This window comes from Humulus lupulus, chromosome 6 (genome assembly GCF_963169125.1).
Source record: "Humulus lupulus chromosome 6, drHumLupu1.1, whole genome shotgun sequence".
Classification (NCBI taxonomy): Eukaryota; Viridiplantae; Streptophyta; class Magnoliopsida; order Rosales; family Cannabaceae; genus Humulus; species Humulus lupulus.
In genome coordinates this window covers 213158397-213230485 of record NC_084798.1, presented here as the reverse complement: position 1 = coordinate 213230485, position 72089 = coordinate 213158397, and the positions used below count along the sequence as shown (strand labels likewise).

At 33.8% G+C, this 72089-nt stretch overlaps 4 protein-coding genes and 1 long non-coding RNA gene across 7 annotated transcripts; 3 read left to right on the top strand and 2 right to left on the bottom strand.

The window, feature by feature from the left end:
- Positions 1–4641: 4641 nt before the first annotated feature.
- LOC133785991 (uncharacterized) lies at positions 4642–5396 on the bottom strand. Its single transcript, XM_062225202.1, has 2 exons — positions 5027–5396; positions 4642–4919 (listed from the first exon to the last, which is right to left on the bottom strand). Exons 1-2 carry the CDS (start codon positions 5394–5396, stop codon positions 4891–4893), a joined length of 399 nt encoding a protein of 132 aa, XP_062081186.1. The 3' UTR covers positions 4642–4890.
- A 4687-nt stretch (positions 5397–10083) lies between these two features.
- LOC133785990 (receptor-like protein Cf-9 homolog) lies at positions 10084–13032 on the top strand. Its single transcript, XM_062225201.1, has one exon. The coding sequence runs from the start codon at positions 10084–10086 to the stop codon at positions 13030–13032; it is 2949 nt and encodes a 982-aa protein (XP_062081185.1).
- A 25039-nt stretch (positions 13033–38071) lies between these two features.
- Positions 38072–48098, top strand: LOC133783179 (pentatricopeptide repeat-containing protein At2g18940, chloroplastic-like). 3 transcript variants are annotated; one of them, XM_062222726.1, is made up of 2 exons: positions 38072–38618; positions 47624–48098. In XM_062222726.1, the coding sequence occupies exons 1-2, from the start codon at positions 38207–38209 to the stop codon at positions 47689–47691; spliced, it is 480 nt and encodes a 159-aa protein (XP_062078710.1). In that variant the 5' UTR covers positions 38072–38206; the 3' UTR covers positions 47692–48098. The 3 variants fall into 3 exon arrangements, with proteins under 3 accessions (XP_062078710.1, XP_062078711.1, XP_062078712.1); XM_062222727.1 differs by lacking the exon at positions 47624–48098 and adding an exon at positions 38719–38819 and having other exon boundaries at positions 38075–38618; XM_062222728.1 differs by lacking the exon at positions 47624–48098 and adding an exon at positions 38690–38819 and having other exon boundaries at positions 38075–38618.
- Positions 48099–51557: 3459 nt separating this feature from the next.
- Positions 51558–52018, top strand: LOC133784468 (uncharacterized). Its single transcript, XR_009871356.1, has 3 exons — positions 51558–51680; positions 51760–51875; positions 51986–52018. It is a non-coding gene; the product is annotated as an uncharacterized LOC133784468 (long non-coding RNA).
- Positions 52019–57926: 5908 nt separating this feature from the next.
- Positions 57927–59219, bottom strand: LOC133785989 (uncharacterized). The gene has a single exon (XM_062225200.1). It carries the CDS (start codon positions 59217–59219, stop codon positions 57927–57929), a length of 1293 nt encoding a protein of 430 aa, XP_062081184.1.
- Between the last annotated feature and the right edge of the window lie 12870 nt (positions 59220–72089).

The following is a 72089-nucleotide window of genomic DNA, read 5'->3' as shown; positions in this document are numbered from 1 at the left end:
TTAAAAAAAAAAATACTAATAACATAAAAATAAATATTGACACAAGACAAAACCAAAAATAAAGTTGATACAAAGACAAAACTAAATTAAAATTGGCACAAGACAAAGCTAAAACCAAAATAGCACCAAGATTTCGATTTTATTTATTTTACTTGAAAGACTTTGAGATTTCCTCTATTATCTATTTTTATCATTATAATTTTGTTAATTTCTTATTGTGCAGTTAGTCCTTATAAGTAATTAATTGGGAAATGAAGAAAAAGTTTGTTAAATAAAAAAAGTCTTCTTTTATAGAGAAATTTTGTTTGCTTATTGAGTTGCTTTCTTTTATTACAATTACAAGATATATTATTTTAAATTTAATTTATATTACCATGGAAAAGCTTCCCATGTTAACGGGTCACAATTGGATAGGTTTAATTAGATTTCATTCAAAATTCATATACTTTTAATGTAGTGAGAAATGAATTCTGGCAATGTCTTAATTAAACAAAAATAACAATGAAATTCTTTTTCTAATTTATTTATTTATTTTGAAAGGGGTGGATATACATATCAAAAAAGCAATATACTAAAGATGTGGCAAAATAAGTGTAAGAACTTGCATGAGTAATCTTAAACTAAGAGCACTCCTAAGAGCATCTTCAACTCATAATATCATATATGGTGTTTTACTTCAAATTTTTACATTACATCATATATCAGCTTTTATATATTTTATCTCTAAATTATTTAAATATTATATTTTTAAATATATTTATTAATTAAAATAATAGAAAAAGGAGATAAAGAATAAACAAATAATTAATTTAGAAATAGAGAATAAAAAGAACTAAAATAATAATAAAAAAATGTTTGAAAGAGATGTAAGTCTTAGCTGTTAAATATAAATTATATTATGAGCATAAATTCATAAATCAGATTCAAATCAACATAGCATGCTCATACAATAATCCAGGAACACTTTTTATTTAGAGCATTGAATTGAATATATAGAGATGAAACATACCTGACATTGAGTCTCCAATGTTCATCCTTGAATCTCTCACGATCTACACACGACAATATTAGAAAACAATACAAGAGAGATCTTATGGAGAGCAACCCTTACCAAACCATATGCCACAGTGTTTTTCCCAACAACATATATGTTCAATATATATGTCTCATATGCCTTCTTACCCTAAGGGGTATATTGGGCCTATTGGGCTTATATTATCAGATATGGTGGACTATGATTTAATGGGCCAACCTATAGTCTTTAGGGTGCTACCATGTGCCTCAATTGCAATTAGATTAATATTAACCATCCCATTATGATTTTTAACTATTCGTAGGCACTCTAGAAAATGATTGTGATAATGGAATTATGTTTGTAATTATATTAGTCCATATAAAATTCTAACATTCTCCCACTTGGACAATATAATCAAACCACCATAATGTTGTCCATCACAAAAGACAGTCTAATAAATCATATATAATATCATATCGATAGGATACATATATTATTTATGATTCGGTCTTGAGGACATTCAAAAACAATAACAATCATTAAACCAAACATGCATGTGGTACATTAATTTGAGACTATGCGCATTCATCTCCTTTTGTACCTGTCACTTCGGTGAACAATAGTATATACTTATATAAACATATATACGTAACAGCAACAATAAGAAGTGACTTCAATTATCATTATGCATGTTCATAACAAAACGCAAGCTATAAGCAATCCATACAAAATACTAGCATGTTTGAAACATAATAACAAAACTCCCACTGAGCTCAACAAGCTAGGCTCCTAACAATCCCATCCGAGCAACATGCTCCAGAAATACACATATGGGTAAGCCTTTCGTTAGTGGGTCTGCCAACATGCTAGTGGTAGGCGTGTACTCAATAGAAATGAGGGACTCAGCGACTTTCTCTTTAACAAAATAGTACTTTATATCAATATGCTTTGAGCGAGAAGTACTCCTAGTGTTCTTAGAGAAAGCTACTGCTGCGGAGTTGTCACAATACAATTTCAGCGGCCTCGAAATAGAGTCTACAACATTCAAAGCTGAAATGAAATTCCGCAGCCATATTGCTTGACAAGTAGCCTCATAACACGCCATATATTCTGCCTCCATCGTAGAAGAAGCTGTGAGTGTCTGCTTGACACTTTTCCATGAAACAGCTCCTCCTGCCATCATATAAATGTAGCCTGAAGTGGACTTTTTATCATCCACGCATCCTGCATAATCGGCGTCACTGAACCCAACTATATCAAGAGTGTCAGCTCGCCGATAAGTCAACATATGATCCTTTGTACCCTGAAGATACCTCATGACTTTCTTAGCCGCTTTCCAATGGCTAAGACCAGGATCACTCAAGTATCTACCCAACACGCTGACAACAAAAGCAATATCAGGGCGTGTGCATACTTGAGCATACATCAAGCTACCAACCAATGACGCATAAGGAATGACTTTCATTTCATCTCTCTCTTTATCATTTTGTGGACATTGGGCCTTTGAGAACTTATCACCCTTCACTATCGGTGCCTTCCCAGGAGAACATGTATGCATATTGAATCTTTTCAAGATCCGATCAATGTAAGTCTTCTGAGACAAACGAAGAATACCATTAGCCCTATCTCGAAGAATCTGAATCCCAAGCACATAGGAAGCCTCGCCAAGATCCTTCATATCAAAATGGCTAGACAAAAGTTGTTTTGTCTCAGACAACAGATCAGAATTATTAGATGCAAGCAGGATGTCATCAACATACAATACTAGAAAAATATAGCTGCTCCCACTGACCTTCATGTATATACATTGATCTACTACATTCTCCTTGAAGCCATTTGCAGAGACAATCATATCGAACTTGAGATACCACTGCCTTGATGCTTGTTTAAGCCCATAGATAGACTTTTTGAGCTTGCAAACCATGTGTTCTTTGCCAGACTTCTCAAAACCAATAGGTTGAGTCATGTAAACATCTTCAAATAAATCTCCATTCAAAAAGGCAGTCCTCACATCCATTTGATTGAGTTCTAGATCAAAATAAGCAACTATAGCCATAATGATTCGCAACGAATCTTTGGTGGAAACAGGTGAAAAGGTTTCTTTGAAATCAATACCTTCTCTCTGGCTATAGCCCTTAGCCACAAGTCTAGCCTTATACCTTTCCACTTGCCCATTGGAGTCACGTTTGATCTTATACACCCATTTGCATCCAATGGGTCTGCAACCTTTGGGTAATTCAACCAACTCCCAAACTTCATTTTGTGACATAGAATTCAACTCATCTTTCATTGCATCCATCCACAACACAGATTGAGGACTATTCATAGCTTCTTGATAGGTGACTGGCTCAAAAGTGTCTCCGACATCAAACTCATGTTCCTGTAAATAGACAAGGTAGTCATTAGGAATAGCAGACCTGCGGGTTCTCTGTGATCTTCTCATCATAGCTTCATCATCCCCAATATCAAGATTTTCACCTTGTTCTTGATTTTGAGGTTCATCATGAGTTTCTGCCGGAATCTGTTCAATCACAGGGTCATCAATAGGAGCGGAAGCGACAGGTACAGGGACAAAAAAACGTTCTTCCCTGAAAACAATTTCTCTTGACCCTTGACTTGAACCAAATTCATCCTCAAAATAGACAGCCCTATCTGATTCTATAACCCTGGTGGTGTGAGATGGGCAATAAAATCTGGAACCCCTTGATCCAATGGTGTAGCCCACAAAATATCCACTAATGGTCTTCGGATCAAGTTTCTTAGATTGTGGATTATAGGGCCTCACTTCTGCTTTGCAACCCCAAACATGAAAATGACGCAAGCTTGGTTTCTTACTTGACCATAGCTCATAAGGCGTCTTTGGGACAGACTTGCTAGGCACTTGATTCAAGATATAAGCTGCAGTTTTTAATGCCTCACCCCATAAAAAATCTGGCAAGCTAGAATGAATCAACATACATCGCACCATGTCAAGAAGAGTGCGATTTCTCCTTTCAGCAATTCCATTCTGTTGGGGTGTCCCTGGCATTGTATATCTTGCATGAATACCACATTCCTGCAAGTATTTGGCAAAAGGCCCGGGGTTCCTTCCAGTTTCATCATAACGTCCATAATACTCTCCACCTCTATCAGAGTTGACAATTTTAATCTTCTTTCCCTTTTGAAGCTCAACATTCGTCTTGAAAATCTTAAAAGCATCCAAAGATTCAGATTTTTCACGAATGAGCTCAACATGACCATACCGGGAAAAATCATCAATGAAGGTGATAAAGTATCTATAACCACCCATAGCAGGTGGAACAAAAGGCCCACAAATATCAGTATGAATAGTGTCCAATACATTTGTGCACCTGTCTGACTTGCTCTTTCTAACCTTGGCAGTCAACTTTCCTTTTATACAATCAACACAGGCAGTGAAATCAGAGAAATCAAGATCCTGAAGTACACCATCCTTCACCAATCTCTCCATTCTATCTCTAGAAATATGGCCTAAACGTTTATGCCAAAGCATAGAAGATTTCAAATATGATCTTGCACGTTTTGACCCAACAATAGCATTAAGAGAAGAAGAACAAGAAGAAGTAGAAGTGACGGGAACAACATCATGTAAGTCAAGCTTATATAAGTTTCCACATAAAGTTCCATTTCCAACCAACATAGAGTCACAATACAAAGTCAGTTTTCCAGATCCAAAATGAAGACTATAACCTAGTCTATCCAAAATAGATACAGAAATCAAATTCCTCCTAATAGAGGGTAAATAAGCAACATCATGCAACTCCAAAAAATGCCCAGTATTTAGCTGCAGTCTGACAGTCCCAAAAAATTCAACTCTGACTTTAGTATCGTCTCCCATGTATACATGCTCCTCCAACCTACTCGGTCTTCTTCGGTTTGTCACTGCCTGCAAGGAATTAGTAACATGAATTGTAGCTCCAGTATCTAACCACCAAGTGTTTGAGGGCACATCAATAATATTGGACTCTAAACAAACCATCACAAGACAATTACCTTTCTTCTCTAAGTGAGCTTTGAGCTTTCGACAATCAGCTTTCTTATGCCCAAAGCATTGACAAAAGTTGCACTTCCCTTTGAAAAACTCATTCTTATGACCAGTTGAAGATGAGCTAGCTTGCCCATTTCCCTTAGGATGGTTGGCTTTCTTCTTAGGATGCTTTTGGTCACTAGAGTTGTTGGAAGTGAACTTTCTCTTGTGAGGATTGTTTGGGTTCGTCACCATGGAGATACTTCTTGCCCTACCTTTTCTCATGTCCTCCTCTTCCTTGGCAAGAATAGCAGACATCTCCCCAACAGTCCATTGCTCCTTCTGAGCATTGTAGCTTGATCTGATTGAATCAAACTGAGATGGAATATTCTCCATCACTAACCACACCATGTAATCCTCACCAAGGTCCATATTCATGGCCTTAAGTTTATGATAGTGGCCCATGAGCTTGTCAATGTGAGCCCTGATGTCACCTGAACCATCGTAAACAGTGTGATGCAGCATGTTCAAGTGTTCATTCTTCTCATTCTTTGAGAATTTCTTATACTTTTCCTTAATGGCAGCAAGAAAATCCTTTGCATTCTCAGACTTGGGAATACTATCACGAATGGATTCGTCCATGTGATATCTCATAAGCATCAAGCAACAACGATTGGAGTGTTCCCAGTCCTCGTAAGATTTCTTATCCTTCTCAGTAGCATCGTCAGCAGGCTTAGATGGTGCATCAATTCTCAAGGCCAAGTCCACTTTCATGAAGGTCAAGTTCATCGTGATATTTTCAATCCACTGCTTGTGGTTGGTTGCATTCAGCGTCAAGACGGCAGGAGATCTAGGAATGCTTACAGCTGAATGAGAAACAAGAGCAATAACTATTAAATACATGTTATGATAAACCATGTCATTTGTGCTCTTTTCTCATCAATATATGATCGCAAAATAACAAATGATCATTATGTATGCTAGAGTTCTTAGACAAACACACAAAATAGAACTCATACATAGGTAAGAACAATCTATTAAACATTATAATCAAATACATTAATTTACTATCGAAAGGATAGATAAATTGTGATTCATAATATTTAATAAATTTTCTTCACCATATTAAGCATCCTTAGCAAGCAATTATTATCGATAGGATAAGTAATTACTTGTATGGATCTTAATGCAAATTTGGAGGATGGTACAAAATTTAAATAAATTAATATTTAAATGTTCTTCATTACCAAACAATTCACATGCTTATTCTTACGATAGGCAAGAAAATAAACAATAATTGTTGACAATATATAATAAGATTTATGCCACAAAAGATTAAATACAAATACAATTATGAATAGAATTCATGGGTTAATCTTGTGCATAAATATATATAAAATAGGGTGTAAGAATAGGAGTGAAATGGTAAAAATTTGGCCAAAAAAGGACACCTCACGCTCCCCCACGCGCCCCAAAAAAAAATTTTTTTTTAAAAAATATTTCAAAAACGACATGTAGTTTACCAAAAACGACATGTAGTTTAACAAAAACAACATGTAGTTTACCAAAAACGACATGTCGTTTGTCACTATAAAAATCGACCTTCACACCTCAAAACGACGTGTCGTTTTTAATAAAAATTCGACCCTCAGACGTCAAACGACGTGTCGTTTCCGTACGAACGACATGTCGTTTTTTCCTGACAGAGGCAAAACGACATGTCGTTTTTATCGTCCCTGTCACCCAGTTTTGACCCGTGGGTCTGCATCTCGGGTCTACGTGACCCGGTTCGTGACCCGGTCGTATAGACCATCTCCGGCCACCAAATCCGACTCTTTTTTAGGGGTCTTCTCCACATCTCATCTTCTATCAATTTCCGGCCTCCATTTGGGTTAAAAAACTCTCAAAATCAACAATTATATATACTTTTATCTATGAAAATTTTTGGAAAAAATTGGTATCCATGGCCGAAAACACTCAAAAAATTTCCCCAAAATTTTGTAAAAAAATGGTCTGAACCCATTGATGATTAATATACTAATTTTCTTCATAGTCCAATTCAAAATTTCATTGTAAAAAAAAATGACAAAAAATTGGGGTATTTGACAATAAGCTCTAAAATCAAAAGACCTGGCTCTCTGATACCAATTGTTAAATATAAATTATATTATGAGCATAAATTCATAAATCAGATTCAAATCAACATAGCATGCTCATACAATAATCCAGGAACACTTTTTATTTAGAGAATTGAATTGAATATATAGAGATGAAACATACCTGACATTGAGTCTCCAATGTTCATCCTTGAATCTCTCACGATCTACACACGACAATATTAGAAAACAATACAAGAGAGATCTTATGGAGAGCAACCCTTACCAAACCATATGCCACAGTGTTTTTCTCAACAACATATATGTTCAATATATATGTCTCATATGCCTTCTTACCCTAAGGGGTATATTGGGCCTATTGGGCTTATATTATCAGATATGGTGGACTATGATTTAATGGGCCAACCTATAGTCTTTAGGGTGCTACCATGTGCCTCAATTGCAATTAGATTAATATTAACCATCCCATTATGGTTTTTAACTATTCGTAGGCACTCTAGAAAATGATTGTGATAATGGAATTATGTTTGTAATTATATTAGTCCATATAAAATTCTAACATTAGCTACATGTAGAGTTAAAAAATATAGTGAGTTAAAATAAATGAGTGATTTAACTCTTCCAAATGGAGTGTATTTTTAATGATTTTAAGCTAAATTTTATAGTTTTAGCTATATATATACGACGAAGATAGAATTACAAGATTTATTCAAACCCGAAACACAAGTGGAGATGACCCAATATCTATCGGCAGGACTTAAAGTGAAGCCCCTATAAAATAGTTGTCATACATATATATATATGACGAAGATAAAATTACGAGATTTTCGACCCAAAAGATAAGTTGAGATGACCGAATATTATTATTATAATTATTATTATTATTTGAATCAAAATCTTTCCCCAAATTATATTTGATTTCGTTTAATTATAAAGTCAGTACACATTCCTACTTACTGAAATAGAATTGTGAGTTGTAGAAAATTTGTTGACTTGGAATATGTTTGTTGACTTGAATTAATAATTCTTCAATTATTGGTTACACACTATAGGACCAATCCAAAACACAAGTTGAAGTGACCCAATATTATTATTATTATTGAAGTTGAGTTTTTTTATTAAATTGTATTGAAGTTGAGATTCTTTTTCTATCTATTTTTTATATTATTATTCCGACAGGTCATGTTTCGAAAGTTGAATAGCATTAGATTGTTGAATTATATGAATTTTTTTTGTGAGTTATAAATGTTACAATTTTATAAATTTACCTCTTAAATTTTATTTTATAATTTTTTTAGTTATTTGGAAACCTTATCCCTCACGGTTTTATTTTTACAAAGTGTAACAATTATGTTTTAATAATTTTTATTCTTTTAACATTAAGTAGATTTTTTATTTTTTTTTAAAAATCAGGTCATATAATATTAGTAAGACAATCGTTGAAAATTTTTTATCTATAATTTCTTCTCTAATTTACTAATGACAAATAAGTGTAGGAACTTGCATGAGTAATATTAAAATAAAAGCATTAGCTCTATTATCCTTCAAACTACCTCATTAAAATTTACTTTTTATATTTTATCTCAAATTTTTATATTACATCATACATAAATTTTTCTATATTTTCTCTCTACATTATTTAAATATTTTTATTAATTAAAATAATAAAAAAAATGAGATAAAGAATAAACAAATAATTAATTTAGAAAGAGAGAATAAAAATGACTAAAATAATAATAAAAAATATTTGAAAGAGAGACAAATCTTAGTTATATGTGGAGTTGAAAATACAGTGAGCTAAAATAAAAGAGTGGTTTAACTCATCCAATATATATTTTAATAGATTGTATCACTTGAGTTATAAACATTGAGAAGTCTATTACAAGATTTCCAACCCACAACACAAGTTGAGTTATTTGGGTCAAAATGGCATGAATCATACACATTCCTATTTTGCTGAAATAGAATTGTGAGTTGTAGAAAATTTGTTGACTTGGAATAATTCTACAATTATTTATTACTTCTACTCTATACCACACAATGTAGGACCAACCCAAAACACAAGTTAAGGTGACCTATTATTATTATTATTATTATTGAAGTTGAGTTTTTTTTTTTTTGAAATTGTATTGAAGTTGAGATTCCGATTTTTTGTATCATTATTGTGATAGGTCATGTTTAGAAAGTGGAATAGCATTATATTGTTGAATTATATAAATTTTTTATGAGTTATTATTTAATAAATTAAATAGTATGAGATTGTTTTAAAGCGAAATTTGTTACAATTTTATAAATGTGTAGCATAAATACCTCTTAAATTTTATTTTATAATTTTTTGTTATTCGGAAACCTTATCCCTAAAAAATATTATGTTGCAATTAAGAGTGAGTTTTACAAAGTGTAATAATTATGTTTTAATAATTTTAAATTTTTAACATTAAGTAGATTTTTTTCAAAAAAAATCACGTGATTGATGTATTGTGCTTGTAGAAGACAAACTTTCGTCTCTGTGTTTCTTCAACGCTGTATAAAATATCAATAATATAATTAAGTCTGATGTTTCATAATTAATTATATTTATATTTATATATATTACCGTCAATTAAAATATAAAAATAAGAGAAAGAACACTGCACAAGGACTGATGTCCTAGAATTATTTAATTTCTGTTTTTTTTTTTTAAAAAAAAAAAAAAAAAACCAGGAGAATGAGATCTGTAGGTATTTTCTAATATAATTATTTTTCAACATTATTTTCTTGACTATAATAAATACATGTCATCACCTAAGTGAAATTTAGTCAAGTAAACGTTGGGACCAAACAAACTTTTATTATTTTAACTAATTAACTCTCTTGCCTATATATATGGATGATCAGCCACACAATATATAGCATATAACCCATCCAACATTAGTATTTGAATCTCTGCTTCTCTTCCATTATAGTTGATTTGAGTAGTGAAAATGATGGGTCTGTTTTCATGGCTCTACTCTCTCATCATTCTCTTCTTTTTCTTCTTTGTTACTTCTTTGTCTTCTCCTTCTCCACCTCCATTGTGCCATCCCCATGAAAGCTCTGCTTTGCTCCACTTTAAGAACTCTTTCACCTTCTATAACCATACATGGTTCTGTATGGAGTATTATGGGATTAATAATCCTAATAATACAATTTCATGGAACAAAAACATGGATTGCTGCAAATGGAGTGGAGTCACATGTGATGAGGTCACAGCTCATGTCATCCGTCTTGACCTTACATGCAGTGGCCTTCAAGGCATTCTTCACTCCAACAACTCTCTTTTCTCTCTTGCTCATCTCCAATCTCTTATTCTCTCTGGAAATGATTTTTATGATTCCAAAATTTCATCTCAATTTGGTAAGTTTTCAAATATGGTTCACCTTGACCTTTCTTTCTCTGGTTTCACTGGCCAAGTTCCTCTCGAATTGTCTCACTTGTCCAACTTGGTTACACTTGACTTGAGTTGGAATTATGATTTGAAACCAGAGACATCTAGCTGGAAAAGAACTGTAGCAAACCTAACAAATCTCAAAGAATTGTTTCTTAGTGAAGTCAATATGTCTTCTACTTCACCTGATTCCTTTATGAATCTGTCAACTTCTTTGACATCTCTTGATCTTAGTTGGAGTCATTTGCAGGGGAAACTTCCAGAAAATGTTCTCAGTTTGCCAAACCTTCAACAACTTGATTTGAGTTACAACTCATTTCTCAATGGTTCTTTTCCACAATATAATTGGAGCAGCCCACTTAAAGTATTGGATCTTTCTCAATCTGGAGTCGTAATAGATCTACCTCATCTTTGTAGAAAGTTTAAGTATTTGCACATTTTGTTTCTAAGCAATTCCAATTTCTTAAAACTTTCTCTCACATTGCTTGAAAACTGCACACAAATCACTTCCTTAGACCTTTCTCGTAATAATTTTGGTGGTTATATCCCATGGTCATCCATTTTAAATATACAACAACTAACCTATTTGGATCTTTCATGGAATAATTTCGTAGGCCCAATTCCAGAAATTTGTAGTAACTCAACAAAACATTCATTTTCTTGTGTCTCTTCAAAACATCAATTAGTGAGTTCTCCTCCATTGAATTTAAAATATCTAGATTTATCTTATAATGAGCTTAATGGGACAATACCATCTTGGTTATATTCCCTTCCATCTTTACAATATTTAGATCTAAGTTCCAACAAACTCAGTGGTAACATTCAGGAATTCCAACATAATTCTTTGGAGCATCTTTCTTTATCTTCTAATAAATTACAAGGCTCTTTCCCAAGATCAATTTTTCAGCAAGTCAATCTCTCGTTTTTGTATCTTTTCTCAAATAACTTGAGTGGTGTCGTGCAATTTGATCAATTTTCAAAGTTAAAAAATCTCCAACATCTTGATCTTTCTGATAATAGCTTATCATTGGTATCTAACAGTAAAAATAATGATACTTTGCCCAATACTCTTTTTGAATTATATTTGTCTTCATGTGGTATAAGTGAGTTCCCGTACTCCTTAAGAAGCTTAGAAATTTTAGTATACTTGGATCTCTCCAACAATCAAATTGAAGGCAGTGTTCCCAAATGGCTGTGGAATGTGGGTAAGGATTCATTGGAATTCCTAGATATTTCTCACAACTCTTTAACACAAATAGATCATATTCCATGGAAGAATCTAGGAACCATTAACCTCCGCTCCAACCGACTTCAAGGTCATCTTCCAATTCCACCACCTAAAACAATGTTGTTTTCAATCTCAAACAATACATTGGATGGGGAAATATCACATTTGATTTGCAACCTCAGTTTGCTTGAAGTCCTTGATTTGTCAAATAACCATTTGAGTGGGGACATTCCTCCATGCTTAGGAAATTCAAGTCTCCGTGTGCTAGATTTGCACAAGAATAAGCTTCATGGCATCATTCCTTCACATTTTCCAAAGGAAAGCATCCTACAGGTTTTGAATCTCAACGAAAATCAATTGGAAGGGTCCTTACCAAAGTCTTTGTTCAATTGTAAAGAGCTGAAATTTTTAGATATTGGAAACAACAAGATAAATGGATCATTTCCCTGGTGGTTGGAATCTCTTCCGAATCTCCAAGCTCTTATCTTGAGATCTAATAGATTTCAAGGTTCAATAGGCAATCCCAAGGTGAGACATCCCTTTCAAAATTTGAGAATTATGGATCTCTCTGGCAATGAATTCACTGGTCATTTGCCCCAAAAGTATTTTGAGAATTTTGTGGGAATGATGAATGCTACTTCAAATTACTTGAGCTACATGCAAACAACATCCAATGTTACTTATTATGAAATCAGTTTGTTGACAATAAAAGGAAATTATGTTGAGTTAGAGAAAATCCAAACCATGCTAATAGTCATTGATTTCTCGAGAAATAACTTCACAGGTGAGATCCCAAAGTTGGTTGGTAAGCTCAACTCACTCAAAGGGCTCAATTTTTCACACAACAAGATATCTGGCAATATTCCACCATCCTTGGGAAATTTGACCAATCTAGAATGGTTAGATCTCTCCTCGAACGAGCTTGCTGGGAAGATTCCATGGCAATTGGCAGCAAATCTATATCAACTCCAATTTTTAAATCTTTCCGTGAATCAATTGGAGGGGCTTATACCTCGCAGTCGACAATTTGATACATTCACAAACGATTCATACAAAAAGAATTTTGGCTTATGTGGGTTTCCTATTTCAGAATCATGCAATGAGGACACCAGACCCCAATTTCAGCAAGAAGACAATGAGGAGCATGTGAATGGATTTGATTGGAAAATTGTGTTAATGGGTTTTGGAAGTGGAATGATTATTGGAATTTCGGTGGGATACATGCTCCTTTCAGATAAAATCATTGATGGGCTTGTCAAAACGATGAAAGGAGAACAATGACATTTTATGGCAAAAAGATCAAAGTAGAGGAGGACTCGTCAAAATGTTGGAATTGAGAGAAGAGATTAGTTTACATTTTTAGTATAGTGTGTTTCATTTTGTTTAAATGTATGTTGTTTGTTATTGTAGCTCATTATTATGTAAGTTTTGTTTTAATGAATTTTAGTCACCTTTACAAAAACTATGTTGTTTAAATGAACTTTTTTTTTTGGTTTTATTTTTCTCTATACACTTATAAAGTCTCCCAAATGATGATAAAAATGGTTGTTTCTTAAATAAGACAAGAATATGTATAACTCAAATACAATTACAAAATTAATTTATGGTTTGGACAACATTTCTTCCAATTGCAATATATTCCTCTTTTTTGTTTTCAATAACAATACTTTACTTGAATGAAAAATAAAACTAAAAATAAAGAGATGATGTGCATTACAATAAGATAGAGAATTTTTCTTTTTAATTTCTGGTAAGAAACTAGGATAAGAAAAAAAATACCATATTAATTACTTGATTAATTCATCCAAATAATAATACAAATGTTTGGTTTGCGTTCATGTTAATCATAATACTTAGAGAGCATATCTATCCTATATACAAAAAAAATAAATTAAGTAAATGATTGTGTTTTTTGAAAAGTATAAAAAAAAACAAAAAAAACAAACATAATAAGACCATAGAAGATTTGGGTCGAATAAATCATATGATTATCTCACATTGTACATTGAACTATTATTAGTATTCTCAATAAAAATTTTATTTATACTTTAACAAAATTATAAATACAATGGCAGACCATAGATCTCTTTTTATTGAATGCATGATATAAAGCAATTTGTTAATATATGAAACACTTATCACTGAACAAGATTTCTTTATACATCATTTTATAGATCAACCAATTAATATCCACCGATAAATAATTTTTAAATACAAGTGACTAATAATTTATTCATTCATTATAAAAAAAAAATTATATTTTTAATTATATAATATTGAAACTATCATTTAAACGTTATAATAAATTAGGATATATAAACTCATTTCAACATGGATTGAGGAAGAGTTTATATAAGCGTAAATTCATTTATCGAATTAATATTTTTGTGACAAAAAATAAAATTAAAGTTTACTCACAACATACAACCAAATAAAGCATGTTAGATTAAAAAAATATCCTAAAATCAATACAACCAATGACAATGACTAGTATTCAACCTTTAAGGGTATCATTGCTATTTCATAGAAATTGTCTCCAAAACATGAAAGGCCAATGATATTTACACTCTCATTGCTAATAATCTATACAGGCACCCCATATATTAAAAAAAAATTAAAATAAATTATTTTCTTAATTTTTTTATATTCTTTAATTTTTTATTTTTTTGTGTTAATTTAATCCACTTTATTTTCTTATTTTCATAATATTTTAGAAAATAATGTTCAATATTTTTTTACAACTTTTACATTAATTCATATATTTTTTTGTTTTGATTTTTTATGTCTAAATATTTAAATTATATTTTATTTATATGTATTTTTAGAATATGCAAAATAAGAATTTATTTTTTCAAAAAAATAAGCATAAGTTAATAAAAAAAGATATATTTTATATTAATTTTTAATAAAAATAGGGTGTCTTAATCAAATTTTGGGGTGTTAATATAATACCCCTTGATGAAATTGAAAAGATAAATGACAATTTATAATCACAAAAACAACTAAGAGATAGAGTAAAATAACATTAATTAATGAGAAAATTTATTTGTAAAATAATTTTCAAGAAAACTATTTGCAAACTGGTTTTCTTAAGGATGGTTAAAGGCTTATGTTGATATATTATTTGCAAAGTAATTTTCTCAACAACACTAAAGATTATTTTGTAATAGCATGTTATTTTGGCAAGTTGAAGTTTTAAAAGTCCATTTTCACCAAATGTTTTTTCTTTTTTGCCATTACAAAATAATTTTCAAGATTGATTAAGCAACCCTACACGTCATTCAATATAAAAACGAGATTATTGTGCTAATTTCACTTTCTCACATCATTAAGTCAATTTTAATGTCTGTTATAACAAAAAGTAAAGTTTCCTAAAACTAACTGAAAAACACTACACATCATGTCAATCCCTTAACAATAAAGAGTCCTACAGTTCCTATTTCTATGACAAATAGATTACAATTCAGATTTCTAAAAGTCCTATAAAAATTTCATGAGATATCTTTTCATGTTTTAACTCTTTAACATTTTAATGTCAATTGATGTGGCATATTAGTTGCAACATTAGAATTGGTGGATTTATAGCATTCATGATTCATCGAATGAATGTATGACAAACTTATCTGTTGCATCAATTGTTATTAAAGATCGAGATCTTTAGCATTATTCGTAGTTAAAATAACATTGAAACATTAAGTATTTTTCACTTTTGTAAGTGGTCAAATGCTTGAATCAATGGATTCATATGTCTTATCCCATTTTTTGTCTCCTCTATATCCCACCACTTAAGAGCAGCCAACTCATTTAAAATGACAATCAATGCACATGTAAAAATAAATAAAAAGAAATATCATTCAATGATGGAACATAAAAGGGATTGAGAAAATGGGAACAAGGGATTTGAATTTTGAATCAATGCAATTCGAGATGCCCAAGAATAAATGTTAAACAAAGTAAGTTTGGCACCATAGTTACTTACCTACCATATGAACATGTAAAAAGATGTTATGGCAGCTTTGCTGCTCAAATCAACTGACTTGGCATTAGTCCAAAGTATTGAAGCCAAAATTGTGTGTCCCAATACCTAAGCAAGGAAACATACATATAAAACTCAACATTCATACAACCTCTCACTATTGAGCCCTTAACATTGTAGCAAGCAGAAAAAACAACAAACACCTACACAATAAACCCAATAAGAATAAAATAGCATCATTTCCTACAGAATTAGCAACTCAAATATTACTGTAACAACTTTTCTCCACAGGAAGTCGGATGATGCTTCCTCTAAAAGTGCAAATGTATAAGCAATTTCAAGTAGTGAAAATGCATATCCAAAACACCTACACAATATGATTTAGTATGGAAAGAAAACAAGGTTTCCATTTTAAGCGCACGGTAAATGATAGGATGTCGTATATATCAGGTATATCCTATACATTATTCACCAACAAATAAAAATAAGCTATTTTATTTATGACAGAGTTACATGTGCCCAACCAAAAGCATAAATAGATTTGGAAAGCAAACAACTTAAAAGTTCAATAGAAATAGAGAAAAAGAAGTTGATACTTTAAATAATGTTATAACAAGAACTGAGAAGAAGCTCATAAATGGAGTTGCAAAGATGATAGGCCTTGAGAAAGCAGCTGGTCTCATAAAGACATGGGTCTGAAAAGCAATCCAAATTTCAGTAGTTGAAAACCCATTGAAATTTGAAAGTACATTGACCTTACCACATATCTAATATAGTTTACATAATACCAAAATAAACATTATTCCTTACCCTTCTATTTTTATCCTACATGTTCCATATCATTTATCTTTTGCTTATATTTATACAGTAAATGACATTGTGAAGACTTATATAGTAAATGACACAAGAAATCGGAATGTTTGGATCGTGCATAGCATAGCATGTGTAGAAAGAGACATGGAAAGTTCAACTTGGTTAACAAGACATGTGTAGAATAGATAAAACAACAAGGATGCACATTGCTGTAACTAAAGCAAATCTCTTCCAAGTGAGAAAGGTGTTAAAGCTATCAAGTGAGAAACAAAGTCTGTAAAGTTTTCCTCTTAGCCTTTCCTCATTATATGACAATATAAAACTAAGTCAATTATTTCAGAAAATCCATTTATTATGCATTGTATATGAAAATTCATATGAGACTAAATCAACTCACATTGATTGAATAAGCAGTTCCTAATATAAAAGTGATGAAGAGGGCCCAAAATAATGGTCATGACCCAACCATCCATCCAAGGCCAAAACTCTTAAAAACAACATTATTCTTATTTGAACCATATTAGATATGTGGTAAGGTTAATGCACTTTCAAATTTCAAACGAGCCTCCCAAAGCTTGATTAGAAACAATATTATCAATAAATTGATGCTCAAATGAATTAGATTAATATAATGAACAACTAGCTGCGTATGCCTGTAGAGTCCAAGAACTTTACTTAGCTAAGATAGATAGTAGTATGATAGTATTTATAGCATTATCTTGTAACTGTGGATTCTTGGTTCAGACCGGGAATTATTTGGACACTCATAGTAGTACTTATAGATTTTCTAAGTATAACCTATAGTTTAAGAATATTAAGTTTAACCTAAGATTGATTAATATGACTGATATTAAGGATTATATTTATTATACTATAAGGTTTAGACATCAACCAATAGGATTTTAGGCACATGTTATGAATGGGTGATTAAGGATTAAGTATTTTGAGGATTTAATTTAATAAGGAGTAAAGTTTGAATGTTATAGGGTCAGTCAGCAGCTTTGAATACGTTGAGGGCTTAGTCAAGGCTGTTTACTCCATTCAAACTTAGCTAAAAATGTGTAATTTCGTGTTTAAATATTCAGCGTGTGCCGATATATCGCAGCTATAGGGGGCGATATATCGCAGCACGTAGATACGGAAAACATGAGACGATGCACGGTCGCCTCGGGCATACTGGCCTAGGCGATATATCACCTAAAGGGGGCGATATATCGCCTCCTTCAGCATATGTTCAATTGTTTTTGAATTCTTTTCCTTTCAGCCATTCAACCTCTTGATAAGTCCAGCATCTTTTTGAACGAGTCTTCAGCTTCTGCTGAACGATTATTCAAATATTTTTCACCTAAAAAGCTATTATTTTTATTCAAGTAAAATCAAAATCCTTTCATTTCCAAACTCTATAAATAGGACCTAGTACCCAGCCATTTCTTCACCTTTTACTCTAAGTTCAGAGGCTGCTAGTGCTAAGAGAGTGTGAGAGTGTAAACACCTGGTTTGGGAAAAATCATAAGCTTAAACATCATAAGCTTATCAAACACTTTGGGAAGTGAGGTTCGTTAGTATTTCGGTTGTGGTTAGATTGATCTTGCAAGTCTTTGAGGTAACCAAAACTCTAGTTCATTTCATTTGATTTATGTTATGTTCTCTTAGTCTTCTACTCAGTCCCCTAACCTCATTCTTATTTTGGTTAGGGAATCCAAGTTCCTAAGCACATAAGTTGTGGTAAGCATATTTCTCAATGGTTTAGTCTTCCTATTCATTTTCATTTCTTCTTCTTAAGACTCACTCTTTCTCATATGGTTTTAGGAGTGTTCCAAAAGTCCCAACTCAGTCCATTATATCCCGGTAACTTTGGTAAGGAAAATAGGCTAGAATCAATATGTTATGTGCTTATGTTATCTATATGTTTTATGTTATTAAATGTGTTATGATATGTATGTATGTTTGTAGGCTTGAGCATATGACCCATATGACTAACAAGACCCCAAATGGGTTATGGGCATATGACCTACTTAGCTAGTAGGACCCCACTAATTCCATGGGCATATGCTTGTTTAGTCTATGGGACCCCAAGTAATAATGGCCATTATAATAAGTGTATTATGTGTTATGATATGTCTTTACGTTATTATGAAATTGATATGACTATGTGTTAGATTTTTCCTTGCTGGGCATTAGGCTCATTCCTTTATATTTATGTGCAGGAAATAAGCTTTAGAGGCAGAAAGATTCGTGACGCTTAGAGGATGTGTATCGATGGTGAATGGAGTCAAGGGGCCGAGCGTTATTCAATTCGAGGATGTAGTCTTGTTTATGTTTTTTTTATGGTTTTAAATGTATTTTCCGCATTTTCTATGTAACTCTTTTTACTTTAAGTTATTTTTGTTTTAAAGACAATGGGTACCCATATCCTACTTATTTTGTGAAAGTAACCTTTGTTTCTACAAGTTTATAATAAATTGTGGTATTTTCGCAAATCTATGTTTTAGTAAGAATTTGTATGTATAGTTCGATAATGGTCCAAGAGTCTAGAATAGTGGGTCGTTACAATGCCCCATTAAATTTACACTTACTGGTGGTCTAGAAAACCTATAGAAAACATCCAAGGCATCTTTAGTAGAGTTCTGTTTTCTCAAAAATAGAAACAAAAATTCTCACCGTAGACTATACAAGCAGTACATTGGAAATTGTTAATTTAAATCCAATAAACTATCCCAATGAACAGAAGTTTTCTTTCAAAATCAAAGACAAAGATATATCAAATGCAATGGTAAGAAAGCTCCAAAAAAAAAAAAAGTAATGCCTTTATATGAGGAAAACAAAAAATCTATTCTATTTGACCCGATTATATAAAATAATATGTGAACCCATGTCTCAGTAGTGAGAGGTAAAGTTTTATGTCAAAAATCTTATCAAACTAAGTGTTTAACCAACAGGAAAGTCTGTTGATGCAACACAAGCACAAAAGCAGCAAAGAAGTTACACTTCAACATCAATCATTTCTCAACTTCTCTAGTTAAGAATATATGTGAGCAGTAAACAGGGCAGCTACTCACCCAATTTTACTTCATTTTGGCTAAGTAAGGCACTTACAGGGAGAAAATTAAGTGATTGGATAATTAAAGATCTTCCAAGAAAAGAAAGAAAAAAAAGACAAAAAGGAAAAAACAAATGTGACATTCTATTATACTAGAAACTAGTTAATGCTTAAAATATATATATAAAAAAAACAAGATAAACTAATAAAGGGCTCTAATAATCATATAAAACTATAACCAGATACAAGTAAATTTATGAAAAACAATCATATAAAATGTTGGCATGGCATGAATCATAAATCCTACCTGAAAAGTCAACAATATCTAGATTGCTCCTTCTCCAATTATTCTCACATGTGAATATATATACCAAGCATTAGACTAAACATACCAAAAAAGCAGGTCCTATATATCTACAGAAATGTTAAAATCATAAACTGAAAAGCCCAAATTTGTGCATTAAACAGACCAAACTTAGTGTTCCTCAACCTAGTCAAATGCTCAAAATAAGAAGAAAGGGTGAAATAAAAAAAAATGCAGTGCAATAATAGACAAAAAAGTCTTAGATGAAAACGTATGAACAAATGCAAGTTTTTTACATTAAAAATATAAAGAACAACTTTTGAGTAGAGTTACAATTAAGTAATCCAAAACCCACAAAACAAAAATCAATCAAAGAACAGTGATACAAATATAAGAGTCCAAAATAACCCATTTTTGTCCAAAATAGATAAATAAAGGCTAAAACCAAATAAAGTAGTGCATCAACAAATGGACAGAAGTTGGAAAAACAAACATTTTGCTAATATAGGAGTGGTAAAGGAGCCCAGAAGCAAAGAATCCATTGGCATTTTGCTTGAACCATAAAACTTCCTCGGTTCATTTACACCCAAAAAGAGAAAAAGATGGCGATGGTGATGATGATTCTAAGCCTCATTTGATAAATCCGAGTTCTGGGTTTTTTCAAAGATTCAATTTAGGAACAAGAGAAGTGAGTAAAGTGTGTGTGAAAGAGTAGAGTTATAAAGTAAGAGTGGCTTCTCTCTGTTTAGACAGTCTTAGTGACCCAATTGTTTCTCATTATTTTTCCATTTGATTTATTGATGCTCCTGCAAGGTCTAAAACTACTCAGAGCCATACAATTAAAAAACTTTTCAACACGATTAAATAGTACCAATGTGGCAAGTGGATCGTATATATTACTCGAACAACCTTAAAACTTTAGACATGACATATAACCTTGAGGGCTTATATAAAATCATTATTAAAAAGACAAAATTAATTTCATAAAATAACTCAATGTTCCATTGTAATTTAGCTCAATTTATTGACAACGTCAAACTATATTATAAAAAAAAAAAACTGGTTCTTAACTTCATATGAAATTTTTACGAGTTTCATAAACAAGAACAATGGAGAAACATAAATTCATTTACTCAACCACAATTCTCATCATGTAATTCTCACAGCAGTGTATAACGAATAAAGCAGATTAAGATATGTACTCACCAAAACAGGCGAGGTCCTATGCTCCTCGTTCACTTTAGTCACATTTCCAGATACGAGAGAATAAATATCACTTGATGCCTAGCCATTTTCAACAGCACCAAAACATTGGCCCTGTGTTACAGAAGCTCCTACTTCTGCCAATTCAACTGCATCACATAAATTAGATAAGTGCAAATGTCAATAAACCCAAAAAGAATAAAGAGCATTATTTCCTACAGAATTAACAACTCAAATGCTTCCTCTAAAAGTGCAAATGTATAAGCAATTTCAAGCAGTGAAAATGCATATCCAAAACACCTACACAATACGATTTAGTATGGAAAGAAAACAAGGTTTACTATCCTATCTCCATCAATATCAGGTATATCCTATACATTATTCACCAACAAATAAAAATAAGCTATTTTATTTACGATAGAGTTACATGTGCCCAAACCAAAAGCATAAACAGATTTGGAAAGCAAACAACTTAAAAGTCCAATAGAAATAGAGAAAAAGAAGTTGATACTTTAAATAATGTTATAACAACAATTGAGAAAGCATCTGGTCTCATAAAGATATGGGTCTGAAAAGCAATCCATATTTCTTTTTTTTTTTTGATCAAGAAGAAAAACTTCATTAATCAACGTGCAACATACACCCTTAACTCACTACAATCGCTACAGGAGAAGCAACAGCAAGCTCCTCAGAACCAATAACAAAAGAACTAATTACATTTTAATCTATGTATAAAGTCTCTATCTTGTCTAGACAATTTGCTATTTTTTACAATGAACAACCTGTAAGTCACTATAGTCTTTACATCTAAAGCAATCAAAGAATCTGATTTAGAGTAACCTTCAAAAACACATCTGTTCCTATTCAGCCAAATGCTGTAGCAAGTTGCTGCCAAAATTGCTATGCTCACACGCCTCACCATTCCAGTTGCTTTCAGAGATAACCATGATAACCAGCCAGCAAAATCCAACGGCCAACCCCTGAAACCCAGCCACTGAAACACGATCTCCACAACTCTTCGAGATAAGCAACAGTCAAAAAATAAGTGATGATGTGATTCAGGTTGGTCTCCACAAACAGGGCAAAGAAAAGAATCTAAGACAATGTGAAATTTACCCATGTTGTCTTTGGTTAACAGATGAGAATTCACCACTTGCCAAAGCATAAAACGATGTTTAGGTGTATTGAGACTACTCCAAATGGCCCTGTGATAGCTGACTTGTGTAGGAGGAAGAAAACTGTTATATAAAACAGCAGAACTGAACTTGCCCGAACTACCTGCCATCAATATCTCAGAAATAGGGAACTTAAGTCTCAATCTACAAAGTTTACGCCAATACCAGCTAGTGTCCACTTTTAGATCATAAGACCAAATAGAAGCCCCCTTGAGATAGATATTATTCACCCATTTAACCCACAGAAGATCTCTCTTCTCAGTGATAGCCCAAATTTATTTAGCTAGAATAGCTTGATTCCATTTGGTCCTTTCTTTAAACCCAAGACCTCCATACGGTTTGGGAAGGCACACTTTCTCCCAAGAGGCCACATGGATTCTGCTTTTGTTCCCGTTCATTCCCCAAAGGAAACCTCTACAAAGTTTCTCAACCTCTTTAGAAACGCTTTGAGGAAGGATGAAAGTGCTCATCCAATAATTACGAAGACCAAGTAACACTGAATGAATTAATTGAACTCTACCTGCAAATGACAAGTGCCTACTTCCCCAAGTATTGAGTCTCAATCTGATTTTTTTAATGATAATCCCACAATCTTCAACTTTCCATTTAGTTGGTCTTAAAGGAACCCCTAAATACTTTAAAGGGAAACAACCTTCAGCCAAGCCAATATCCCTTATGATCTCCCTTTTCTCCCTGGAATCAACCCCTCCAAAAAAGATTTGAGACTTACTAACATTGATAAAAAGCCCAGTTGTATTGTTGAACCCATCAAGAACTTCTTTAAGAACTTTTATGGACTGTTTGGAACCTTTACTAAGAAGAATCAAATCATCCGCAAAGCATAAGTTTATTAACTTCAAACTTTTGCAAAGAGGATGATATCTGAATTTAGAGTCTAGAGCATCATGAAGAAAACATCTCGTTAGATAATCCATTATCAGAACAAATATCAAAGGGGATAAGGGATCACCTTGACGAAGACCCTTAGCACCTTGAAAACCACCTTGTATTCTGCCATTCATTAGAAGAGAGTAAGAAGTGCTCTTGATACAAATCATCACCAGCTGAACAAATCTAGCAGGGAAGTTTAAAGCATTAAGCAAATCCTCAACAAAATTCCAATCCACTGTATCATATGCCTTACTGATATCAATCTTAATGGTGCAGCGGGGAGAAGTATTTTTCCTCCTATAATTCTTCAAGATGTCTTGAAGAATCATCACATTATGAGCAATTGATCTCCCTTGGACAAATGCACCTTGATTTTGATGAACCAGACTAGGAAGGACTGTTGCAAGTCTAGAACAAAGAAGCTTAGAGATGCATTTGTAAACCGATGTACAGCAGGCAATAGGCCTGTAATCTATAGCTGCAGTCGGATTCTCTTGTTTAGGAATAAGAGAGATCATGGTATTGTGAAATTCTGGTGGCATAAAACCAGTCTCAAAAAAATTAGCAACTGTAGCACAGACTTCTCCTCCAATAACAGGCCACATACTCTTGAAAAAACCTGATCCAAATCCATCGGGACCTAGTGATTTAGTATCAGGAATGATAAACATCGCTTTCTTTATTTCCAAAAAAGAAAACGACTTCAGCAGATCAACTTGCTGGTCTAAAGAAAGTTTAGATCCCTGCTCAATACAGCTCAGATTCAACCTTGAACTAACAAAACTATTGCTGCCCATATAGCTTCGGAAATGATTGAGATAATGCTCCACAACTTTAGAAAACTTATCATTAATCAAACCTTGTTTTATCATGAAAGATGTAATTCTATTTTCCATTTTTCTCTTCTTCAGACACGCATGAAAATATGATGTATTCGAATCTCCTTTTTGCAGCCAGGTAATTTTACTTCTCTGGCTGAGAAACTTGTGGTACATTTTCTCTTGCAAATCAAACTTAGCAGCTGCTATTGTTTCTAGATCCTGGTAAGTCTTGTCTCTAGGATGAGCTTGCGCTTGAAATTTAGCCTCACTGTAACTAGATTTCGCATCCTGATAACATTTCCCAATATCTCCAATCACTTCATGATTAAACTTCTTGAGGCAATGCTTAGCTCTCATTAGTTTTAAGTATATCCCTTTAAGCCCTCTAGAAGTCATTGGCCTCTTCCAACTCTGCTCTACAATAGTCTTGAAATCATGATGATCAGCCCAGAAATTGTAATACCGAAAAGGTTTGATCCCAATTGTCTTTGTGGCTGAAGCTGATCCTACACACGAACAATGATCTGAAATAGCTTCCCAACTAAACCGAGCTGCTGTGTTAGGAAAGAAATCATGCCACTCCTCATTGACAAATACATGATCCATCTTAGAGTAGATTCGGTTAGAGCCAACTTGGTTATTAGTCCAAGTAAAAATCGAACCAAAGCTTTTGAGAGCTATCACATTAGATTGAGCTAACCAAAGATTAGAGTCAACCATTTCAGTATGCGTGATGGGATTCCCTCCACTTCTGTCATCAACATAAAAGACTGAGTTAAAATCCCCAAGAATTAACCATGGTGAAACAGGAAAATTGAGCTGCACCAGATTTTGCCATAGAGTCTTCCTGTCTTCTATAGTATTAAATCCATAAACAAAAGTGAGGCAGAAAACATGAACTTGACCAGCCATTTTAACCACACAATGAACATGCTGAGAAGATTCAGCAATAACCAAAACTCTAACAAAGCTCTTTCTCCATATAATCAACAACCTGCCCTCAACAATAGGACTGTTATAGAACTCCCAACTAGCAAATTTTTTGTCCATCAACTCCTAAACTTTATTCCCTTTTATCTTAGTTTCTAACAAACCCCCAATTCCAATTTTATTCACATTGCAAAATTCCAACACAGACTCTTGCTTACTTTTATTATTCAACCCCCTAACATTCCAACTTCCTATACTACAACAATCCATGATTAAGTAGAAGACAAACCAGGACCCTTAATTTCTCTACAATCTACCTCCTCTTCCTCATAACCTTCCTTGTCCTGCAAAATATTGAAAACATTCACAGATCTCTGCCCAGCCTCTTGGTCATGATCTGATGTAGAAACCGTAACGTGTTCCTTCATTCTTACACCAGTAGTTTTCCTAGGAGTTTTCCAGTCATTCTTACTCAGCACTTGATCATCTTTTTTTCCTGAACCAGATGGCTGTATCTTAGAAGAACCAGGACTCGGAATGGGAGGGATCTTAGAGTGATCCTCTGGTTTAGTCACAGGGGCATTCCTCTCTGTATTCCTCATTCTCTTCTCAACGTCCCCTTTCCTACAGTCTGCCATAATGTGGCCATAACCCATACATGTTTTACACTTCACTGGTAACCACTCATAATCTATCCCCTGCTCCACCAACTGGCCTTTTTCATTGAGAAATTGAATCATTCTCGGTGGTGCATCTGTTATATCCATCTCAACCAGAATCCGAGCAAATTGAATGCTAGTGCGATCCCTTGTATACTGATCCACCATTATAGGTTTCCCAATAGTACTAACCAATGCACTAAGGCATTTGTTCCCCCAGTATTGAAGACCTAGATCATGAAGTCGAATCCATAATGGAACAGATCGGACTAACTTAACCGCATCTAGATCTGAGGACCACGGTCTAACTAAAACCGGCTTTCTATCAAACTGAAGAACACCATTCTCTAAAACCCGATCTCTAGTCGCTTCATCATTAAATTTCACCATTGTTAAACCCATGGTCATACGAGCTATCTGCGCAATCCCAAGATGGCCCCAAATACGTTTAATATAACCCTCAAACACCGCCATTGGAGGGTTCGCACCTAGCACCATACAGATTACAGCAGTGCTCTAGTTCGCAGCTTGGAACTTCACCTCCTCAGGATCGACTTGGGCTATCTTAACACCATTCTTAATCAAAGGTTCCTGATATGTAAGATGGGGGTCACGAGCAAACCTGTTTTCCTTCATAAAAGAATTCCAATGCTTTTGAGCTGATTCCTGGAGAGTCTCCTGATCTTCACTCACATCCATCTCTTCTTCCACTGCCCGAGCCCAATCCTTACTCAGTCGCCGTTCACGAATCGGAGTCGGAGGAATCACAGAGTCACCATTATTAATCATTTCTGTTATCGTTTCTTCCTGCACAGTTACCCCATCTGTTATAATTTCTGCAACTAAACTTAATCCAATCGTAGATTGCAATCCACCAGCTTCTTCCTTCTCATTATTCTGACTACTACTGGATCCTTGCTCAGTCAATCGAGGTGCAGACTTTCAAACCACTCGCTTCTTCTTCGCCATGGAAGAGAGAAAATCGGGAACGAAAAGCCTCCTATTATAAATTTCATGCAATCCATATTTCAGTAGTTGAAAAACTATTGAAATTTGAAAGTGCATTGACCTTACCACATATCTAATATAGTTTACATGATACCAAAATAAACATTATTCCTTACCCTTCTATTTTTATCCTACATGTTCCATATCTTTTGCTTATATTTATACAGTAAATGACATTGTGAAAACTTATACAGTAAATGACACAAGAAATAAGAATGTTTGGATCGTGCATAGCATAGCATGTGTAGAAAGAGACATCGAAAGTTCAACTTGGTTAACAAGGCAAGAGGAATAGACATCGAAAATCCATTTATTATGATACTAAATCAACTCACATTGATTGAACAAGCAGTTCCTAATATAAAAGTGATGAAGAGGGCCCAATATAATGGTCATGACCCAACGATCCATCCAAGGCCAAAACTCTTATCAATAAATTGACACTCAAATGAATTAGATTAATATAATGAACAACTAGCTGGGACTGCCCCATTAAATTTAACTTACTGGTGGCCGAGAAAACCTATAGAAAACATCCAAAGCATCGATCTTTAGTAGAGTTCAAAACATTTTTTGACTCCGATTCAAGAGGTTGTCGATTGAGCGGCGGCATTAACGAGAAATCTTTTATTTGGTCCCTGGTAAATTATAGATGTTTCAGTACTTTTTGTGCAATGCTTCAATAAACTAGGTTGGAACCCAACAAAGCAATGCTTTTCTATGATATTCCAAAGCTTTAAACCTTGATACATTATTTGCCACATATGAACCTGTTTTCTAAAAAATAGAAACAAAACTTCTCACCATAGACTATACAAGCAGTACATTGGAAATTGTTAATTTAAATCCAATAAACTATCCCAATGAACAGAACTTTTCTTTCAAAATCAAAGGCAAACATATATCAAAAGCAATGGTAAGAAAGCTTCAAAAAAAAAGTAACGCCTTTATATGAGGAAAACAAAAAATCTCTTCTATTTGACCTGGTTATATAAAATAATATGTTGAACTCATGTCTCAGCAGTGAGAGGTAAAGTTTTATGTCAAAATAAATGGCCCCAATAATCATATAAAACAAGAATCAAATACTAGTAAATTTACGAAAATCAATCATATAAAATATTGGCATGGCATGAATCATAAATCCTACCTGAAAAGTCAACCTTATTTAGTTGCAGCTTCTCCAATTAGACTAAACATACCAAAAAAGCAGGTCTTATATATCTACAGACATGTTAAAATCACAAACTGAAAAGCCCAAATTTGTGCAGTAAACAGACCAAACTTAGTGTCCCTCAACCTAGTCAAATGCTCAAAATAAGAAGAAAGGGTGAAATAAAAAAAATGCAGTGCAATAATAGACAAAAAAAGTATTAGACGAAAACATATGAACAAATTCAAGTTTTTTACATTACAAATATAAAGAACAACTTTTGAGTAGAGTTACAATTAAGTAGCCCAAAACCCACAAAACAAAAATCAATCAAACAACAGTGATACAAATCTATGAGTCCAAAATAAATAAATAGAGGCTAAAACCAAATAAAGTAGTTCATCAACAAATGGACAGAAGTGGGAAAAACAAACCTTTTGCTAATATAGAAGGAGTGGTAAAAGAGCCCAGAAGCAAAGAATCCATTGACATTTTGCTTGAACCATCAAATTTCCTTAGTTCATTTACACCCAAAAAGAGAAAAAGATGGTGATGGTGATGATGATTCTAAGCCTCGTTTGATGAATCTGAGTTCAGGTTTTTTTCATAGATTCAATTTTGGAACAAAAGGAGTGAGTGAAGTGCGTGTGAAAGAGTAGAGTTACAGAGTAAGCTAGCCTTACTGACCCAATTTTTTCTTTTTGTTTGTTTATTCCCTTTAAATATTCATGTTTCCATTTGATTTTAATGTTTAATATAAATAAAACTAAATCCAATGACAAAAATAAAATAATAAATAAAGAAAGAAAGTTTTATTTTAATTTTCTTTAATAATTTATACTGTTTCACTTTTGTACAAAAAAAAACTATATACTATACTGTTTCTATTATCACGAGAGGTTGAGTAATTAATCTCCATTTACGTTAAAATTTTTGTTTTCTTTTTTATTTATTAAATTTTTATATTTTAAAAAAAAAATCATATTTTATTTTCATAGATATCAAAAAGGTTAAAAAAATACTATCATAAAGGGAAAACTACATTTAAGACTTTTAAGAGAAACGTAACTAACAAAAACATATATTGATTTACTTTTTAAAGAAAATATCATTTACTGTAATTTTATAAATATGCCACTAAATCAATTAAGGGCTCTCTAAAAAAAAAAGTTAAAAAATAAATTTTAAACAAAATATTAAAACAACTTTAAGTTTTGAAATTCATGGCAAACTGACATTAAATATAAATATCAAATTAGTACTAAAAAATCATTAGCTTGAAAATAAATAATGACAAAAACTTATCTATTTTAAATAAAATAAAAGTATACAATGAACAATAATTCATGAGACTACTTTGCCCGCTTTGTGGGGTTGATCGTCGCTTCAGAATACCAAAAAAGCAATCCTCAATTAGTTTTCTTCATGGTTGTAGTATCGATCTCTATGACTTGCTTATGAGTCTTTCCAATTTGGTCCTTAGTGACAAGCTTGAGGAAATCTTGACCATTATGTGGAGAATTTGGTACAAGCGTAATTCTTTTGTCAATAAGAATAATCGTGTTCATGACAAGTTGATTGTTCCTTGTGCTCTTAACTATTATGTACCAGCATTATGTCAGTGCTAATTTTTGTCAATCAAGTGATGAACTGCAATGCAGCCCAACTGTCAATAGATGGTGCCACCCACTTGCTCCTTTTCTCAAAGTCAACACTGATGTTGCAATCTCCTATCAACAAGGCAAAATAGGTCTTAGTATGGTTCTGCGTGACTATAAGAGTTCTTCAGTTGCCTCGACCACCTAGCCTGTTTTGGCTTCTTATAAACCTCTCATTGCAGAGGCAATGGTGATTCTTCAGACTTCACCTATGTCGCAGCCTAGGTTACTTGTCTGTAGTTGTTGAATATGACTGCCTTCCCATCATTAAAGTTATCCTCAACAAGAGACTGGACTTTTCTTATCTAGGTTGCATTGTTAAATATATCATTGTAACAAGTAATGATTTTGTTGATATTACTTTTAGACATTGTCTTAGAGAAGCTAATGGAGCATCCCATTGTTTGGCAAAATTAGCTCTCTTTATGGATTCTCATCTTGTTTGGTGGTCTGGCCACCCCTATTGTATTGATGTTATTATCCAGGTTGATGCATGTAATAAATGATATCTCATTAGCACTATTTTCTGTCCTAGAGCTTTTCCCCACTAGGATTCACTATTGTGAGGTTTTAAAGAGGCCAAGTTTTTCCTAAAAAAAACCAATAATTTAAAACATATACGTGGTTCATCCTTCAATTCTAATTGTAAGATGAAGTTTTTTTTATGAGTAGGAATATATGAAAGTGATTTAATGTGGTTTTAAATATAAAATTTGTTAAACAAAATTAAATAATTTTGGAAATACTTTTAAATAGAGTTTATTTAATGACCTATGTCTATAAAGCAAATGTATCTATCATTATCTTACTTGATTTATACATTTTTGTTAGTTATATAAACTTGTGGATTGATTATCTTATTATTTGACATTTCAAAACAATAATTTTATTTTACTAGAAGTGTACATAAATATGAGAAAAATAAATATAGTTTCTATATTTATGGGGAAAAAATATATAAAATATAGTAAGTTTTTTTTTAAAAAAAGTTTAAAATATAGTAATTCCATAAAATATAAAAAATAAATTACCATAAACCTAATTATACAACTCTCTCTCACTCTCTCCTCTCTCCCTCATGATATCTCTCTGTCTCTTCTCCTTTCTTCCTCTCTCCTCCCCTATTCGGTTCCCTCATCTCAGACATCCGCCGACGATGCCACCTCTTGTCATTGCCCTCGACGGCGACTCACCTCACCCTTCTGGTTCTTCTTCTTCTTTTTCTTTCTTTTTTCTTCGTTCTTTCTTCTTCTTTTTCTGTCTTCATTTCTGGTCTTATTCTTCTTCTTATTTTTCACACTTGGTTTTTCCATTTTAAATCTGATTTTCCGCTTCATATTTGATTTTTCTGGTTTTTATTTTTCAAATTTGTTTAAGTAACCATGTACCATGACGACTGATTCATATATGATTTTTTTAGACCTAGCAGTAACTAGTTACAATAACAATTAATTTAGATTCTTTTGTTTAGATTTGATTTTGTTTTCACACCTGACTAAGTAACCAAGAATCATGACGACTGGTTTTTTTTTTTGTTAGATCTGATTTTTTTTCTTTCAAACCTAGCTGTAATCAGTTACAAATATGATCAGTTTAGATTTTTTGTTTGGATCTTATTTTTTCCAGGCCTGGCTAAGTAACCAGTTACCATCGCAAATGGTTTGTTTTTTTTTCATATTTTTTTTCAGACCTAGTTGTAACCAGTTATCTTCACAATCAATTTCGTTTATTTTTTTCATATCAGTTTATTTTTTCCAAATCTCACTAAGTAACCAATTACAATTCAGTTGATATTTTTTTATAATGGTACATTACTAAAAAAAATTATAGTTGTAACCAGTTACTACAACACCGCTTATAAAATAAAACTGATTTTTATAGTTCTAACCAGCTACCACACGTAATTAACAAAAATTGACAATGACATACGATTACTATCACAAAAAAAAATCAAAATTGTTTTGATAGTGGTAACCAGTTATTGCGGATAAAATATTGATTGAAGAAGATAAAAAATGGAAGAAAAGAAGAAGAAATATGAATAAAAAGTATGGTGATGAAGGTCTTACTCTTTTTTTTCAAAGAATTATGTAAAAAAAATATTTTATAAAATATGAATGATAAAAAACAATACAAATAAATTAAAATTATAAAAATAACCTCTAAACATATCAAAACTAGCCACTAAAAGTGTATAAAAATATAAAATATGGTATACAAATCAAATTTTACAAATATATGGAAAAAAATTCTATACAAATATATATAAAAAAATATGTCATATAAACTCAAGGAAAAAAACTGCCATATTTTTTAAAGTTTGAAAAAAAATCCCATATTGTCCAACAATTCGGCTTTTATTAATTAGTATCTTAGTAGCTTTTAGTTGACAATTGGATAGATGAAATTATTGTTGGACATACCATGTATTTTGTATATTACAATATTGTTATTCTCATTAAAATTTTGGCATACCAAAATATTCTTTCAAATTGATATAATATATATAAATAAAATAATTTAAAGTTAATCAAACAACATCTTTGTTTTCTTTCGTAATTGTGATTCTATATATTTTCTTTTGATTATATAATGTTAATTTTGCCGAAAATTTTACTTAGGACAAAATATTTGCCCCCAACTACTCACAACTATCGTTCAAAGTTGTACTTAACGAAACTTTTTTGTAATTTTTCTCTTGCGTCCAAATTGGGGGAGAGAATAGTTATACCATTCTTTTTTGGCAATACGCCAACTATGCTTTCATATGTGACATTATTCTAATTGTATTTTAATAGTATAACTTATTTATATATTTTTTAATGCATTACCTTTTTTAACCAACTATAAATATTTGATTGGGTAAAATCATATAAAAGAAAAAGGGAAAATTATACATATTACGGTGATTTAGAAAATAATTCGATTTTTACGGTAATTATAAATAATTACATTATTACGATTAACTTCAGACTAAAGACTTTGTTCTTCATCCCTGTCATGCACGACATGCCAATCAAAGCAAAGTCTCCACCTCCGTCTAGACAAAAACAGAGTTTGTTCCTCAAGTCTTTACACGCACAACATCCCAACCAAAGTAAAGTAGTCTCCACCTCTATCAAAATTGGTCCCTCGACAACGAGTCCATCGGACAATGAATCTAAGAGTTTGCTCCTCATTTAAGTGTGTGTGATTGGTGAGATCCATCTCGGATCGAAAAACTCGTCGATCGGAAAACGAAGCATGCAATTGTAGTGGTTTTCAGTTTCCACTTTCTGGACTACCAACGCTCAGAAAATAATTAATACTAAATCGTTAAGAGATAAAAATGTTCACTTTCTCAAAACACACTACAGTGATCACTAAGTTATAAGCCATGAAAAAAGATCATTGTACCTAAGTTACATAAGCTTTTATTTCTCTGTTGGGAGAGATAGAGAGAAATGAAGGCCGCTTTATATTCTGTGCATGATCACAGCTTTTATTAGGAATGGCATTGGTTGTGTCACTATAAGATTGGCTGCTGGAGAGATCAGTGAAATTACCATATTAGCCTCATGCACTGCTTTCATTTGGTTCTATATTAGAGATTTAATGGGGAAATGGGAAAATATCCTTTTCTCTGAACTCTGAACGTCAATACGCCATTCTAATCCAATGTAATATAAGGTACACTCTACTACTCATTTACTTAAAACCTTAGTTAACAGAGAACCACAATATAGTTAACGATGTTCACAATACAGTAAACATTAGTTACTGGTTTGGTATCCATATGTTACAATATGTGATACAAACTTGTAACTGTGAGTTACAGCATATATATGTAAATATTATTACTAATTTGGTAGTTATGAGTTATAATATAGAAAAATTTAGTTATTTGTTTAATAATTATATATTACAAAATAGTTAACCATGATTACAATCTGATAACATTGGTTATTAGTTTGGTATTTATATGCTACAATATGTGTTACAAACTTAGTTATATATTTGTCAATGTTGTTTACAGAAATGTTTTTTTGAAACTAGTTTTGTAAATAATATTTACAAATTTGTAACAAATGTTTACAAATAAACATAATTTATTGTCATTCCATATTTACACTTTTTTCTTTTCGTGTTTTTCATAAAACTCCATATTTTTGTAATTTACCGTATTTTTCATATATTTTTTAAATGTTACTATATTTTTGTGAATTTTTCATATATAATGAATATTTATTTTTAAGTTGTTTTATATAACTATGAGGATTTTCGTAACTTTTGATTACAATATTGTAACAATATGGAAAAGTAAATATTTTTCTGTAAACTTTGGTGACAATTTTGTAACTACACAGAAAAGTATTACTATAAACTTTATATAATTTAAATATTTTTACAAGGAAGAGTTACTAATATTATAACAATGAGTTATGAGGTCGTAAAAATAAGTTCCAAATTAATAACAACAAGTTTCCAATTTCATAACAATTAATTATAAGTTTGTAACAATGAGTTATCAATTTGGTAACAATGAGTTAAGCTTGTAATGATGAATTACCAAATGATTACTAAAATGTTAATTATGATTAGATTAGTTGCTAACAATTTTGTAAACATGAGTTATTAATTATTTTAAAGGGTTATTGAAGTAATCACTAATAATTTTGTGACATGTGTTATAAATATATTGTTCAATTACAAGATTAATTACTATCAATTTTGTAAATTTAGGTTAGTAATACTTTCAAAATTTTATAGGATTTACTATCAACAATTATGTTATTGCTTTTTCATATTTTTGTAACTACTTATTAATAATTTGATTTTCCATTCATTTTGTTATATTTATTTTTTGTTACAACTTATTTCCATTTTAATGATTTTTTTAATTATTATCTTACAAAGTTTTTATTACTTTATATATAAGAAAATATTTATTATCATTAAATGGTTTTTTTTTTTAAATATAACTAATTTCATAAAAAATTATTTAATTAATATATTTAAATTCATATCATTATATATTTACAATTTTTTTTTTATTAATGTTAGTAATTATATTTTATTGAAAAACAAAAATTCATTTCTTTGTTTTTATTTTGTGTAGCAAGCTTGGAGTATATAGCCGATTAATGTAGAATTATTTGTCAACTGAGTTACTTTTTCGAATTAACATCTCCTTTGTATACAACTTTCTACCGTATATATGTAAATATTTTCATTAACCGTATTTTTTGAATCTTTTTCCCGTATTAAGGTATAGTTGTAAGTTTCCCAAAGAAAAATTACAATTGAAATATTCAAGAACGACAAACATTGACTAAGATGAAATAGCTACAACTGTAAGGATGAAATATTTTCAATCTTGATAATTATATGTTCACTTTTATAATTCCATTTCGGCTATAAAAATAGAATATTTTTTAAGCACTTTTAGAAAAATAATATATTTCAAACACAATTAGAATGATGACATATTAAAAGATATATATATATATATATAGAAGTTTACATAAATATGGAAAAAAAATATGAGTTTTTATATTTATGGACAAAAAAAAATGCTACAAAATATGCTAAATTTAAAAAAAAAAAATTAAAACATGGAAATTCTATAAAATATAAAAATTAAATTACCATATTTTTACACAAAACTCTCTCATACTTTCTAATCCTTATATTTATCTCTCTTTATTTTCTCATTTCTCCATCACTCCTTCCTCACTTGGTTCTTTTTTCTCAGCCCTCTAACAGAGACACCACCTCCGCCATTCGTTGGCGACGCAGCCCCATCCCTCCGACGATCCACCACCCTTTGATTCTTCTTCTTCTTTTGCTGTTGCTGGTGGTGGTGATGGTTTTAATGTTATTCTTTTGGTTATTCTTGTTGCTCTTCTTCTTTTTCACATTTGATTTTACATTTTAAATATGATTTTATACTTTAGATATGATTTTTTTTTCCAGCCCTAACTATAACCAGTTACTATCACGATTTGTTTAGATTTTTTTTGTTTAAATTTGATTTTTTTTCTAACCTGTTTAAGTAATCAGGTACTACGACGACTGATTCTTTTTTTTTTTTCATATTTGATTTTTTTTAGACTTAACTGTAACTAGTTACAATAACGATCAATTTAGATTTTTTTTTTATATAGATTTGATTGTTTTTCCAGGTCTAGATAAGTAACTAGTTACCATCGTAATTTTTTTTTTCAGATCTGATTTTTTTTTTCCAAACCTAGTTGTAACCAGTTACAATTATGATCATTTTAGATTTTTGTTGTTTTGATCCTATTTGTTTTCACATCTGGCTAAGTAACCAGTTACCATCACAACTAGTTTTTTTTCTTATATATTTTTTTCAAACATAATTGTAACTAGTTATCTTCACGATCAATTTAGTTTATTTTTTTCATATCCGTTTTTTTCTCAAGATCTCACTAAGTAACCAATTATAATTTAACTGATATTTTGATAATAGTCCATTACTAAAAAATCAAAATTGTTTTGATAAAAGAAAAGAAGAAAAAATGCTTTTCAAAGTCTGAACAAAAAAATTAATTAAAAATAATACCTACAATTACTGAAATACCATCACAAAAATTTAAAATTAGCAAAAATAATCTTATATAATTAAATATGGTAAAACTAATAAATTATTACACAAATAAAGAAAAACAAATCCCATCAAAAAGTAAGAAAACATAAAATACTATACAAAATGCACACACAAAAATGTCATATTTATCAAAGTTTAAAAAAATTTCCCTTGTAAATCCCTCGTGTGTGTGTGTATATATATATATGTATTAAGAAAAAATGGGGCATATGAGAAGAAATACAATAATCAGAGAGTCGAAATCTCTCTTAACAAAAGCGCCAAGTCCATGGTTCTTTTTTCCTAAATTTTGTAAGTGTATTTTAGTAAACTTAATGGTCAAAAGTGGTATTTCTCTTTAAAATGGTATAAATTTGTGTCTAACCAAAATTAAAGGTTCGTATATATATTAAACAATATGAGCAAAGATTTTGTGATAATATTCATTGCAGACTAAGCATACCTTCGTTTTTTTACCTTTCCATTTTAATTATTATTTTTTCCTTCGGTACAAAATTTTTGTTACTAATTTTTAGTTGAATTAGTTACTATAATTTTAATTGAAATAAAATTCTTCGATTTCAATTTATAAACAAATTCACTTTTGACTAAAAGCTAATTAAAAAACATGTAAATACCAAGATCAACTCCAACTTAAGAGCACTCATAAATATTCTACTCTATTTTTTCAAATATAGCACAAAAATCTTACTTTTTCTATTTTACATCAAACATTTACATTACACCATATATACTTCTTTATTTCTTTTCTATATTTTCTCTACATCATTTAAATATTATTTTTTTATTAATTAAAATAATAAAATATAAAAGAGAAAGAAACAAAACAAAATAAAATATGATTAATAAAGAAAAAATAATAATAAAATAATTTTAACTCAATAAATAATTCTCTACATGTAGAGTGATACTATTTATTAAGATAAAAAAATATATAAAATAACTCAAATTTAACTCACTCATTTGGAAGCTCAATTTTATCATTTTTCTATATATTTTTTAAAATTAGTTGATGTATCTCTTGTGAGTGCTCTCGTACAAACACCACACCACTTCAATTTTGGAATAAGTCCTAGTTTCACCTTTTCTTTTTCTTAACCATTAATTTTACATTTTTGTTATTAAATTAAATATAAAAATAAATTTTGTATTAGTTTAACTTAAGAAGTACTTACTTAAACCACCTATCTCCATTCAATATCAAACCCAAAAAAATAAATAAAAAAATAAAAATTAATAAAATAATTTCACTTTGAAATATGTATAAAGAAATTATAGGGAATGACCCAAAATAAAGCCATCAAGAAGCTAATGTCCTCATTTTTAAAATTGTAGATAAATGATCATTTTACATTGTTGATTACCTAAATTGCTATTCTTTATAATTTATTTATTTATTTAGGACTGTATGACTTTAATATAGTGGTATATGTATATTAGTTTTGTTTAATTAGTTTTTATTTTAAAGTTATATTGATTTTTTAAGTTTTTTATAAGTTGTTGGTATATTATTTTCCAATTAGTGTATATGTTTTTTGTGGTATGGTATATAATTTTTTTTTTGTGATATTTAATTTCTATTTTATTATACATAGTGGTAGTATATAATTTTGTATCATGGTATATACATTTTAATGGCAGTATATAACTTTGTTAGCATAGTATATACATTTTTGAGTAATAATTTTGTAAGTTTTGATGGTATATTATTTTTCAACTCAGTATATATATTTTGTGGTATGGTATATCATTCAACAACCCCTAAAAAACGAAAAAAAATCAAAATAACTTTAAAATAAAAACCAATTAAACAAAACTAATATACATATACTATAATATTAAAATATTTAGAATAAAATAGTAATTTGTTAAAGGGTGTATTTGGTAATATATGATATTAAATAGATGATTATGCTATTTTACTATAAAATTAAAAACATGTACATTTACTTATTTTCACACAACATTAAAGTTGATTTTGCACCATGTGTACGCTTATTACCAAATTTTTAGTATTAATAAAACTACCATTTATTATACTCTTGTCTCTTCTCTAAAGAAAATAAAAAACCAATCTTTCTATCCAAAATTCGATCTTGAATCAACACCAATCATCTCTATCTCACTGTCATCAAAATGCAAACTTTCTTTCATTCTCACATTTTCCACTTCTCACTCTTCCCATAACCAAAGCTTTGAACACTATCATCATCAATGGAGGGTTCCCTCTTCCCCTCAAGACCTGTATATCCCACCCCTTCAAATAAACCAACCCAACCAAACTTCCCGCCATGGAAGCTCAATCCAACAACAGCCCAACCTCCACCTCCACCACCTCCTCCTACTCAATCCCCATCTCCATCCTCATTCCCCATTGATTCTCTCCTCCAACACCTTCTACACCTTTCTTCGTCTCCAAAAACTCCTCACACTGTTAAACCTGTGAAGCCACATCATTTCAGCAATGCCCATTTGCGTTCTCTTAAACTTTCGGTTGATTCTACTCAGAAACAGCTTGAAAATGGCGGTTACGAAAAACCCACATCGGTTTTGGTCTCTCAGCTGGAGGAGGACGAAGAAGAAGGTCGTTTGGAAACTGGGTTCCTTGAGTTTCTCACAACAAAGGGTAAGATGCTGTTTAATTCGATTGTAGAGTTGCCTTTGGATGATTTGAATGGTTATTTTGATTCTGTAAAGGTTGAGTTGGTTGAGGTTGATTTGATGAGTCTGTTGAAAGCTTTGGACCTTTCTGGGAATTGGGAAAGATCCCTTTTGTTGTTTGAATGGGTTTTATCGAATTTGTGGCCTGCGAAAGTGAAACTTAATAGCCAGGTTATTGAACTCATGGTTAGGATTCTTGGTAGAGAATCATAGCATACAATTGCATCTAAGCTGTTTGATGAAATTTCTCTAGATGAATTCTCGCTTGATATTCGAGAGAATTCATCTAGAGAACAAAAGCTAGTAACTGAAAATTTTAGATAGCAATTTACAATCCTTTAGTCCCCAAAAATTAACTATTAGCCTCCCAATACTGCCTGGAATTTGGTATCCCTTTCAAAATTTTAGCATTCCCAACAATATATACACACTCACACACACATGAGAGCACTAACCAACAAAGGACATGGCAACAAAATCAAACAATTTCCACCAATTTGATTTTTTTAAAGAAACCTCCATGCCAAAAATATATATGTTGCCAAAAAGAAAAGAATAAGTGGCCAAATCAAATTACAGTAAGAACATATGGTTGTGTGACTAATTCATGTTAGTGCTATTTTTCAATGTCAAAAATAATATTAGTTATATGATATTTTGAATCTCCATCATAATGTGAATAACTCAATGAAATAAAATTTCTCTGTATATTATTTCCTTAAACAATGAGAACCAAACAAACTGTGATATCGAAGTCTCATACAGCAATGAAGCAAATTTTAAAAAAGCATATAGGTACATTGCAGATGTAAAGGATGTTAATCAAAACATAAAACACTACAACATGAACATGGGTGATAATCTCATTAGAAATTGTAGCTTTTATAGTACTTTATTTTGCTTAAAACACAATAACTGACTGAAAAAATATCAAACAAACATATTGACAACAAGATTATTATCAACTTAATTCCTAGGAAAAGATACCCAAAATAACGAAATTTATAACAAACGTGTAAGAAACCTTGAACTACAATGTTGGATATTTCCTGAAACAAGAATTAAACCCCACCATGAAAAAAAAGTTCCATTTATATATATGAAATGGTCAAAGTATTTTGACGAACAAACATAATAGGCCCAAAATTCTACCCATATCATCAAACTCCATCAACAATTATCCTCTCAAAGATCACCATCACACACCTTAATATTTCATTCGGAAATATATATAAACACATCTCTCTATATACATTTTCATATATAGAAGAAAAAGTTGGTGGTGATCAGCTCAACATTAAGAAGAAGATTGAACTAAGCGACCCTAAGCAATCCATAGTTGTAGAAGGTCGCTTAGTATATTTTAACATTAACAAGAAAATTATACCGAGAGATCATAAACAGACCCTCAATTACACTAGTCGAATCTATGGGGTACATATGGTCTCAGAGTTTAATTTTCAATTTAGTACTCATATAATTTTTCAGAATAGTAATGAAATCTAATAATGAAAATAAACTTAAAATTATAGTATTTTCAATTTTTTTTAATTTGTACATCAACAAAGTCAAAATCAAAATCATTCTAATCCATTAATAATCTTAATCATTCTAATTCATTAAACTTATAATCATAATGTTACTTCTTAATTTGATTTGATTTGATTTGATGAAGGCTGACTAAATGCAGTTGATTCCTCCATTGCTTCTATTATATTTTCTTCAAAACAAATAAATTAAGATAGAAAGTGAATGAGTGAAAGTGAAACTATTATGAGACAAAATGATATTTTAGTGAAATTGAGTTTTCGCTCTCTCTCTCTCGGTTGTCCTTCTTCTCCTTTGAAGTTCTGTCACCGGTAGTGTTCGAGTTCGAAGTGGTGATTGTGGTCTCTTGGTCGTGTTTTCGTTATGGATTCCGATGAGCTAGTCGCGCTTCAATACGCTTTAGATGTTGATACGTCTGATGAAACTATTTAAGGAGATCTTGATGTGAACGTTATCTCTAAGGGGTTAGAGAAGGTCGCTCGTTCTCTTGTTGGATGTATCATTTCGGCACGTAATATACCCCGTGAGGCTGTTTTGATTTCAACTAATAATATGTGGAAGTTAAAGGGGACTTTTGAGGTTGATCTTCTCAAACCCAATCTGTTTCTCTTTAAGTTTGTTCTTGACGACGATCGTCTTCGTGTTCTGAGAGGCGGACCGTGGATAGTGGAGCACTCCTTATTGGTTTTGGCTGAACCAACTGGGATCGGTAACTACTCGGATTTGTGTTTTAATCATGTTTCTTTCTGGATTCAGTTGCATAACTTACCGATTTGCTGTCTTTCGACTGAGGTTGGATACGAAGTTGGTGCGCTTATTGGCCCTGTGATTGAGGTGGCGTCTGGGTCGTTTGGTGATCATTTGGGTCGTTTTCTCCGAGTACGGATTTCCATTGACATTACTAAACCCCTTCCCCGTGCCGTTAAGGTTGGTTTAGTCTCTGGTATGGATAAAAATCTTGTTGCTTTGAAATTTGAACATCTCCCGGACCTCTGTTTTAATTGCGGTATTATCGGGCACCCGATTAGAAAATGTAAAGCTAAAGTTTTTAGTATGAATGGGAAACATTGCTTCAAGTATGGAGAATGGATCAAAGCCTTGCCCTCTGCGAAACATTTTGCCCCGGTTAAACGTTCTCGTGTGGTCGCTCAGAGTGGTTCTGGTTCGGAGCCCAGTGGTGCGACGACAAGGGCGGCTGCTGATCCGGTTTGGAAGGAAAAAGCTCCGACTGGTTGCATGCGCCCACCACGCCCCGATTTACGCCAGCATTCAGGGAAGGGGAAGGCTAAGTTTTCGGAACCTGTTGGCACAGCTGTTGCTATCCCGAAAACTTCTCCTTCTAACGACATTGTTATTGATGAGGATAGTGTACCCGTGATTGACTGTGGCAGAAATTCTATTACTGGAAATGATAATATTAATGGGAAAAAAACTGATTTTGTGGCTCTTAAAAAAGTTATTCCTAAAGATCCTCCTTCTTTATGCCCCTCTATTTGCTCGGGTATAAATTCTCTTAATATTGGCAAAAATTTGACTTCCTCTTTTATTAGTAGTGTGGACCCTACTGTTGAAAGTCTTCCTTTGGATTTTAATCCTTTAAATAATATTGATGTTGTGGTGGACTTGAGTGGGGACACTTCCTCACGTAACATTTATTTGCATGGGGAGAAATCATTTATGCATGGGTCTATTCCCATTGAGAAGATAGATGGTGTTCCTATTATTAATTCTCTTAATAATACTGATGCTGGTTTTGACTTGAAAGGGGACCCTTCCTCACGTGCAATTAGTTTGCATGAAGAACTCTCTCACGTACATGAGACTACCCCCTTCGTGATGCCAAACAGTGCAGTCATTTTTGGCTCTAAGTCACAAACCAGCTCTCTCCCTCCTCCTCCCTTTGCCGCTGGAAGCAAGAGACGTATACTCCCTGCCTCTTTTGGAGTTGTCACTGCTTCGCGTAGCCGCCGGGGACGCAAAGCTGGTATCCATACGGGATCTCGTGGTGATCTTTTAGCTGTCCAAAAACCATCTCGTGTGGTCAAAAGAAAATTAAAGAGCCAAGCGGAACCTCAACTCTTGAGCTCTTTGGTTGATGAGGTGTTGGTCCCTCTTTCTGTTGCTTCGGATGTTTTACCGGGAGTGGTTGACGATGAAGCTAATGACACTACCTCAACGGCGGACCTAGCGGTGGAGCTAGGCCGCTGAGCATTATGAATTGCCTCGTGTGGAACGTTCAAGGTCTACGCCAGGACCGGACGTTCCAAGCTTTGAGTGGCCACGTTAAGAGTTTGAAGCCAGACTTTATTTTTCTGTCCGAAACTCTTAGTTCACAGTCTCAATTGGAAGTTCTTCGAGTTCGCCTTGGTTTTTGTGGTAAGATTGTTGTTGAGAAAATTGGTCGTAGCGGTGGTCTCTGTCTGATGTGGGGGGACTCCGTTGATGTTGAGCTTATCCAATTCTCTAAGTTTCATATTGACGTGTTTATCCATGTTGTTGGTTCCCCTTCTTGGCGTTTTACGGGGTTGTATGGTCAACCTGATGCTAGCCTTAGGAAGGATTTCTGGCGTTTCTTGGGTATGTTGGCTTCGTCTTATGACGGTCCTTGGTTGTGCGGGGGTGATTTGAACGAAATTATTATTGCTAGTGAGAAAGATGGTGCGGCGTCTAGGCCCAATTACCTCATGAGAAACTTCAAACAAGCTTTATCTGATTGTGATCTTGTTGATTTGGGCTTCTCGGGGCCGAAGTTCACTTGGTGTAATCGGCACAAAGATAGCACGTTCACTCAGGTACGTCTTGACCGCATGCTTGGTAATCCGAAATGGTTCGATTTGTTCCCTTATTTTTCTGTGTCTCATCTTAGCTTTTGGGGTTCTGATCATCGACCTCTTCATGTCCACTTTAATCATACTAATGACGGCGTTAAGGGGAATGTGTTGCTTAAGTCTCGGTTTCATTATGAGACTGCTTGGGAGGAGGATGAGGAATGTGGGAATATTATTTCTTCGGCATGGAATAGTGGTGTGGGGCATAGCTTTGAGACTTTGGCTACTAAAATTGCTAATGTTGCCACTAATCTTGGTCGTTGGAACAGTACTGTGTTTAAAAGGCATCATAATAATATTATGAAAAAGCAAAAACAATTAAAAAGTTTGGATGCTTCTCTCTCGGCTGCTAATTTGAAAGATTATGTGTCTCTTGAGAAGGATTTGGATGTGCTTCATTACAAAGAAGAAAAATATTGGGCACCCCACTCCAAGCAGAATTGGCTCAAGCTGGGTGACCGCAACACTGCGTATTTTCATAAGAGTGCCACTGCTCGGAAAAAAGAAACTTTATTGGCTCTCTTTTTGATAAGAATGATACTGAAGTGTTCGATCAAGATAACCTCGCGGGTGTCTTTCAAGACTATTTCCAATCTATCTTTGAGTCTGATTCTCCTACATGTGCTAATATGGATCTTGTTCTTAATGCTATTGTTCCCAAGGTCACTTCTCGTATGAACGATCAACTGACTAGACCCTATATTGGCGAGGATGTGAGGAAGGCTCTTTTCCAAATGAGCCCTTCTAAAAGTCCTGGTAAGGATGGTATGTCTGCAGGCTTCTATCAGAAATATTGGGATACTGTTGGTCCTGAAGTTAGCGCTGTTTGTCTCCGTTTTTTGAATGAGGGTGGGCATATTAAAGGTATCAATTCTACTCTCATCACTCTTATCCCAAAAATTGATGATCCTAAACATGCTTCGGATTTTCGTCCTATTAGTTTGTGTAATGTGCTTTACAAGATTATTGCAAAATCTATGACTAATCGTTTACGTGAGATTCTGGGTTCAGTGATTTCTGATGAGCAGAGTGCCTTCCTCCCTGGACGTCTTATCACTGATAATTCTATGATTGGCTTTGAATGTGTCAACCATCTAAAACGGCGTGTTAAAAGTAAAACAAGTGCTTTTGCTCTCAAGCTTGACATGTCTAAAGCCTATGATCGTGTTGAATGGAGGTTCCTATGTAGCCTTATGAGGAAACTGGGCTTTCATGAGAAATGGATCAGTTTAGTTCTGGCTTGTATCTCTTCGGTAGACTATGCTTTTAATCTGAATGGTGAAATATTGGGCAATATTATTCCTGGCAGGGGTCTTCGACAAGGTGATCCTCTGTCACCCTTTCTATTTCTGATCTGTACTGAAGGATTGTCTGCTCTAGTTCAGCGTGATGTGTGAAGTGGGAAACAATTCTCTCAACAACTTGACTCTCTCTCACAACTTGTTAACACACATAGAGCCACTTCCATGGAATGGGCTAAGATACCTTGATCTTAGCTCCAACTTGTTTTCAGGAACTCTTCCAATTATTTCATCATCAATTCTATGGTTCTTCTTAGTAGCCAAAAATCAATTTGAGGGAGAGATCTCAACTTCCTTTTGCAAACAGACATCCCTTGTAGTGCTTGATTTATCTTCTAATAATTTGAGTGGCATCATTCCTGAATGCATGAGAAAATTTAGCAAACAGCTTTCAGTCATGAATTTTGCTAGGAACAAACTGTATGGCACTGTCCCCAACACATTTTCATAAGTAGTTTGCTATGAACTAGTAATGATTTCTTTTTATTTTCCCCCCAACATATGAATTAGTTATTAAGAGTTTGGGGTTTAGTATTTGGTGATTCATTAGAAAATTTGGAATATAACTAGGCAAGTAGTTTTTTGGCTGGTTTTAACTTATGGCTACATCTCTTTCCAGATTCAATAATAATTGAGTCTTGTGGGATAGACTTGTTAGGATATTGTTAGTTGATTGTTATAATTTTGTTTAACGCCCAAAATGTGACTACACTAAGCGGTAGTTGTAGTAAGATCGGGCGGTCGATCCACAAGGAGGTAACCTAAAATCAAAAGGTTAGTAGAAAATAGCACAAAAAGTTAGTAACAAGAAGTAAATAAAATTGTAAATGGAAAGAGGTTTGAGATTTTGGTATTGAATTTTTTTGATGAAATGATAAAGTGAGATATGTGAGATAAATGTAAGATGTAATCAAGAGTTTGAGAAATGGAAAGGTTTCAAGAATCATCCATATGCTTGCTTAGTTACTTGGTTACTTGATTTACAAAAATACACAAGTAAATAGTTCACATCCCAACATTTACTTGGAAAATCTAACATTAAAGTTCATAGTTTTTCTAACAAAAGTTCATTTGAGTTATAAAGTTCTTTACTTTAAAAGCACAATGTTAATCTTATGAAAAATCTAAAAATGACAAAATACCCAAGGGCAATAATGCAATAGAAGATTAGACATAAAATTATGTATCAATATTACTTTTACTAATTAGAAGCACATAGAAAGAGCATGACTAATCCTATATACTATTAGCATAAGTAAATAAAGATAACCAAATAAAGATAGAGATGAAATAACATAAATAACTCAAATATATTACATTAAGAACATAGTAAATCAAAGTAGCAAAATAACATCACTTGCATATGGAATCATCCCTAACCTTCCTAGGAAGATTAGGCCATTATGCTCATGATTCTCACAAAATTCTAAGAAGAAAATATGAGAAGAAAGTGAGTGGAAATTTTGCTATAGTTTCACTACTCTAAAAATTACATACCAAATGTGAAGAAAGTGTCCCTATTTATAGATGGGGAAAATGACTAAAAAGAAATTAAACAACAAAATGAGGTTTACAAAATAAATCTGAAATATTAATAATAAAATATGATTTTGAAAAATCAAATCTTATTATTAATATTACCCTAGCTATTTTTGTGTACAGTCAAAATGCTCTTTTTCTAAAATACCACAAAAACATAATCTATAAAGCTCAAAATAGCAATTTACAAAGCCCAATACCCACAAAACATGGTTGGTGACACAAGAGGGTTTTGACCCATTTCCAACCAATGAGAGAGTGCCACGTAGGCAGCTTTGGCTGAAGAAAATGCCTTGGTCGTTGGGTGCCTTGGGCCTTTGGAGGGAATTGATGCATTGGGGAGAATTGATGTCTTGGGCTTGTTGGGCTTGTTGGGTCAATGGCTGAAGAGAAATATGCATATATGCATATATGTGGTCTGATGGTCACGCGTAGAATGGTTGAAGGGAGGAGCTGAAAGCTGAAGGAGTTAAGGTGAAGAAGCTGCTGGCGGCGACGTGGCAGGGCGTGGTTGGCTGGCAGGCGGGTGGCTCGGCAGCTCGGCTCGGAAGCTCGGCTCGGAAGCTCGGCTCGCGTGGCTTGAGCTGGCTGCAGTGGCTGGAGAGAACAGTGGGCCTGGGCCGAATTCTGGGCCTAATTCCTCAAAATTACCACTTTCTTCATTTTCCTTTTCAATTTTAGCCATTCTTTGTCCTCTTTTTTTTTATTAATGTCCAAATGCAATTTATTTCCTGAAAATTAAACATAAATTAAATTAAAATTAATATTTTCAATTATAAAATATATTACAATAAATTCATGAAAATATTAATTAAAACTTAATTTATTTTACACTTTAAAACTAATAAATTTGCATTTTTGAGCACTAATCAAATTTACATGGGTGTTAGTAAGATTTTGTATTTTCTTTTTCTTTTCTGTGAATCGTATGCCACTCTACCGTTCAACTGCAACTTGCATCCAAATTTATTCAATGATTTGATCTTTTTTGTCTTTTTTTAGATAAGTTTTAGATATGTGTTTCAATGATTCTATTCTGTTGACCCAGCAAGAACACTTCTTTTCACTTTCTTTCAGGTGGTTTTTTCTTCTTTTTTATCTTTTTCCCTTTTATTCATTTGAGGAAATTGAAATTTAACGGTGCTATATTAGTCTTTAGTTTTTTCAACTGTTTTGGTACTGAAAACTAACATGTTTTATTTTTTGAGGTTTCAAATGCTCTGATTTGAATTTGAACAGAAATTACTATTAAAAGTTATGAAAAATAGGAACTCAAATGGAGGAAAATGATAAGAACTTGTTTATGAAAAATAGGAAAACACTTCTGCTGTTAATTGTTGTTTTTGCAATGTTGTATTGGATCACAAATTGACGTCGAAGTCATTGAATTGTAAACCGTGAGACGAAGAATAATTGTTGTTTTAATATGTGTTTTGAGTCATCCAATATGTCTAATTTTCTCTGGAGCAGTAGCAATTTCATATTGAATTTTACAATTTGTTAATTTCTGGAACTGACCTTAAGTTTTGATATTTTCCCACTTTGAATTTGAACCCTTCTTGTGTTCTTTTTTGTGTGTATGAACTTTGACAGTTCTGGCCCATTTCTAAATAGGTCCATTATTTCAATACATGAACTTGACAGAGTTGGTTAATTTTTCATTATAACTTTGGTCAATAAACTGGACTTTTTTTAGTTATGTGGTTTGTTTATGTTGCTTTATTCCAATTTTAGTTAAAGCCAAAATCTTTCAGGATTGCTTGAGGAAGTACTAGCTTTATTGTTTGTGGGCATTCTTGCTTGGGCATATCAAGCAATCTGACCTCGTCCCAAGATAGTGCCAAGCATAAACTTGTCTTTGTCCCTGGATTTGATTGTTGCAAGCATGACACATTAGCCAAATACCTGTCTTTGGTACTTGTCTTCATCTCTCTTTTATTCTATACCTATGTTCAATCTTTTTTGAATATCTGAAGAGTTCATTTTCGTGTGTCTGATGGAGTAATGGTGATTAAGAGAAATCTTGTTTCCGATAAGAGTTTTCGTCCTTTTAGATCAGAACTTTACATTTGAGGGTGAAGATTGAATAAGCCTTTGGTGGCTCTGAGTTGTGTTTTGTTGGATTAATCAGTATGTTTGATACTTTTGATTTAGATTGAATATAAATGTGTTTTTCTGTATTGTTAAATATGATTTTAAGAAAGAAATGTAATTTTGTATTGTTAAATATGATGGCATGGGCAAATATATATATTATATATATATATATATATACACATAGATATAAATAAGCTGTATTTTTTTTTTATTTCTGGTATGATATTTAGTAACAGTTAATTATTATGTACAATTATTTGATTGTCGGCAAAAGTCAATAGTGTGCCTATAATTGTATGTGGCCGAGAAAACCTATAGAAAATATCTTTAGTAGAGTTCAAAACATTTTTTGACTCCAATTCAAGAGGTTGTCGAGCGACAACATTAACCAGGAATCTTTTATTTGGTCTCTGGTAAATTATAGAGGTTTCAGTAGTTTTTGTGCAATTCTTCAATAATAAACTGGGTTGGAACCCAACAAAGCAATGTAAGAAGTTAATCCACCATACACAATTTATTCTTAATCGTGGTCAGTAACAAAACATAGACAGACAAAAGTTCCATAAGAGACAACCGAAGCAGAATGAATAAAAAACTTAATTTTATCCAGTTGAGACAAACACACACAAACTAAAAACCAAACTATATTATCAAAGGAAACAAAAACAACAAGAACAATGGAGTGAATATAATAACATGATAACATGATAGCTAGGATAGAATATAATATACCCAAATAAGTTTGTGATACCCAAATAAACATTATTCTTACTGGTGGCCGAGAAAGCCTATAGAAAACATCCAAGGCATCTTTAGTAGAGTTCAAAACATTTTTTGACTCCGATTCAAGAGGTTGTCGAGCGACGGCAGGTCCTATATATCTACAGAAACGTTAAAATCATAAACTGAAAAGCCTAAATTTGTGCATTAAACAGACCAAACTTAGTGTCCCTCAGCCTAGTCAAAGAACAGTGATACAAATCTATGAGTCCAAAACAACCCCTTTTGTCCAAAAAAAAATAAAACAAATAGAGGCTAAAACCAAATAAAGTAGTGCATGGATAGAAGTGGAAAAAACAAACCTTTAGCTAATATAGAAGGAGTGGTAAAGGAGCCCAGAAGCAAAGAATCCATTGGCATTTTGTTTGAACCATAAAACTTCCTCAGTTCATTTACACCCAAAAAGAGAAAAAGATGGCGATGGTGATGATGATTCTAAGCCTCATTTGATAACTCCAAGTTCTGAGCTTTTTCAAAGATTCAATTTTGGAACAAGGGGAGTGAGTGAAGTGCGTGTGAAAGAGTAGAGTTATAAAGTAAGAGTGACTTCTCTCTGTTTAGACAATTTTAGTGACCCAATTGTTTCTTTTTGTTTGTTTATTCCCTTTAAATATTCATTATTTTTCCATTTGATTTAATGTTTAATAAATAAATAAAAATAAATCCAATGGCAAAAATAAAATAATAAATAAAGAAGGCCATTTCTGCAGTCCCTCACAGTCAAAATTTTAAAAAAAAAATTGATTAGTGGAGCATAACATATAGTAACAGAGTATATGAAGTAAATGGTTGAATGATCAAGAGTCATTATTTGTATTTACAATTTTTTATTGTTATTTGTTTTTGTGGAAATTAGTAGTAACTTGCATTTATTTTTTGTTGTGTTATTTTTTTTTTATGTTTGGTTTTATATTGTTATTTGGTTTTGATGTATTAGGTGTCTTTTTTTCTTACTTGTTTGTGAAATATTTTATGCTAAATTTGTAATTATTTTCTTTTATTATTTTATTTTTGTGGATTAGGGAAATGGTTTGTTTGCCATATATTTTTTTAGTTTGTTTGTCAAATTTTTGTTGGTGAATTTGGAAATTAGGATTTATTTGATGATTAATCTTTTGGATTTTTGTTTAAAAAAAAAAATTGGTGTGCAGTAGAACATACATAATTAATGAAATATTCAAACTACATTTGGTAAAGTTTAGTTGAAGTTGCTCATAAGATACACATGTTTAAAGTAGAGAGAACATTCACAACTTAGTTGATAACAAAATTATTATTTTGTTATTGATTGCGTGGAAGACCGAGTCAACCATTTGGGAAGTTTCGATATTGCGAGTGTATCGAATTGGGGGAATATGAAGTCTCTAAACCATTCAAATAAAATTATTTGAAGCATTATATAGCTATATGTAAGAAGTTAGTCTACCATACACATATCCAAAAGACAGAAGAAAAAAAACATGACTCAATTTATTCTTAATCGTTGTCAGTAACAAAACATAGACAAAAGCTCCATAAGATGTTTAAGTTGCAAGCAGAATCCATACAGAAGAGATTCAGCTAATTCATATGCTCAGGACATGAAGAGACAATCAAAACAGAAGGAATAAAAAACTTAATTTTATCCAATTGAGACAAACATACAAAAACTAAAAACCAAAAGAAGAGGGAAAAATTATATATGATGCTCCTGCGAGGTCTAAAACTACTCACAGCTATACAATTAAAAAACTATTCAACACGATTAAATAGTACCAATGTGGCAAGTGGATCGTATATATTTCTCGAACAACCTTAAAACTTTAGACTGGACATATAACCTTGAGGGCTTATATAAAATCATTCAATGCTACATTATAATTTAGCTCAATTTATTTACAACTTCAAACTATATTATAAAAAAAAAACTGGTTCTTAACTTCATACGAGATTTTTACGAGTTTCATAAACAAAAACAACAAGAACAATGGAGAAACATAAATTCATTTACTCAATCACATTCTCATCATGTAATTCTCACAGCAGTGTATAACGAATAAAGCAGATCAAGACATGTACTCACCAAAACAGGCGAGGTCCTAAGCTCCTCGTTCACTTCAGTCACATTTCCAGATACGAGAGAATAAATATCACTTGATGCCTAGCCATTTTAGAAATATCACTTTGGCCCTGTGTTACAGAAGCTCCTACTTCTGCCAATTCAACATACACTTTCCCCTTCATGGGAATCAGCTAACTTAAAATCATTCACACAACTACATCACAGAAATTAGATAAGTCAGTCAAAAACAACAAAAGCTAGTAACTGAAAATTTTAAATAGCAATTTACAATCCTTTAGTCCCCAAAAATTAACTATTCGCCTCCCAATACTGCCTGGAATTTGGTATCCCTTTCAAAGTTTTAGCATTCCCAACAATATATACACACTCACACACACATGAGAGCAGTAACCCACGAAGGACATGGCAACAAAAACAAACAATTTCCACCAATTTGATTTTTTTAAAGAAACCTCCATGCCAAAAATATATATTTTGCCAAAAATAAAAGAATAATAGTGGCGAAATCAAAATACAGAACATATGGTTATGTGACTAATTTATGTTAGTGCTATTTTTCAATGTCAAAAATAATATTAGTTATACGATTTTGATGAAAATGTAGTTGATTCCTCCATTGGTTCATTTATATTTTTTTCAAAACAAATAGATTAAGAGAGTAAGAGAAGGAGTGAAAGTCAAACTATTGTAGAAATAAGCAAAAGAAAATAAATACCAATAAATACAATGGTTGATGAGGATGGTCGGAGGAGCTCATCACCGGCAAAATAGAAAATGGTTGATGCTCTAGTCTCTTCAACAGAGAACAAGAGACGTGAGAGAGGAGGAAGACAATGGGTTCCTCGTATTTAGGTTTTGTTATATGTATTAAGGTAATATTATTACTCTAATATTAATGAATGCCACATTATCAGATTTTAAAAAAATAATAAATAAATAAAATATATAAAGGCCATCCATTTCGGCAAATTCCTCTTCTCACGCTAACCGGAGTTCTACTTCCTCCTCCCTGCAAGACCGGCCCTCACCTCCATGGACGGCGATTTTGATCTGTAAAAATATGATATGTATGTGTTTTATAGTTCTTTTGACATATATTATTTGATATTTTCATGAAGTAGGAGATAGCTGTGATATTATTCATTTTTTCTAATCTGCATTTCTTCTGGCAATGAAGGTCACCGTTAGAGCCTCTTCCTCTTTGTACCAATGGAGGAGCCTCTTCTATTCCGAGAAATACCTCAAACCCACCAGCTTTTTCACTCATTCTCAGGTACACAAATTAGACACCTATACTGTATTTTTTAACATTCTGTTTTCATGTAGCTTGATACTAGTACTTCAGCAACAACCAATTTTTACTAGCTTTGATGCTTTAGTTTTTTAGGTTATTAAGCTTATGGATGAGTTTTCTATCTTTTGAGTACGTATATGAGAAATAAAAATTATGTTTTTTGTTTATTTAATATCCTCCATGTTTGCACCAAGCTCTGTTTAGCCAGCTTTTTTAGCTGTACATTTACTTTCTGATTTCATGTAGTTTGGTACTATTACTTCATGAATAACAAATTCTTAATAGCATCAAAAGTTTGCTGTGAACTAGTAATGATTTCTTTTTATTTTCCCCCAACATATGACTTAGTTATTAAGAGTTTGGGGTTTAGTATTTGGTGATTCATTAGAAAATTTGGAATATAACTAGCAGGTAGCTTTTTGGCTGGTTTTAACTTATGGCTACATCTCTTTCTAGATTCATTAATAATTGAATCTTGTAGGATAGAATTGTTAGGATATTGTTACTGTTTAACTGCAACTTGCATCCAGATTTGATCTTTTTTGTCTTTTTTTAGATAAGTTTTAGATGTGTTTCAGTGATTCTATTCTGTTGAGCTAGCAAGAACACTTCTTTTCACTTTCCTTTAGGTGGTTTTTTCTTCTTTTTATCTTTTTCCCTTTTATTCATTTGAGGAAGTTGAAATTTAATGGTGCTATATTAGTCTTTAGTTTTTTCAACTGTTTTGGTACTGAAAACTAACATGTTTTATTGTTTGAGGTTTCAAATGCTCTGATTTGAATTTGAACAGAAATTACTATTAAAAGCTATGAAAAATAGGAACTACAAATGGAGGAAAATGATAAGAACTTGTTTATGAAAAATAGGAAAACACTTCTGCTGTTAATTGCTGTTTTTGCAATGTTGTATTAGATCACAAATTGACGTCGAAGTCATTGAATTGTAAACCGTGAGAACTAAGAATAATTGTTGTTTTAATATGTGTTTTGAGTCATCTAATATGTCTAATTTTCTCTAGAGTAGTAGCAATTTCATATTGAATTTTATAATTAGTTAAGAAAGTTGGTTAGGAGTTGTGCAAAAGGGTGTATAAATTCACTGGGGAGATAATTGGTGGCTTTCAAAGTCCAAACCTTCAATGTTTGGATATTTCATCAAATAAGTTGAGTGGTACTCTGGAATTGGAAAAGCTTTTAAATTTCAAAAGGTTAGCATATCTTGACCTTTCCTCTAATAATATTTCAGTGACTTTTGGAAACTCCAAAATCTATGGTCTGGATAATCTTGAGTATTTACTCCTGTCTCTTGCAACATTACTGAGTTGCCACACATTTTAAAATCTTCAAAAATATTATCTAGCTTAGACCTCTCCCATAATCATATTCAAGGACGTGTTCCTAAATGGTTATGGGAAGTGGGAAACAATTCTCTCAACAACTTGACTCTCTCTCACAACTTGTTAACACACATAGAGCCACTTCCATGGAATTGGCTAAGATACCTTGATCTTAGCTCCAACTTGTTTTCAAGATTACCTCTTCCAATTATTACATCATCAATTCTATGGTTCTTCTCAGTAGCCAAAAATCAATTTGAGGGAGAGATCTCAACTTCCTTTTGCAACAAGTCATCCCTTGTGGTGCTTGATTTATCTTCTAATAATTTGAGTGGCATCATTCCTGAATGCATGGAAAATTTAGCAAACAACTTTCAGTCTTGAATTTTGCTAGGAACAAATTGTATAGCACTGTACCCGACACATTTTCGAAAGAAAGTACTTTGAGAAATCTCAATCTAAATGGAAATCATCTAGAAGGACGATTGCCAAGATCATTGGAATATTGTAGAAATCTTCAAGTTCTAGATCTTTGAAATAACATCTTTAACGACTCATTTCCTCACTTGCTAGAATCTCTCCCAATGTTACGTGTTCTAGTCTTGAGATCTAATAGGTTTTATGGTCTCATAGGAAAACCTAAAACCAAATATCATTTTGGTGATTTAAGGATTATAGATTTATCCCACAATGAGTTTGACAGTGCTCTTCCAACAAAATATTTTGTCATGTTCAAAGCTATGATGAATACAGAGAATGTCCAACTGAAGTACATGGGAGATGATTATTACCAAGACTCTATAACAATGACCATGAAAGGTGAAAATTCTCCTATTTGGATTAAATTAATTGGTTAATTCAAATAATTAATCCAAGGATGTATGTAAAAACATGTTTTAACAGATTGCGGAAATGCTTAAACAGATGTATGATATGTATAAACAGAATTACTTAATCAGAAACGTAAAAATAAAGGACACACGAATTTTTACGTGGTATCAACAACCTTTGCAGGTTGTTACTAATCCACGGGGCCACGCCCAGAGAATGAAGTTTATTAGATAAGAATTATTCAAATTACAATCACCAATTGACTTATACAATCTTAAAGACTCCCTCTTTAAATTGTCGCAATCCCAGCCATTTGACACTTCCTAATAACACTTCCAAATGACTCATAAACTTGAACTCCCTTCAACTTCTGGTCCGTGCATTAATCATCCCGAAGAGTGACTCACACTACAAGCTTCTCCCGAAGCTCTTAAACAAGATGTCCTTGAGAGTTTTACCTGCAAAACAGTTAACAAAACATATGCAAGAAAAACAGAAAACAAAACACAAAGAGCTCTAGGACAAAAGCTCTCTGCACATGAAAACGGCACTTCAACAAAATATGAAATCAATCTCTGAAGTAATAACCTAATCGTCTAGGTCAGAAGCTTTTATAGAGAAACAAAAGCATAAATAAAGAATATTCACCATTGATTACTTGATGCACAAGATAATTCTAAATAAGGTAAATATCCACCTGTTTAGACAGAACCGGATTCTGCTGGAACCAAAAATACCCAGACTTTCCTAACCGAGACAAAAAGAATAAATGACAAGAATATTTCCAAGATAATTCCAGATTTATTCTATATACGGAAAGAGACATTACAGCAGAGAATATTACACGATAAACAGGATTTAATCAATAAATACAATATTAATTTTGACTAAAACCAAAAATGCCAATAAACTAAAAATAGAAACAAATCCCTCAAAATCGGGATTTTACAATCTCCCCCTTTGGCACTTTGGAAGGCAAAATTAATATAACACTCCTGCAAGAAAACAAGTTAGTGATTACCAAATAAAACTCCCCCTGCGAAAAAGCACAAGTAAGCACAAGTAATCAAAAACAAGTAATCATAAAAAACTCCCCCTCAAAAAGTAGAGGGTCCAGAGTTTGATGTTCACAAAAACTTAATAAATTGATGTTCACAAAAACTTAATAAAAATAAACCAGGAGTGCTTCTCCCCTTATTTGTCTGTCAAAATACCAAAGAAAATATAAAAGACCCCAAAAGACCAATGTTGTATGGCAAAATAAACAAACAAAATAAAAACAGTGGTCAGAAATTTGAAGCACGGGTGACAAGCAGCCGTAGGTCATGAATGGACTGCTGGATGATGGCAAACTTTGTGTGAAGATCAGCCATACTAGAACGAAGGAACGCCAATTCAGTAGCCACAGCAGGTGAATCTGTTGGGACAGAATCAGGGGGCAGGTCCTCTGATGCGAAATTGAGTGACTGAGGCTTCACTTTCTTGGCGCTTGGTGCTTCGCCAGACTCATTTGAAGAACCACCTGATCGGAATGAAACGGCAGTAGAAGCTAGGACCAAGTCTTCGGTCTCCAGTTTGATGTCATCATTCTGCATGCTAAGAATTTTATAAATGAGATGGGGAAATGGCAAATTAAGAGACTTACGATTACCTCTGCGGAAACCAACAATTTGATCAAAAATGTGTTTCGCCAGATCAACTTCTATGCCTGTGCCAACTTTATAAAGGAATGCGGCCAGGTCAAAATGTAACGACCCACTACTCTAGACTTTTTTGGACCATTAACGAAACTATACATAAAACTTACATTTTTGCGAAAATACCATAATTTATCAGAAACTTGTAGAAACAAAGTTTACTTTCATAAAATAAGTAGGATATGGGTACCCATTGTCTTTAAAACAAAAATAACTTAAAATCTAAAAAGAGTTACATAGAAAATGCGGAAAATACATTTAAAACCATAAAAAACATAAACAAGACTACATCCTCGAATCGAATAACGCTCGGCCCCTTGACTCCATTCACCATCGATACACATCCTCTAAGCATCACGAATCTTTCCACCTCTAAAGCTTATTTCCTGCACATAAACAGAAAGGAATGAACCTAATGCCCAGCAAGGAAAATCTAACACATAGTCATATACATAAACATAATTTCATAATAACGTAAAGACATATCATAACACATAATTCACTTATTATAATGGCCATTATTACTTGGGGTCCCATAGACTAAACAAGCTTATGCCCATAAGATTAGTGGGGTCCTACCAGCTAAATAGGCTTATGCCCACAATCTTTTTGGGGTCTTGTTAGTCAAATAGGGCATATGCCCAAGCCTACAACATACACATGCACAACATATTCATAACATACCCATATCATATCATAACACAAAAGATAACATAAACATAAACATATATATTCTAGCCTATTTTCCTTACCAAAGTTACCGGGATATAATGGACTGAGTTGGGACTTTTGGAACACTCCTAAAACCATAATGAACAAGAGTGAGTTGAAAGAAGGAACGAGATGAAATGAAAGAGAATAGGAAGACTAAACCATTAAAAGAAAATATGCTTACCACAACTTAAGTTCTTAAGAACTTGGATTCCCTAACCAAAATAAGAATGAGGTTAGGAAATTGAGTAGAAGACTAAGAGAAAGGAAACATAATACAGAAAGGAACTAGAGTTTTGGTTACCTCAAAGATTTTCAAGATCAATCTAACCTCCACCGAAATACTATAGAGCTCACTTCCCAAAGTGTTTGATAAGCTTATGATGTTTAAGCTTATAGTTTTTCCCCAAACCAGGTGTTTACACTCTCACACTCACTTAACACTAGCAGCTTCTGAACTTAGAGCAAATGGTGAATAATGGCTGGGTACTAGGTCCTATTTATAGAGTTTGGGAATGAAAATATCTTGATTTTACTTGAATAAAAATAATGGCTTTTTAGGTGAAAATCATTTGAATAATCGTTCAGCAGAGGCTGAAGACTCGTTCACAAGATGCTGGACTGTTGAAGGAGTTTGAATGGCTGAAAGGAAATGAATTCAAAAGAGTTTGAATCCATGCTGAAGGAGGCGATATATCGCCCCCTGTAGGCGATATATCGCCTGGGCCAGTATGCCCGAGGCGACCGTGCATCGTTTCGTGTTTTCCGTATCTACGTGCTGCGATATATCGCCCCCTATAGCTGCGATATATCGGCACACGCTGAATATTTAAACACGAAATTACACATTTTTAGCTAAGTTTGAATGGAGTAAACAGCCTTGACTAAGCCCTCAACGTACTCAAAGCTGCTGACTGACCCTATAACATTCAAACTTTACTCCTTATTATATTTAATCCTCCAAAATACTTAATCCTTAATTACCATTCATAACATGTGCTTAAAATCCTATTGGTTGAAGTCTAAACCTTATAATATAATACATATAATCCTTAATATCAGTCACTTTAATCAAACCTTAGGTTATACTTAATATTCTTAAACTATAGATTAAACTTAGAAAATCTATAAGTACTACTATGAGTGTCCAAATAATTCCCGGTCTGAACCAAAAATCCACAGTAACAAAGATAATGCTATAAATACTATCATACTATTATCTATCTTAGCTAAGTAAAGTTCTTGGACTCTACACAAAAGAAATTGTGTTAGTGTGAGACGTAGGCTTCCAGTTTGTAGTGGCAAACTTGTGGAGCACAACATACGTATTTGTCAGGTTGGTGACCAGCAGAACAGTGTTGGGAGACCACTGCATTCGTTGTCCCACGAGCTCGGACAATACTTCATCGCGATCAAGTGTTTCAGCAGCTTGGTCTTCAACAGTTGCAATCGGAATTTGGAGTGTGATTGCAATATCTTTAGGAGTGAAGGAGTACCATTGTCCGCGGACATAAACCTTTTCGAAGTGAGGGGACTTTGGATCAAGCACATCATGGGTAAGATTGGCATAAAACTCCTTCACAACACGCTCCACATAGCCAGACAGCTTCACCAGGGACCCAACCCACTCACGGGTTTGAAGCAAGATGAGAACTCCGAAGGACCTATGATCACTAAGAACAAAATTCCTCTCGGGAAGGAACTTACGATGGGCATACAACATCATATCTCGTTCATTATCATTATAACAGAAGGAATAAGAGTGAGGTTGAAATTTTACCACTGACTTAGTAAGAGGAGTACTAGACCGAGAGATGGGTTTCTTGCCTTTCCCCTTGGATGAGGGTTTTGTTACCACAGGACTGGGAACAGCGGCGACAGGGCTTGGGACTGTGTCCACATCTGGATCAGACGACGCAACATCTTCCTCTTCCCTTGGCTTAGAGTCGGTGGCTGCTTCTTCAGGTTCCTGAGACAGCTCTTTGTGAGAGACCACTTTCTCTGGGATATCTTCTGTGGATTCTTCAGCCACTGTTTCTTCTTCTTCATCTGCCTCAGAAGTGGACGGTGATGGTGGGTTGTCCTTGAGACGTTTCTTGACCGAGGATAGAGAGACAGTCGATTCGGAGGGCGTTTTCCTCTTCAAAAAACCTTTGGCATATGTCTTTGGTGGGAGAGACGACTTCTTTGGTGGAGAGGGTTTGACAGACCCTTTTTCGGATGCCCTAGTATTGTTGGTTGGAGCGCTCTGAGAAGAAGGAATAACAGATTCCTTTTCGGTCACCACCCCTTTAGGTGGTGGTGACGACACAGGGACAGCAGCATCAACATCGGGGAACACCAGAGGGGTCGCCGTGGGAACCGGAGTTGTCTTCTTACGCGGCTTCATTTTGGGTGTTGTCCCCGCAAATGAACTAGGCGTCGAGACGGACTTGGGAAGAGCAGAGGCAGACGACAAGGCTGTGCTGTCAGGTGTTTCAGACAGAGGTTTCGAGAGATTGGTTGGAGTTTTCTTTGAGTGTGCTCCTCTGGTCCTCACCATGGTATCTATAACTCAAGAAAAAAAAACAAAGACAAGAAATAACAGCCAAGAAGATGAAGAAGAATTAGAGAAATTGTGTGAGAGAGACAAGAGGAAGAAACCTTTATATAAAGGACCAAACCGGTCGTGATCTTTCCATTACTCAAAATGGACGGTTAATTGCCCAAAAATCTGTCACATCTCTCTGAAATAACTGCTCAAATCTCATATGGAAGTGATGTTTCCTTTTTTCAAAAAGATTTCTCATTAAGACCAAATATCCTCATCATGACACACGATCTCCTTTCTCCCTTCCTTTACAATTTTCTTTCCCTTTTTATTTCAAAAAATACAACAATAGAAGAACACAAAAGGAAACCGAATTTAATGGTGAAGATCATGACACAATAAGAGAGATCAAACCCTAGCCATACGATTTCAAAAAAAGGAAACCACATCAAAGACTTTAAGCAACACAATATTCTCAATCAATTCACTTGAGATGCCAAGAATTTAAAAAACTTGAAAAACTTGGTATATTGAAAAGAAACTCATCAAAGCAATATTCATAAAACCAAGATTCGATCAAGACAATTCCCCCATATTTCCTTTTCCTTTTCTTTTTTTTAATTTTCTTCTTTTTTTTTAAAATTTAATAGAATAAAACTAAACAACAAATACAACTTGAATTATGGGTACGTGACAAACAATCTGAACAATCAATGAGAGAATCATGTGTGTATGAGAACCTTAAAATAAAAAACCTTGTGAAGATGAAGTCTTGAGCAATACCTGAACACAAATCAAGCACAATCCAGTTACTAAGCATATTTCAAAATGAATCAAACACTATGTGAACATTTATTATAATTTTTTTTTTCCTTCTTTTTTTTTTAAAATTCGGTGAATCACAACTTCAAGCATATGTGTGTGAGAGTGTAGCAAGGGAACATTGCCTAATTTGACAGAAAGTCTCTTTCAAAATTTTGTACCCTATGAAGACGCTCTCACACTTACCCTAGTGGTAGCCCTTTTCTATGGTAGAGTATCCTCTTCATAACTCCGAATTACAAAGTTCCAACTTACTCAAAGATGGCTTTCACACACTAGGAAGGTAGCTCTATTCATTCATAGGAGCCTGAAATTGTGAAACACTAAACACCACTGTCACATAAAACAGTGCTTGATTCACAGAAATATACTACGAAGGGATTGCTATTTGATTTTACTTTAGGCATGCAAATCAGGAATTCATACAACACAGGATAATTTATTCTAAGTCGTACACACAGATTCTCAAAATGTTTGAACAGATTCTAAGCTCGTGCCAACAACCAAGAACCAATACTTTAAACAAGACAAACTCCCAAGGATTTTCTGAGGGAGTCAAACCTAACCGAATCCAAGGCCTTGGTGAAAATATCTGCAAGTTGTTTTTCAGTTTCAATATACTCAAGCACAAGAGTTTTATTCTCAACTAATTCTCTTATGAAATGGTGTCGAATATCAATGTGCTTAGTCCTAGAGTGTTGTACCGGATTTTTTGAAATGTTGATGGCACTTGTGTTATCACAAAAAACAGTTAAGGTGTCAAGATCAAACCCATAGTCTTTCAGCATTTGTTTCATCCATAAGAGTTGAGCACAACAACTTCCAGCAGCAATGTATTATGCCTCAGCAGTGGAGAGGGAGATCGAGTTTTGTTTTTTGCTGTGCCATGACACCAAATTGTTCCCTAGATAGAAACATCCCCCACTAGTACTCTTTCGATCATCGGTGTTGCCAGCCCAATCTGCATCACTAAAACACACAAGAGTGGGATTAGTTTCTTTGGTGTACCAAAGCCCATAATCAGTTGTTCCATGAACATATCTAATTATTCTTTTCACAGCCTTCACATGAGATTCCATTGGATTCCCTTGGTACCTGGCACACACACCAACACTATAACACAAGTCAGGTCTACTAGCAGTGAGATAAAGCAAACTACCAATCATACTCCTATAGAGTGTAGGATCAACTTTGACACCATTCTCATCTTTTGTGAGTTTAGTTGTGGTGCTCATTGGTGTTTTTGCAAATTTTGAGCTTTCAAGACCAAATTTCTTGACCAAATTCTTTGCATATTTGCTTTGACTCACAAAAGTGCCTTCCTCCATTTGCTTTACCTGCAGACCAAGAAAAAACGTTAGTTCACCCACCATACTCATTTCAAACTCGTCTTTCATTTGTTCCACAAACTTTTTCACTTCTGACTCAGAGGTAGAGCCAAAAACAATGTCATCCACATAGATTTGAGCAATTATGATATGTGAATCAACAGTCTTGATGAACAATGTTTTGTCAACTCCTCCCCTTTTGTACCCATGTGACACCAAGAAATTTGTAAGTTTCTCATACCATGCCCTTGGTGCCTGCTTGAGCCCATAAAGAGCTTTGTCTAGCTTGTAGACATGGTCAGGTGCATGAGGGTCTTCAAACCCTTTAGGTTGTTCAACATAGACCTCCTCATTTAAAACACCATTCAAGAATGCGGATTTCACATCCATTTGAAACAACCTGAAACCAATCAAACAAGCAATAGAGAGTAACAAACGTATAGATTCCAGTCTTGCAACTGGGGCAAATGTTTCATCAAAATCTATCCCTTCCACTTGTGTGTATCCTTGTGCCACCAATCTTGCCTTATTTCTTATGATAGTACCAAATTCATCAGATTTATTTTTAAAGATCCATTTAGTACCAATAATATTTGTGTCAAGTGGACGGGGCACAAGATTCCACACTTTATTTCTGAAAAATTACTCCAATTCTTCCTGCATAGCCTCAATCCAATTAGCATCAGTTAATGCCTCTTTCACATTTTTAGGCTCAAAATTGGATAAAAAACAAGCAAAACGAGAAACATTACTAAACCTCTTTCGTGTCACCATGCTGTCTTTAGGATCCCCCGGAATTAAATCTGATGGATGGTTCAGTTTGACTCTGCTAGAAGGTTCTTTTCGAATCTCATCAGATATAATACCTGGAAACCTTTTTTCTGTCTGTTCAGTATCTGTGTCATCAGACTCAGGATCTATGGATGCAGATGTTCCGGAGGTTCCCACAGCATGGTCATGAACAGGTTCACCGTCAACTTGCTCATCAGATTCGTCCACAAACCTGTCAATTTCTTCTTCTGTAGAAAATTCAGAGAAATCTCGAACATCATCAATAACAACATTAATTGACTCCATAACAATTTGGGTTCTCATGTTATACACACGATAAGCCTTACTATTAGTGGAGTACCCAAGAAATACACCCTCATCACTTTTGTTATCAAATTTTCCCAGATGTTCTCTATCCCTCAAAATGTAACAAGCACATCCAAACACATGAAAATAAGCAACACTTGGTTTTTTACCTTTCCAAATTTCATATGAGGTTTTAGAGGTACCTGGACGAAGAAAGACACGATTTATGATATAGCAAGCAGTACTAATGGCTTCAGCCCATAGCCTCTTAGTTAGTTTCTTGCTATTCAACATTACCCTAGCCATTTCTTGCAGGGTACGATTCTTCCTTTCCACTACGCCATTCTGTTGAGGCGTTTTAGGAGCTGAGAACTCATGAGTTATACCTGCAGCCTTACAAAATTCATCATAGACCGAGTTCTCAAACTCCTTCCCATGATCGCTACGTATGCGCACAATTTTTCCAATTGTGCAATCTTTTTCAACCTGCAACTTAGTACACAAGGTTTTAAACGCATCAAACGTATCTGATTTTTCCCTTAAGAATTCAACCCATGTGTATCTAGAAAAATCATCCACACACACAAATATATACCTCTTACCATTCAAGCTTTCAACTTGAATTGGACCCATTAGATCCATGTGAAGCAACTCTAGCACTTTCGAAGTATTAATGTCAGAGACACTTTTATGAGTGCTTTTTAGTTGCTTACCAAGTTGGCATTCTTTGCACTTGCCTTCAGTTTCCTTACCCAAACTAGGTAAGCCACGAACAATCCCTACATGAGACAACTTTTTCAACAGTTTAAAGTTTATATGCCCAAGTTTGGCATGCCACACATCAGTATTGTTACCTAAGGCAGAATAACACATGAAAGAGGGTAACATGGTATAACAATTGTCTCTAGACCTGTACCCTTCAAGAATTTCCTCACCATCTTGATTTACCACAACACAATTTTCTTTATCAAAGTTGACCGTGAAGCCTTGGTCACAAATTTGGCTAATGCTAAGGAGATTAGCCTTAAGTCCTTCAACAAGTAAAATTCCTTTAATTCTAGGTAACCCATCAAAATCAAGAGTACCTATTCCAAGAACATTACCTTCAATACCATTACCAAACGTGACTGATCCACAATGCATAGGTCTTATGTCAGTGAGAATTGTCTTGTTACCTGTCATATGTCTAGAACAACCACTGTCAAAATACCATAAGTAAGACGAAGGAAGTCTATCATCACAAATTCCAGCAAAACATTTTTTCTTTTCAATCCAAACATTTTTTGATTTAGATCTTTTCACTTTCATGTTTTCTTTGAAATAATTCAATTTTTCAAAGTATTTGTTTTTAGCAAAATTCATGAGAGTGAAACATCTTGGTCTAATATGTCCCTTTCTCCCACAGAAGTGACATGTGGGAATAAACACAGTATTCTTACCTTTGTTCTTACGACCAGTGAACCTTTTTTCTGTAACAACAGGTTTGTTTTCTTTTGAGTCAGACACTATACCTGTGGGAGCAGAACTTTCAGGTGCCAATAACCCTGCAGAAACAAACACAGTTTTTTGCACTTTTTGAGAACTTGAGGCTCCAAGTCCTATGTGCCCTTGTTGACCTGCATTCTGAATTTCCTCAAAAACAGTAGATCCAGGGTTAAGCATTCTAACATTCTTATTGAGATTCTCAAGATCTTTTGTCAATTTGCTTATTTCATTAATTTTCGAATTAATATCATTTTCAAGCAATTCATTTTGATCAACAAGTATTTTAATCTCAGCAGAAAGTTCTTTGTTCTTACTAACCAATGATCGATTCTCAGAACACAATTTCTCCCATAATTCATACAATTTTTTGTATGCTTCTCCTAGAGACTCATCATTTAGATCGGATTCATCACTATCCGAGCTTTCACCTTTGGTACAATTGTTTAGGCACACCATTTTGGCCTCTCTCAATGTTGACTCAGAAACGCTGGTTGTGAACGCAACGTTCTCTTTTTCCTCTTCACTGTTATCCGAGTCTTCGTCACTCCATGTAACGATCATACCTTTCTTGTTCTTTTTGAGAGTGTTTGCACATTCAGCCTGGATGTGCCCAAAGCCTTCACATTCCTTGCACTGAATACCCTTTTTGTTAGAGAAAGAGGGTTTAGAGTAAGAGAAATTACCTCTAGGAGCCTTTCCAATGGTTTGCCTATTCCCAATATTTTTCATGTATTTTTGAAATTTTTTTGAGAGCAAAGCCATTTCATTATCACCGTCTCCCTCATCAGGAGTCTCCATCTCCGTGCTTTTGAAAGCAATCATTTTTTCTTTTTCTTTTGAAGAGTTAGGTTTGTCCTTTTGACGAATCTTTTGGTTAAGCTCAAAAGTTCGTAGTGATCCCATCAACTCTTCCACCTTCATGTTGCTGAAATCTTTTGCCTCTTCCATTGCTGTGAGCTTCACATTAAACCTGTCAGGTAGAACTCTAACAATTTTCCTAACAAGTACAGAATCATCAAGTTTCTCACCCAAGGCAAAATATTCATTAGCAATATCAGAAAGTCTTTCATAGAATTCAGTTAAAGTCTCAGAATCAGACATTCTGAGATCATCAAACCTAGTTTGAAGCATAATGAATCGAGATCTCTTGACATCAGCTGTTCCTTCAAATTGAGTTTGAAGGATTGTCCAGGCTTCTTTAGCAGAGGTGCAAGTGGAAACAAGCTTTATAAAACTTTCTCCAACACCATTGAATATGGCGTGAAGAGCTTTATTATTATAGCTAGATAATTTTTCTTCTTCTGTGTCCCAAACAAGTTCAGATTTTACAATTGTGCTTCCATCTTCACCTTTTTCAGTAGGAGGTGACCATCCAGACAAAATTGCTCTCCATGCTTTCTCATGTTGAGCTTTTATGAAGGCTCTCATCCTAACTTTCCAATATGGATAGTTCGAGTCATATAGCAATGGAGGTCGAGACACCGAACTACCTTCTGCAAAGAAAGACATTTCACACAAAACAAATCAAACGGAAAATAACCACAAGATCTCACTAAGAGTTTAGTGAACCGCTCTGATACCAATTTAAAATTCTCCTATTTGGATTAAATTAATTGGTTAATTCAAATAATTAATCCAAGGATGTATGTAAAAACACGTTTTAACAGATTGCGGAAATGCTTAAACAGATGTATGATATGTGTAAACAGAATTACTTAATCAGAAACGTAAAAATAAATGACACACGAATTTTTACGTGGTATCAACAACCTTTGCAGGTTGTTACTAATCCACGGGGCCACGCCCAGAGAATGAAGTTTATTAGATAAGAATTATTCAAATTACAATCACCAATTGACTTATACAATCTTAAAGACTCCCTCTTTAAATTGTCGCAATCCCAGCCATTTGACACTTCCTAATAACACTTCCAAATGACTCAGAAACTTGAACTCCCTTCAACTTCTGGTCCGTGCACTAATCATCCCGAAGAGTGACTCACACTACAAGCTTCTCCCGAAGCTCTTAAACAAGATGTCCTTGAGAGTTTTACCTGCAAAACAGTTAACAAAACATATGCAAGAAAAACAGAAAACAAAACACAAAGAGCTCTAGGACAAAAGCTCTCTGCACATGAAAACGGCACTTCAACAAAATATGAAATCAATCTCTGAAGTAATAACCTAATCGTCTAGGTCAGAAGCTTTTATAGAGAAACAAAAGCATAAATAAAGAATATTCACCATTGATTACTTGATGCACAAGATAATTCTAAATAAGGTAAATATCCACCTGTTTAGACAGAACCGGATTCTGCTGGAACCAAAATACCCAGACTTTCCTAACCGAGACAAAAAGAATAAATGACAAGAATATTTCCAAGATAATTCCAGATTTATTCTATATACGGAAAGAGACATTACAGCAGAGAATATTACACGATAAACAGGATTTAATCAATAAATACAATATTAATTTTGACTAAAACCAAAAATGCCAATAAACTAAAAATAGAAACAAATCCCTCAAAATCGGGATTTTACAAAAGGATATGAGTTAGAGTTGGTGCATATCCAAACTATCCTTGTAAGTCTTTATTTCTCCTGCAACAATTTTATTGGAGAGATTCCAGGGTTGCTTGAAAGGCTTAAGTCGCTCAAGGGCCTCAACATTTCTCATAATATGTTAAGAAGTACCATATCATCATTGCTGGGAAAGTTGACTAACCTTGAGTGGTTAGACCTCTCTGCTAACAAGCTAAGTGATGAGGACACCAAGACCCAAGTATCAAGTCAAGTTCCAGTTGGTCCAGTGACGAGGGCACGAGCCAAGAGATTCAAGGAAGAACTTAACAGCCTAGTCCACAAAGTCCTAAAACAAGAAGAGACCGTGGTCAACATTGAAGGAGAACAAAGACTTGTCTTACTCATCAAAGTTGACTGAGTTTAGGAGCTTCATGAGTCTTATCTTCATGAGTCTTTTTATTTTAATCACGTTTTTTAGTCTTTGTTTATTTTGTGATAAGTCAAACATTTGACTTGTGTGAGTCCAATAGTCCTTTTGTCTTTAATTTTCGGTTTTCATTAGGAAGACAAATGGCTTGTCTTTAATTTCAGTTTTCATTAGGAAGACAAAGGGGCTGTCCTTAATTTTTCGGTTTCATTAGGAAGACCAAGGGTCTTGTTTTCATGTAATTTTCGTCCTTATAAGGACTGCCAAAACATTTGGAAAAATCAGATTATGTTGAATGAAATTGTGAGTTTATTTCTTCTTGAGTTCTTGAAGAAACTTTTGAACTTATCAAGGAGATTCCTTGTGGCGTTCATCCTGACTTATCAAACGGATTCCATCCCCGTTTGTGGCGTCTTCCTCATACCAAGGTTCGTGCTTGGCTAAGCATTGGGTCGCGGTTCCATTCCAATCTCGTATGTTCTTGGTGGCTGTTCCATATTTGGTGTCGGGTTTCATCACAATGTTGGTGTGGTTCGTATCAGTTGGTATCAGAGCTTAGGATCATTCGGTTTGGCCTATCCTTTTTTTTTTCTTTCATTTGTGTTTCTATTCTATTCGTATTTCAATTTTAGGGTTTTCTGAAATCAAAAAAAAAAATCTATCTATTCGTGTTCTTGATTTTCTTAGTCTTTGTTCTTGTTTTCCTTCTAAAAACCCGAAACCATTATAGTTAATCTCTTTATTCCAGATTGTTTCTTTGTTCAAATCGTGTTCTTATTTCCTAGTTTCCATTATTTCTTTGTGAAATCCCTTGAAACCCGAAACTAGTCTACACAAAGTTTCAATTCCTTTGTAATCCCCTATTTTGTTTTCTTTTCATTTCTGAAATCATGAATTAGGGTTCTTAACGTGAATTAGGGCTTTGAGTTTTTTCTTGTTCTACTTGTGGAATCTGACTTTGCATTGGTTTTTCTCTTGTTCTTATTGTACAATCCGAATTTGTTTTATTGGGAAATCTGATTTGGCATCGAGTTTCTCTTGTTTTATTGTGAAATCTGAATGGACAGTGAGTTTCTCTAGTTTTTCATTGTGAAAATCCGAATTTGCATTGAGAATCTATTGCTCTTTTGTGAAATCTGAGTTGTTTTGTTTTCGAATCCAAGTTTGATTTTTTTTTTCTCTTGTGTCTTGTACCTGCGTTTGAGGATCAAGAGGAAAAGAAAAGACAGAAAAGAAAAAAGAAGAAAAATTCAAAGGGATCTGAATCTAAAAAAAAAAAAAAGTCTGGAAACCCCTCTTAAAAAATTTTGTTCTATTCTTGATCCCTATGGTCTAGAGGCCTTTTTGCCAAAACCCCACACAAGTGTTCCAAAAATCACCATTTTTCGCCACTTTTTCATCGGTTTTCGTTTGATTTGTTTGGTAGAATTGGCTGCTTGAACCTCCATATCACCGTTTCATTAGTTTTCAAAGAGCTTAAAGAAGAAAATAGAGTGGAAAAAGGCAGAGGTGTGAGCTTATTTGAGGGTAAAAGCCATCATTGAGTGCAAACACGAGTGTACTTGAGTGACCATTTTCTTTGAGTGAAACACGTGAGGGAGTGCAGTGAGGTCCTTTCTATAATTGTCTAACCTTATTGTTTTGCATATTCTCCATCATGTCACAAAATACAGAAAGAAATGCAGGCAATGACGCTCCACCACCTACAGTTCCAAATCTACAAATTGAAGCTTTAATGGGGGAGATGAGGAGGATGTTGAGGGCGGAGTGTGAGCAAATACATGAGCGGTTGGATAGAGTAGAAGAGGGGGCACAACGGAGACCAAGGAGGGGTAGGGTACACCAAAGGGAGGATGAGAATGAAGGGGATTTAGAAGGGGTAGTTTCTGGTGATGAGTTTGATAGGATGTCGGCGGGTAACCATAGGAGGTATGGTGGGAATAGAGAAGATAGGAACCAGGTAGATAATTATATGGGGAATATCAAAATGAGAATCCCAGCATTTCAGGGGAAGAGCGATCCTGAAGCATACCTTGAGTGGGAGAAGAAGATGGAGCTAGTTTTTGATTGTCACAACTACTCCGACATGAAGAAGGTAAAATTTGCTGCCATTGAGTTTACTGATTATGCTATTGTTTGGTGGGATTAGTTGTGCATCAACAGGAGGCGGAGTGGAGATCGCCCTATTGACACATGGGAGGCCATGAAGAGGGTGATGAGGCGACGGTTTGTACCACCTCATTATTATCGAGATCTCTACCTTAAGTTGCAGGGTCTTCGTCAGGGCTACAGAAGTGTTGATGAGTATTACAAGGAGATGGAGATGGCTATGATTAGAGCCAATGTTGAAGAGGATCGGGAGGCAACCATGGCAAGGTTTTTGAATGGGTTGAACCGAGAGATTGCTGACCCAATCGAGCTACACCATTATGTGGAATTGGAGGATTTGGTTCATATGGCAATCAAAGTTGAGAGGCAGCTCAAGAAGGGTAGTTCAAGTTCGAGGTCAAGACCGAGCCCACACAATCCAAGTACAACACCTTGGAGGTCGAACTATCCAAAGAAAGAAGACCAACCCACTTCATCATCTACACCAAAACCAGCCACCACAGCCACACCACCTCAAGGTAAAACAACTCCTACTAAGTCTCATTCTAGTGAGATAAGGTGTTTCAAATGTCAGGGGCGAGGACACATAGCTAGCCAGTGTCCAAACAAGAGAGTCATGGTGATTCGAGAAAGTGGAGAGATAGATTCTGAAGATGAAGATGATCTTGCTGACATGCCACCTTTGGAAGATGCTTCTGACAATGAGTATGGACCAGAATCTGGTGAGATGCTTGCACTAGTCACAAGGCGAGTCCTGAATTTGCAAGCAAAAGAAGAGGAAGAAGAGGTGCAGCGAGAGAACATCTTTCACACTCGTTGTCATGTGAGAGACAAGGTATGTAGTGTCATTATTGATGGAGGTAGTTGTACTAATGTTGCTAGTGCTTCCATGGTTGCCAAGCTGGGGCTTACAACGCTTAGGCATCCTTGTCCATACAAATTGCAATGGCTGAATGATAGTGGTGAAGTGAGGGTTACAAAACAAGTGCTAGTCTCATTTCGAATTGGCAAGTATGAAGATGAGGTGTTGTGTGATGTGGTTCCCATGCAAGCTGGACACCTCCTTCTAGGAAGGCCTTGGCAATTTGATCGGCGGGTGCAGCATGATGGCTTCACCAACAAGTATTCATTCACATTCCGTCAACGAACAATCACTCTAGCGCCTTTGACACCAAAGCAAGTGTATGAAGATCAAGTGAGGTTGCAAAAATTGAGTGACAAAAAGAAAATGAGTGAGCAAAAAGAGAGTGAAAAGATGAATGAGAGTGAGGAAAAAGAGAGACAAAGAGAGAAAAGTGTGGAATCAAGTAAGAGAAAACAAAATAATTTTTATGCAAAAAAAAGTGAGGTTAAGAGAGCTTTGTGTACAAAACAGCCCATGATTTTACTCATGTATAAGGAGGTTCTTTTACATACTAACCAACTTGATTCTTCACTGCCAAGTGTTGTTATGTCTATTTTGCAGGAATTTGAGGATGTGTTTCCTGAGAAAGTACCACATGGGTTGCCACCTGTTCGAGGAATAGAACATCAAATTGATTTTGTTCCAGGTGCTTCCATCCTAAACCGACCAGCCTACAGAAGTAATCCTGATGAAACAAAGGAATTGCAAAGGCAAATTAAAGAATTGATGGAGAAAGGGCATGTGAGAGAAAGCATGAGCCCTTGTGCTGTTCCAGTGATTCTAGTTCCCAAGAAGGATGGAACATGGAGGATGTGTGTTGACTGTCGAGCCATCAACAATATAACGGTAAAATATCGACATCCCATTCCTCGTTTAGATGACATGTTAGATGAATTGCATGGTTCTTGTGTGTTTTCCAAAATTGATCTTAAAAGTGGGTATCATCAGATACGTATGAAAGAAGGGGATAAGTGGAAAACTGCTTTTAAAACTAAACATGGATTGTATGAGTGGTTAGTCATGCCTTTTGGACTAACTAATGCACCTAGCACTTTCATGCGCTTAATGAATCATGTATTGCGTGCTTTCATTGGAAAATTTGTGGTTGTGTATTTTGATGATATTCTTATTTATAGTAAGAAATTGCATGACCATGTTTTGCATTTGCATTCTGTTTTGGATGTTCTTAGGAAACAGGGTTTATATGCTAACCTCAGTAAGTGTACTTTCTGCACCGATAAGCTTGTTTTCCTAGGCTTTGTTGTAAGTGATACAGGTATTCAGGTGGATGAAGAAAAGATCAAAGCCATCCAAGAGTGGCCGACCCCTACAACTATAGGTAATGTTAGAAGTTTTCATGGACTTGCTAGCTTCTACAGGAGGTTTGTGAAAATTTTTAGCACCATCGCCGCACCACTTACAGAAGTTATCAAAAAGAATGTGATATTTAAATGGGGTGAAGCTCAAGAGGAGGCATTTCAGCTACTGAAATACAAGCTTACTCATGCTCCTTTACTTGCTTTGCCTAACTTTTCTAACACTTTTGAAGTTGAATGTGATGCTTCTGGAATAGGTATTGGCACTGTTCTTATGCAGGATGGGAGACCGCTTGCATACTTTAGCGAAAAGCTAAGTGGGGCTGCCCTCAATTACCCCACCTATGACAAAGAATTGTATGCACTAGTGCGTGCTTTAGAAACATGGCAGCACTATTTGTGGCCAAAGGAGTTTGTGATTCGCACAGATCATGAATCCTTGAAACATTTGAAAGGCCAACACAAGCTCAACAAGAGACATGCAAGATGGGTTGAGTTCATTGAGACATTTCCTTATGTCATTCGCTATAAACAAGGTAAGGAGAATGTGGTTGCTGATGCCCTTTCTCGCAGGTATGCCCTAATCTCTACTCTTGATGCTAAATTTCTTGGGTTTGAACACATAAAGGAGTTGTATTCTGCTGACCATGATTTTGGGGAAACTTATGCTGTTTGTGAAAAGTCTGCTGACGGAAAATTTTATAGGCATGGGGGTTTCTTGTTTAGGGAGCATAGGTTGTGTGTACCTAATTGTTCTGTGAGAGATTTGCTAGTTAGAGAGTCCCACGGGGGAGGGTTGATGGGACATTTTGGAGTTGCTAAGACCCTAGCTATGTTGCAAGAGCACTTCTTTTGGCCCCACATGAAACGAGATGTTGAGCGAATTTGT

Bases quoted from the DNA above. Each gene is read 5' to 3' on its own strand.
- LOC133785990 (XM_062225201.1), top strand. From the start codon at position 10,084: ATGGGTCTGTTTTCATGGCTCTACTCTCTCATCATTCTCTTCTTTTTC.
- LOC133785991 (XM_062225202.1), bottom strand. From the start codon at position 5,396: ATGGAGAATATTCCATCTCAGTTTGATTCAATCAGATCAAGCTACAAT. The intron at 4,920-5,026 runs GTAATTGTCTTG...AATTCCTTGCAG, and splicing joins AGCTCACTTAGAGAAGAAAG to GCAGTGACAAACCGAAGAAG.
- LOC133783179 (XM_062222726.1), top strand. From the start codon at position 38,207: ATGGAGGGTTCCCTCTTCCCCTCAAGACCTGTATATCCCACCCCTTCA. The intron at 38,619-47,623 runs GTAAGATGCTGT...AAAATCTTTCAG, and splicing joins TGAGTTTCTCACAACAAAGG to GATTGCTTGAGGAAGTACTA.
- LOC133785989 (XM_062225200.1), bottom strand. From the start codon at position 59,219: ATGGTGAGGACCAGAGGAGCACACTCAAAGAAAACTCCAACCAATCTC.